We start from the raw sequence: 72,089 nt of genomic DNA, 5'->3' as shown, positions 1-72,089 counted from the left end.
CCTGGATGTATGCAAGCGTCATTGATCTGGTCTTTATTTTAATTGTCTGCTAAAAACAGAGAAAGAAAGGAGGGGGGAAAAGGGAGTGTGAGCAAATGTCTCGCTTCCCTGCAAAAAGAAACTGCTTGTAAATGAGTCCGTTTGTAGGATCGATTGGATTATCATTTCGTTTCCACCTCATATCCACGGTTGAGCACAGCCGCGACCGTAGCGTATTGATCAGACTGAATGTAAGAGGAGGCTGCCAAAGATGAGATCCGATAATGAAGGGCTTATTTGTTTAGTTTAAATTCTTAATCAGTTTTCAGCTGTAGCAGTGTATCAATAGATGAACTGTGAATCAAACTTCTGTCATAAATCACCCTCATATTTAACAACCCATAATAACACGATGTGATGTAGTTTATGTTTGTTTTATTATGTCTTTGAAAATAGCCTTGGACTTAAGGCTAAGAGTTAAATTGATATAGTCCCCAGAAGAACTGATGATAAAAGAGGAAGCTTTTAGCCAAACACGCGAATTCTTCTTCTTCTTCTTCTTCTTCTTCTTCTTCTTATTATTATTATTATCAGTCATCACAGGCTTATGTCTTTATTATTTTGGACAAAAGGCACATTCTAATAACGGGATGTATTGATCCAAGAAAAATGCACTTTACAGCGACTCTGGATCCTGTTTATTCCTTTTTTTTTTTTTTTTTTTTAGCTTTTATCGAGCGATAATGCACAATTATCCGGAATCTTTATAACATCTCAAGCCAACTCACACGCTACCCACTTTTTATTTTCAGGCTCAAAGCGCCTGATAACCACATACTGCTGCAGTCAACTTCAAATTCTAGGCATTCCCTTTCCCGAGCACAAGATATAAAAACATACAGGTAGTATTCCAGTTACAATCGTGCTCTGTTAATTCCCTGCACCTGCAGGCGAGCTTCTAAATCCTGAGCTCCAACTTGAACAGCGCCCTGAGCGAGTCGTGCCATGCCGAGCACAGCCGACTTAAAACTTCTTCCCAGCGAGGCCGACCCGGCGGCAGCCCCATTAGGTTGTAATGCTCTCAAATATAACCCGAGTCCACCGTCTAATAGATCCAGGCAGGCCTGGCGGCGGCTTTCCCCCTTCGGTAATAACGGGCTGTAATGGAGAGACGAGATGTAAAAAAGCGTCCATGTCAGCAGCATATCGGTGGTTAATGATCTATTAAGTGATCCGTGTGCTTATGGACAGCGAAAAAAAAAGTGTTGATGCTTGCTTATTCTCCCCTAATGAGAGTCCCATCCTACGGATTTTAGGAATGAATAACAGAAATAAAATCACCTTTAAAATGTTACATTTAACAGTTGACGCATGGAGGCTGCAGAGGCTGCACAGCTTCCCACAGCTCACATCTCACACCTGCAGCAGGCCCGCTGGTTTCACACAGGAGGCCTGTGGTCTGTCCATAGGAAGATACATGATTCGCCTCACAAATATGGATTTCTATTCTACTTCAGGACCTATCCATGCATGCGCATCTGCGCTCCGGTGGCCAGGCTGCACTGCCAAAACCCGTTGGATCTCAACTCAAACCCGATCTGTATGGAAAGACAGAGTGATTATAAGGAACACATTTTTTCCCCTTTCTTTTAGAATCAGAATCAGCTTCTCTGTTGAACTCTAAGGTAAATATTTGGTTTTATTTGAGTATATTTTTGCTATCTGGCGCGCGTAAACTTTAACGGTTTGCTCGAAAGTTGCTGGAAGTGTTACAGAAAAAAAGGGAGGTAGCCGAGCTGGAAGGCCCGCGACGGGGAGGGTGAGGGATGGAGATGGGGAGACGGTGCTTTCGGAAGTGCTGCTTTGATGCGTTTTGATGCAGGAGGAAGAAAAGAGACACGCAGAGCAGACGTGCAGACCCGGCTCCAGCCTCTGAAACACGCCTTCATTGCGCAGTAACTGATTTAAAATGTTTTCTTTGAGATGTAATATACGCAAATGTAAAACAAACTTAGTAGCTTTTTGTCAATGCAACAATCACCCCGCGATTAATTTAAGTTGTATTTTTGTAGTTTTGCAGAATCAATATCAGAAAAAGAGTCGCTGTGAGTTTGACAAGAATGCATGTTCGTTTTTGTGCAACGAATTAACTGATTCATGATTAATTATCAATATTTTATAGCTGAAACATTTGAAATGCACTTCATCACTAAAAGTGCATAATGTATTTAACAGGCGGAATCGCAGTATAAACAGGTGTTCCCATCATTAACGTGATGGGTTTCGGCGTAAAATAGTAATAACACCAGCAAATCCGTCTCTAAAATTTAAGTTCGATTATACACTCAGTCGTCCTTTTTGCATCAGTAATCTACATCTTCCGTTTACAAGGTGAGAGTTACTCAGGCATTCTTGTTTACTCCAGACTGATCGATTATCTCCGTGAAAACATGTATTATTAAGACGTGTCGTCTATGTAAACAGGCAGAGGCCAGCCTCTGAAGAAGAGTAACATTCCCATCAGGGATAATTGACTGAAGAGACTTTCGGGGAAACGGCAAGAGGTGAGATAAGTGCAAATTCATGCAGTCTCATTAATATGAAAAAGTATCGATTTAACGGTGGACATCAAATGTTGTCTTTAAAAGTCCACCCTGTGTGCCGTCTTCCTCGTGTGTAAGCCCGCGTTTTACGGTCATAATTCTTCGGCAGTATTATCACAACGCTTGCACTCTCGCTATTTGCACGTTAAAAGGGTAGTTGTGTTTGCGAGGGAAATTAAGGTTTATTTCTTGTGACAGGGCGCCTCTGGTGGCGCATTTACTCATTGCTAATAGTTTGACGTGTATCATCAGTGACATGCAGTCTCTTTTTGGCACTAACCCCATGCAGACAGCTCCAACTTCAAAACTGAAGTTATTTGCTTTGCTTTTTTGGATATGGCAGAGCAACAGAGAGGATATAAAAATATGATGGGGAGGCCAAGACATAATTGTAGGCCTTTTCTGAGATTAGATGTCTCTGATTGACATGTAGTAAATATAACAACAAATAAATGTCAGTATGCACTGTACTGGCTTAATCCCAGAAGAAAAAGAACAATAAATCTGCCTTTTGCTGTGGTCATTTCATTAATGTAAATTGCAATGCTATGTACAATAGTTTGGCTTCCTTCCAGTTGGCTTATTGCTGAGGCGTATGCATGATATTGGGTTTTGTCATAAACTGGTGGCTGTGTGACCACAGAATGTAGGCGACACCACAAGAACCAAATATCATAGTGCAGGCAGGACATAATTAAAGACCATATTCTCAGGTCATAACTGCAATTTACATCTGTATTTTCTTAGCCAATAACTGGCTACTGTAATTCTAAAGATACCCGCATGTACTGAAAACATAATTACAGTAATTCTGAGTAAAAAGTTAAATATTTTTCTTAGAATTAATTGATATATGCTTCTAGCTGTACAAGCACCTAGAAGCAGTTTCTTTTTTTTTTTTTTTTTTACTTTTGTGTTGTTCCTGAATGTCAGACTTTAACATGTCAGTGCTGAGGAACATCCACTGGCTTATTTAGCCTTTTCTAATTGTCTGCATATGGAGCTGTCAGAGCTTATCACTGGCTTACATTAAACCTCCACTTCATATATTCTGGAAAATATGCGTCATGTAGCAGAGACTATACACAACACCGGCATGTTATTAAGCTAAGAGTAAAGAGAGAGATTTAATAGCCCTCAAACGTCTCTTTATAATATCTTAGAAGACTTTATCTTCCTGTCAACTGTGTAAAGCATAAATGTTTATGAGCAGACTTAGTTTGTTCTGATTGTCTGCACATGAAAGCTGCACACAGGAGCTAGCAGACCCTCGGTCATATTGTTTTGGCCATGTTTGAGTGTGTGGGCATGATTGATCTGGAGGTGGGTGGGCGCCACACCAGGCAGTTTTAGGGATTAGAGCCGAACTGGCGTTTTTATTTTTCTCAGTGCCACAGACTCCTCCTCTAACCCAACCATTCATCTGTTCTGTTTTTTTTCTCTCTCAACTCCCATCAGGATGTTCTTGCAAGGCACTGTCCCTGTTTGTAATAATGTTCAGACATGTTGTCATCCTCCACGGATCGAAAGACGCTGCTCTTATCAAACATCTATACTTTATACTCCTTCATATACCCTTTTAGTCTTCTTCTCTCCTTCTCTGTCCACCCTCCCTGGCCGGGTGACCTCCTTACCTCCCAGCTCTCTCACCCCTCTCCTCTGGCCCTGGCCCTGGCCCTGCCCACCCTGGGTCATTTATCATGGACCAGAAGGGGAGCCCCCGGGCCTGCAAGCCCCCGTCAGCCCCTGCAATCGCCTCTTTGTGGCTCCCAGCAAACAAGTGTCGGATCAGCAAAAGTCTATTAAAGCCTGGTGGGCCTTTCTCAGCCAATTGGGCTCGGGTCACTGAGCTGCTCTCCTTGCTGCTCCGAGTGCTCTTTGTGTCGCCGCCGTTCGCTGACACAGATCCTCACAAGATTAATGATTTTTAGCAGCCATTTGGGTCTCATTCACAGGGTCCTTCTCTCTTTCTGTCTCTCTTCCACTTTTCCTCTTTTCCCCCACTCGTTCTGCTCTTATTTCTTTTACCTACTTCTTCTACTCTCCTGTATCCCCATCCATATCTGTTCGTCTCCTCCTCCTTTTTACTGCAGTTCCAATCAGCGTTGATCGTTTTTGTCTGTTTAGTTTTCAAGGCCACTATTCATACAGTTGTGTTCACTGCTAATGGAAGTAAAAAATGTATGATATAAATGGCTTTGATTTAGAGATTTTATGCATAAAAATGCGAATTGAAAAAAGCTCCTTATTGTTCTTTGTTTGAGAGTCATGAACTCTTGTCTGATATAGCCCAGGCATGTTAAGAAAACCAGCTCAAGTATCCACATTACAGTCCCGCTAGGTCTCCCCGCAGCATTCCTCAGGAGGCTCAGAGTAATTTGAAATCTTAGAGCCACTTCCACGACTTCCATGTTGCCATGTTCTCAGTGTTGTTTCCAGTAATTACTGCAGGTTAAGTGCACGTCCCGGAGCCCAGTGGAGGCAGCTCTATCCCTCACCTGGGACATGACTCAGCACACTTCAGGTCATCCGGCCATTTCCCTGACCACTGGACCACACCCCACCTACTCTAAACCCGCAGGACAGCCACGTTCGCTTCCATCACGTAATGTAATGGTTGTTTTATTTACTGGCTGAACTGTTTGCAGAAAGACAGCCCACACTAACATGTTTATCTAGTCGGATGCTAAAAAAACATCTATTTCTTTTCTTTATTTTCATATTCAGCAGCTTCTAAATAAGATTATGCTTTATGTAAACTGAAACATTATATGTTTCTCTCCTGGCTAAGATGGGAGATCCAGTCTTAATGCATTCGATTTTAGATAGGAATGATAAAATGTGCATTTTGCCATTCATATCTTACACCTGCCTCTCTGTCAAAATGAGTTCAGGCTTCGGTTGTCTGAATTAAACAAAGCAAACTTCCCCTATGCTGTATGCTTCCTTTGAATCTCAGCAAGAAAAGACTGTCTGGGGAAACAAGAAGAGAGCTGGACTTACATTAAGCTGTACTTCAGAATATATGATTAGGTTAAAAAAAATGACTGTGGCTGTTCTCCATAATCACTTAGAGTGGAGACATGTTAGGAAAGGATCTCTACAGTGACGTCTAACTTTCTTTTTGTGCTGACCAGATATTAAAGGATGATATTTAGGCTCTCAGCACAACACTTTTATTTCTGCATTAAAGTACAATTACATCCATGTTGATAGTTCCTAATCAGCTCAGCTGTTCTTAGGTTCTTATCAGGATGTGTTGGCTCAGCAGTGAAAGAAACAAACTGTGTGTGCATGTAGTGTATATGTAAAAAAATAATATATTCATGCGTTAGCCTAGCGAAGCTGTCAGCGCGGCTGCCGGTGGGTCAGTGTCTGCTTTCACCTAAAACTCTCTCTGTGTGTTTACAGCATGTCTGTTTCAGGACTGAATGGATGAACCCAGCCTGCTGCCATGTCCATCCACCTGCCCCGTTTCCTGTCTGACTAATGTTCTTTTTTGTGTGCGTGCGTGCATGCGTGTGTATGTGTGTTTGTTTTATATGTGCCGTTGTGTGGAAATGGTTATAGATGGGACTACACCATCACACTGGCAGTCTGAATCATTACTCACAGAGATAGGGAGAGACCCAGGGCCGAGGAACCCCTAACATCCTCCACCTTCCTGCACTGACACACACACACACACACTTGCACACATAGACACACTCTGGCTTTCACATATCCCCAGGTTATTCATTTGTACGCAGAGTGCCTGGCATTTCACCATATCCGCCCCCCTCCACCCCTACAAACCCCCTTTATTAAGAGACTGAAGCATTATGTTCCCTTTTGCGGGGGGGTGAGGAATGGTTTTCGTTTGAGCCTTATATTCTCTGCTTGTGCTCTTTGTTCCTTACCTCTTCATTTCTCTTAATCTTTCATTGTCATTGCTTTCTCCCTTTTTCTCTGTCTCATTTTCTCTTTTTCTTTTTAAGGGAAGCTGTCAGCCCCCAGCCCCGATGGCTACTTGTTTTTAGACGACCAAAGGCAAGGATGGAAAAAAAAAGTTGCTGCTAATTTACAGTATGAGTTTTTACCTGCATTTTGAGACTCCAGATGTAAATCAGTAGCAGCAGATACCGGCCTCTAGAGTTGTAAAGGTGCAGAATTCCCACTGATTTTGAGCATTGGGATTCCCTACAAAGCCAGTGAACCTTTACTCTGGTACTTAAGTCTGGCTGTGCTGGTGGAGATTCACTTTAATAGGCATAATTAATAATGAGCACTACGCTGCCACATTAGAATCAGAGGCACAAGCAGGTTGCTACAATGCTAAACTTTACTTTAGAGAACCTCTTATGAAGTCGATGCATTTATTAAGCTAGTTTCTGGCCTAGTTTATTAGGCATATTTATAATAATAATTCTTTTGTATTTATAACTAATCTTCCCAAGATGCATCTTATCTGGTTGCTTATTCTGTCTCTTCCTCAGGTGGAGAAAGATCCCTCACTTTGTTGAATATATGGGAGCAATTACACCCCCATCATGAAGAGACTGTGGACCTATGCTGAATGGTAAAATGGCAATATTGTTAAACAGCCTGATTCAAAGCTCACAGTAAGAATACTGCTGTAAACAACAACAAAAAAACAAAACAAAAGAAAAAAAAAGAAAAAGTGTATCGTGTGTGCTCATACATTTGATATCAGATAAGGTGTGTTTGTGGTTTCCAGTGCCTGAGTAGGTTTGGTGTTTGTAGCATATATGCAAGAGTATGTGTTGTGTGTGTGTGTGTGTGTGTGTAGCAGTAAGTATGCCTGTGTTGGGGGGGGGGTGTATATGTACAGGAAGAGAGCCTGTAAATAAATCTGTTTGGGGATTGTGGGTGTGGGGATGAAATATGGTCCCCGGGATGTGGAGCAATGTGAAAAACTCGGCAACGCCAGGGAATAACAAATCTCCTGATGTCCCCTCACCGCAAAATAAATACACTCCCCTGTACAAGTCATCCATCTGGACTATGAGTCGCAACAAAGACGCCCCCAATACATCGCTAACACACACACACATACACACGCCCACACTTACACCCAACACTCATCCCACACAGCAGCAATGTTTATTTACACATTTATTTATTTGTTTGTTTGTTTTTTTGAATTAAATGGAAACTGCTTGTGGGGAATTGAAAATGTGTTTATTGTTTTTTGTGAATGAAAAGTGTTCCTCCCCTCCCCCTATCTGTAAAGTGCTGTCTTGATCTTAATGGGTGGTTTGGAGGGGTAGTGATGAAGAGTGGGTGTTTGGGGGGGGCTTGCAGGGTTTGTAGATCGAGTGTTTTAACTAATGATCGATCACGAGGGATTCAATAATTAAATTTCAGCCTTGACAATTTAAAAGTCTCCGCACACGAAGTCGACTGAATGAGGAAAGAGGGAAAGATGAAAGATTCCGCCTGCAGCAATGTATCAGAAGGATTCAGCATCTAATACATTACAGGGAGAAAGTATGCGTGTATGTGTGTGTGTTACAGCACAAGGGTGTACTGTTTTTAGCTTATATGCATGATGCATGTGCAGAGGTACTCTGTATTGTCTTTTCCTGACATATAGGCTATACTAAGTACATCCAACTAACCATGTAGGCCCACCAGATTCTTCTTCACTTTCCTTATCTGGCCCTCTTCTGCCAAACACCCCATTACTACGACTGCTGCACAGCTAAAAGCTCGTACGTGGGGCATTGTATATCTGCGTTTGAAAAAAAAAAAAAGCAAATAACCACACAACAACAGCATAAAGGCTCATGTTTGCAATAAAGGGATAAGATGTTTTTGTTGTTTTGTAGAGTACAGTTTTCTTTTTCCAATTAAGGTCTATTCTTTAGGCTTAATTAGGTCATGACGATATGGTGTGTATGCACGTGTGTGTGTGTGTGTGTGTGTGTGTGTGTGTGTGTGTGTGTGTGTGTGTGAGGGTCATTCTGTCCCTCACAGGGATAAATATTAGTCCTTGTTGTTTGCAAATAGGTGATGTATGGTGGCCATATCTCTTGGTGATGAATGTTTTTTAGAAATTTCCTCTCCTTTATCAATTGACTAACAAACCCATGTATCACTGCCACTCTCTCCCACTCCCCATATAAATTAAATAACCAGCTCTCTCTCTCTCTCTCTCTTTCTCTGCCTCTCCCCCTCTCTTCTACTTTTCACGTTTTCTCTCTGTACATCCGTGCTCTCCAGTTCCCCTTTCATTACTCGTTTTAGCTTTATTAGTTTTATTACATTTCGGAAGTTTTACCTTGTTTCGCAAAACACACACCCACACATCAAACCAACAGCAGTTAGAGCTGATGTTGTGTGGTAATAATAATTCAGCTGTTACATACATCTCAATCTCACATTTCCCCGGAATGGGTTAGAAACAGTAAAGGGGCTTTTCACTGACTGCCGGTTTGCCTTCCAGCACATTATTTGACTTACTTATCATCAGGCAGTGCCTTGACATACTTAAGGACAGATCATCATGAAGTGAAAATAGGTTTACTCATTCCTGTTTATCACTGTGATGCTCTCTAAATCTGCTGCCTTCTGTAGGGATGGTGGGTAAAAAAGCTATAGGCTTGAGCTTGCTAGGATCCTTTCTGTCATGGAACGATGACAGGAGGCCGATTATGCCGGAGTGCCATATTGTAAACTACTCATCATTAGCGGGCCCATCCCAGCTAACGACTGCACTGGAGATAAACAGTAGCGACGTGGAGAGCCATCTTAATCGGGAGAGCTGTTTAAAAGTGGGGCTCTGTCATTAAGCACAGCTGTATCACACCAGGATATGGGAAATGCCGAGCTGTAAAGCTGCACGCTGAAGCTGGCTCAGATCCCAGCCCCAAGCTCTGCGGGGGTCCTGTGTTGTTCTGATTGCCCCTTTAAATCTAAAATGATCAAGAATAGAAAGATAAGTGTCTAAAACAACCGGCCAAATGAAATTATTATCCACCATTGACTGGCTCCAGTCAAAGCCTCCCAGGGACACTCAAACTTCAGTCAATAGTGTAGAGGGGTGGGGGTCGGGGGTTGAATTTGTAGTTTATGTGAATCCTACTCCCTCGTCCCTTCTGTCTCCTTTGCTCTGTTTATGCCCCCCCCCCCCCCCCCCCCCCCACCCCTTTTCTCGTCTCACTTTCCAAAATCATCAGTGGCTTCAGAGAGAAAACAAACAGATCTGTAGCCATGAGACTAATACTCCTCTGTAGTGATAAAAAGACAAAATAACAACAACTCTGAGGAGGATCTGCTTGTCTTTCCAGGTCAATAATCTTGCTGTTTAGACAAATGTATGTAGGAAGTAATATCATCATGTTGACAGATTTCAAAACATGTTCAGTGTCATTCTCTTCCCCTAATTCCCAGTGACTGAAGGACACATTTACTGTTTTACATGTTTTAGTTGGAAGAGTTAATAACCACTTGTAGATCTGGATAAGGCCCAAGCTTTTTCCAGCAACGATCGCATTTGCATCATTTACTTCCCTCCTTTCGATCACAAGATTTTGATAACCAGGAATCTACTTACACTAACAGTAAACCTAGCAGAAGCAAACGTCTGATATTTTGGCTGAAATAAATGACTTACAAGCAGTAATGGAAGAGCTCAGCAAAAAAGACTAACAAGTTTATTTAGTTTAAGTATCATTAGATCGTTTTGTTAAAACTAAATATTTTAGGGTTCTCCCAGATTCTGATCTTTTATATACATTTCTTGCATGGCACTCTCATCATATCTCCCAATAACCCACTCTGTTGTCCTGCAGTCGGACAGGCCTGAGTTGTTTGGACAGGCCGTAGCTCTCCCTACAAATGCTTGAACAATTGGAGGTAAATACGTTGGAGACAGCCCATTTGTTTTGGGCCGGCGGTGATGCATGCTTTTGCAGTGAGCAGCACATTTTTACCACGCAGCCCAAAGTAGCTGTGAGTAATGGACTGCTCTGGCCTGTCCACTCATACTGCTATTTTTATTATTGTCTCCCTTATAGTTTTCATTTTTCATATCAGGGTAGAGAGAGAGAAAGAGAGTGAGAGAGAGCGAGCAGCATCATTCCCTTCAAGTATATTCCTTCCCTAAAAGAGGCGGGAAGTGAGGGGCCCACATCCTCCGTTCCACTCACTTCATCATCTCCCGTGAACCGTCCCTTGTTTTTTGTTTTTTTTTTCAGTCAGACTGACAGATTTCGTTGGATGCCAGAAGAGACACATAAGGGATTATCAACAGACAGAACAATAATTCAGGTTGGACAGCTTCATAATAATTTTTCATCGATCCATCACTGTGTTTCTGTGGCATGTTGTCTGGTTCAGCCTCTGGGGATTGTTGGGATCTTGGGATATTCTGAGATCTGTTATGAAAGAAAAAAAACAACAAAGACAAGGTTGGAAAAGCTCAAATGAAACTGCATAAAAATGTGTACTTAATGCAGAATCTGTAACAACGGAGCAGATAAAGCTCGACTCTGTCTTTGAAGATGATTCACTAAGTATCTAAAATTATATGCCGCCGCTGGCTCCGCAGGGAGAAGACTGGTATTTTGCATTGAGGCACTCATATGGGCACCTATAATGGGTGCCTCTTAATTCTACTGACAGCTTTACAGGAGCTGAGTTATGAAGCCACAGCAATGCTGCTCGTTAGGCCCGCACCAGGCTTCACGCTGGGTTACACTAATACACCTCCTCCCCCCTCCCGTGCTCTTTCACCCTACACACACGGGCATAAAAATCAGCCACACATTTACGAAGACTAGCTCATCCTCACACAGACACAGAGAGCTACTGGCCCACACAGTTCCTTTACAGAGCTTTCTAGTGTAATGGGGGTGATTTGTTCAAGTAGTTCAGCTGGTGTTGGCATCAGATTTATTTCCTTGCTTCTACCCTTCATTTTCTGCTCTTGTTCTCCACCTACACTATCTTCTCCTCTTATCCTCTCTCCTATCATGTCCACCAGGCCAACACCCTCTCCCTTGCCTCGCTGCGTCCTGCTGGGTGATCCATCTCTGTCAGCCTGCTAAAATGATAATGCCAATTAAAGCAGAGGAGTAATTGCCCTCCACTGCCTCTCATCCACTGCAGACCCTCAACAGGAGCCCTGGTTCCAAATATGAATGAGACCTCAGGCCCCAAGAGGCCCTTTCTGGGTGAGCATGAGGACAGGTGGAGAAGACTAGAGAAGGAGGAGGAGGTGGGGTGGAGTGAAGAGAAGGGGGGGGGGGTGGGGTGATTTGTAACTTTTAACCTCCACTGATCACCAATGGCCTTGGAAAAGAAAGGGGGTGAGGGGGATATCACGCACACACATAGACAGACACACAAACACACAGGCAATGATGCTGGTAATTGTTGCACATGGATGAGCACACACACACACACACACACTCAAGGTCGCTGTCAAAGGACTTATGGCTCTTGCCTTTGCACACAGACTCTCAGTGTGAGGAGCCAAATAGGAAGTGAAAGGACTATCTGGCAGTGGACTGTAACACCACTGATCAGAGGTGACATAGCTGCACTCTCAGGTCAGCCAGGCAGCCATTATTACCAGCGTCCCTATCACAAATTCAGTGTTTTTGTCTTTCTTTTGATAAGTGCACAGACACACGGTGGGGTTCTCAAAATCTAAACAATGATCTGTGTGACTTTTTGTATCATTTTTTCATTTCTAGAAAAAGAGTGGAGTGAACAAGGTGCCACTGCATGTTTAGTTATGTTTCTGATGTATGTTCACTGTACATTTGTTACTATTCTGTATGTGTTTAATAAGAATTGGGTGTCACGTTGGCCTGAAATAAATGATTATTTTTATTCATGAAAAAAATTATGTTTACTTTCAGTTTAAATATTTCTGTCTCTAAAATGTGAAAATACTGAAAAAAACTTTTTTTTCTTCCCCAGTCTGTCCTTACTTAAGTTAAAAACCTGCGTCAGTGGTTCTTAACTAAAGATTTAATAAAGACATGATAGATTATGAGCCTGTTCTTTAATGTAGTGCCTTCACATTGCTAGTTTTGTCTGACCAGTAATCCAAAAGCTAAATCTTGATGTAGGAGAAGCTGAAATTGAATGATTATGATTTTATAAATGATTATAATATTAGCAGTTTTTTATTGTTTAACTAAAGGATAAACTGATAAGTAGTTTCAGCCGCTTAATGGTGAAGAATAAAAGCCTGTCAGAGGTGATGCCCTATCATCTTGACTTAACAAGTGCAGTTTTAACTTCACCACCAACCAGGCAGCCGTGACAGCCCATGCATCATGGCATACTTATGGCAGGTCCTGTGTTAAGGGAATGTGTTTGAGTATATTATTACTGCTCAGCTCCAGCAGCGTGTGGGTGGAAGGCTGAACGAAGTGCGTAGGTGGCTGTTAACACAAGCGCCGTCACCCATCCCGACTGGGTGGTGACCTGTAGCACAGACCAGAGGAAAAGTGCAACAGCAGGGACCGTGAGGTTAGGCCTGCGGATGAAAATCACACTGTTGATCTTTTTTCTGGTGTCACACCGTTTAAATAAGCGAACACAATCTTATGAACAAATGGCACTGCCAGTGTATTTTTAGCCTTTTAATTTGACCGGTATGTGGCATTTCTCTGTGGCCCATAAACACCTTTTAGACACATGAGAAACACTTGTGTGTTGCATGAACATCAGGAGAGCAGCTGACGAGCTCCACTGCAGAGAGCAAGAGTAATGATCAGCAGAGCCTCAATATGACAATAATCTCCTCTAACTTCATCAACACGATTTGCGCCAGCAGGCCTCCAAATACTTTCAATATGCTCAGTGTTATGATCGTCCTCTCAGCTAAAATCATTGTTACTCTAGCCATAATAAAACATGGAGGCTCGCAGTAATTTTGCAGGCCTACTCTACGCCATACGTCGCAGCGCCTTAGCACCACGATGTGAGCTTGATGCTAACATTGACTTATTACAAGGGAGTGTGCCGCCAAATCCATAATTAGACTCCTTTTGTTGCCCCTGTTGTTGTTGAAAATGTAATTATGAAAGATGAAACACAGCCTTCAATGAGATGGCTGTAAAATAGCATAATTAATATGGGCTTTTGCGAGAACAATCCCCGCTTTACGGGAGCCCCGCGTTGGCCGTGAAATTAATTAAGTGTGCCAGGATTTATGGCCTGTGCTTGGAAATGAAGAGAATTAATTGCAGGCCGAAGATGGATGGTTGCTGGAAAATGATGATGCCCAGGACCATTTGGGGGAGGGGGGTGTCTAACTGCTTTAGAGGGGCACTCTTGGAGGGGAATAGAAGGTTTTGACACAATTATACACCCCCAGACAACAGCTGGACCAGTGCTGGAATGGAGTACTTTTTGGGCCAGCTTGGAATTATGAGAGTTTTTACACCTTCAGCCCACCTGCACCTTTTCCCTGTGCTCCGTGCATGGCCCCCAGGTGGCGTTAGCTTTGGCAAAGTGGATTTTTCTTGGAGAGCAGAGTTCTGTACGTGTTGTTGTTGGCTGTTGCAGATGACTAATGTCTCATTTTCTGCATCCTCCTCTATCTACTCTCCATTCAGACAGAAGAACAATAACCATGTAATTGGACACAATTATGACAATTATAGTATAAACACAATTATTGCTGCAACCAATCCAAAACTAACAGTATGTGACAAGGAGAAAATTATGGAGTATGCACACTGCTGATTTAATAATATATTGACTTATACATCTTTCTTTTTTTTTCTTTCTTTTGCCTTTAAATGACTAGAAAAGAATTTAGTGTGGAGACTCGCTGAGGTTACCGTCCTCACAGTGTGAAATATTTGTAATCTAAATGGAGAATCTAATAGTTAAAAACATTTTGGAATCTTGATATTTGATGTAACCGTTTTAAAAACTTCATTTTGCAATAACGTTTTTGCCCAGTTTTGAAGAGAAATTCATTTTAAAGGGATGTAATAAAAATATACAAGAATAGACAACATACTGAATATCAGCTTTTTAAAAAATGTGCAATATTTCTTCTTTCAGCGTGATCTCGGGTGGTTTGAATGGGCAAGTCTTATAACTGAAACTCCATTCCAGAGCCCAGCTGTTCACCAGTTTACAGACTGTCAACTATGACCTCCTACAGTGTCCTTAGAACCAAAACAAGTCCTAAAACACAACCTCCCAACGCTCCTACTACCTCTCTACTCAATGTTCAGTGTGTGTCTGTTTCTGTGTGTGTTTGTGTGTGTGTGTGTTGTAATAATGGAAGGCTAATTACCCACCTCCCATGTCCCTGGACAGCGCCACAATGTCTGGGTTAGGTCTCTGTGTGGGATGGTTCATGGTGGTAATTAGCTTGATACACACACATACGCTCACAGACAAGATAAATGAAGGCTGGGTGGGTGTCTGTTGTTGGACAGTTGATTGGGCAGGTACGAGGGGAGTGTCTGGGGCCTCTAGAGCATGTCCGCTCTGATAATTATGTGCGTATGTGTGTGTGTATTTGTGTGTCCTCCTCCACTGCGAAGAAGCTCTCAGCCCAAATTGCTGTCTCTTGTCTCATTGTCAGAGTGATTATGAAATATTGTTTAATTTACTGGGTGGTAGAGTCTTTGGTGATTTTGATGAATCGGACCTTTTATTTCTTCATTCCCTTTATTGTCTAGTGGTTAGGTGTTGTGTATTTCCTCGCTCAAGTGTGTTAAATTCACTGTTGGTACCCATGGACCTGCAACATACAATATTGCAACAGACCAGCAGAAGTGTGTGTGTTATGTGTGTGTGTTATGTGTAGAAATACTTGATCCATGGAGCTCAGAGAATAGATGTTGCAAGAGATGCCTTCCTCAAAGGAAATGGTAGTACTGTTATCAGTATACCAGCTGTGTGAATTAGGAGATTTGGAGGAGTTATTTATTGTCATAGTTATGAATATTTAGCCTTAATGAAATGTCATTTAAAAATCCAGAATTCCACCAATTTTGACACAATGAAATTGTTAATAGTTTTGGTGGTTATAAGTTGGCTGTCTTTGTTTATAAAGCTTAGCAAAGAAGTCTGGCTTCTTTGTTAGCCAGAGTAGTTGGTTTTTCTGTTTTTTGGTTGTTCTTCTATTCAGGCTGGACATATTGCTTATGTATGACAAAAGGATAAAACCAAATTGGTTAATCAAGAGAAATATAGCTTAGTGCTTGTAGAACAATATTTAGCAGCATTAGCCTGAAGTAATTATTTTCTGTATGATTTTATCAGTCTCTCTTAACATTTTCCCACATGAAAATGACTTTTGACGAGAGCTCAGGTCCTACCACAGCACTTCAACAGGGTTGAGGTCAGGACTTTGACACTTTGATCATTGTGGTGTTACATAACTCAGTTTCGGCCAATTTGGGTTTTAGCAGCAGTCAAATGTTAGCTTTAACATTTCAGTTCAATTCAGTGTTGTTTATATAGCGCCAGATCACAACAGCAGTTGCCTCAAAGCACTTAACATTGTAAGGTAAAGACCCTACAATAATACAGTATGGTCTCACATTTAACTATATAATACTTTAGTATACAGAAGAGTTCATGACAACTTAATGACTGCAAGGTGCCCAGGTCCTGTGGCTGCAAAGCAAGCTGAAATCATCACCCCTCCAGCGCCATGCTTGACAGTTGGTATGAGATATGAAGAAATTAAGCTTTTTTCTGTCTATCATTCCAAAAAACTCATGCTTGTTCAGTCTTTTTCTAATTGTAATTTTATGAATTTTAACATTTAACATGCTAACTGAGGCCTGTAGAGTCTGAGGATTGTTTTTGCAGTATTTCTGAGAATTGTACTGAACTTGAGGTAAATTTTTCAGTCCACTCCAGATAATGACTGTGTTAACACTGTGCAGCACACTTGCATTGTGTTAATAGTGCAAGTGTGCTGGAGCAGACACACTTGAATCTAATTGCCCGAACTTCTGCTTTTATAAAGGTGCTGACACTTGCTAATGATCAGTTTATCAAGTGCATTTGATTAGCAGCACCTGGCTGCTACTTACCCCTTAATTACTAGAGAAGCAGTAAGATTGTACTTAGTTTTTCATAGGACTGCCTAGAGTCCTTTTTCACATAACTGTATAAACATGATTCATCAGCCTGGAAGTCATTTGAAAATGAATATGTAGTCCAACATATGTCCAACATACTTGTTACTTTGAGCTTACTGGTTTTCATTTGGGTCCAGTTAGTAAGATTGACCTATCATGTTCCTGCAGGCCTGCTATGCATGCTGGTAAATAATTGATGTGGAGTCAAACTGCAAATTTGAAACCATAAGGAGTTATCTGTTTTAATTATTATAATCTGCATATTTTTTAATTAAAAGAAATGAAAAAGAAACCTGAATGTAAACTTTAAGTTAACTCACATTTTATTAAGAATTTTTATTATTTTTTTAGGTTGAATTTCATTATTTTCATTAGTGGGTTTCTTATGTTTCGGTATATCTGTAGTAGCCAGTAAACAGACAGCCTAGACTAGTTTTTAGAAACTGATTTAGAAAGTGAATGTGTGAGACAGAAAGGCAGGTATAGGTTCACTCTAATTGATTATACCGCTATCGACAAGGATCCAGAAAAACAGGCACTCACTTTCCCCTTGATTGAATTAAACACCTTTTATGGGGCAAATCGATGGGATGGAGATGATGGTGGGAGCGGAGAGTGGGCAAAAAGAGGGAGGGGGGGAGCCGAGTGTTATGATATGTGGAGGTGAGATCTGTCTTTACCTTCTCTCTCTGACACACATTCACTTACTTACACACACATGCAGGCTCACTCAGAGCACCCTGCAGACAGGTGAGAGGTCTGATTCCATGTTGTAATTCAAGCAAATCAATTCTTTTAAAGCATTTAGCTATGCCCGGTGATGAAGTATGGCAAGAATAGGCTCACCAAGCAATATATGCCCCAGACCCAAATCAATCATAATTACAGGCTGGGACAGTTCAGTGAATGGGCAGAGGGATGACTGGACCCCACTCCTTCATTCACTCCTTTTATAGTTTGATCAAAGATGAATAGTAAAACGAGGATTGTGTCTCAGATAGCCACAGAAAGTAATACAGTATCTGGATTGTGTCTGTACCGTAGGTACTCAGTTTGGTAATAGGTCTTTTTTTTAATAGCCCACTCTTTGACTGGTTACAGCTTGAAAAGTGCAGATATCGTTAAATCAACCACTCAAGAAAAATGGTTTCTGTAAAAATGTTAATTTTGCCTCTGTCCATATGTTTTCCCGGTCTGTACAAAGGACAGGATCAGCAGCACAGATGATTTAATAGCCACAATGGGCAAGAATACCTGAATAGCACATACCCTTTGCTGATTGAGAATTTTACACAGTATTCGTGTTCGTGTGTGTTCTTCAAGCTAAGGTCCTCTACCAGAGGCCTCGGAGGTTGAGGGTTTTGTGTAGTTCCTAGGACGGACTGCACTCTTCTTGACAGAGACCTTTGATGATATGCCTGGAGTCTGCAGGAGCCACTCTTCCAGTTTGGTGATTACAGCTCCTAATGCTCCCGTTACCACCGGGACCACTTTGGACTTCCACATCTGCTGCAGTTGTTCCTTCAGGCCCTGGAACTTCTCTGGTGTCTCGTGCTCCCCCTTCCTGATGTTGTTGTGTGTTGGGATTGCCACACCAAACACAACTGTGGTCTTCTGCTCCTTGTCAACCACCACTATGTCTGGTTGATTGGCAAGCAGCTGCTTGTCTGTCTGGAGCCCTATTGTTTTAAACCCCACTGGGGGTGTCTACCATCAAAACTTGGTGATTTCTAGTCTATATGTTGCACAGATGATCCTATACACCAGGAGTCCCCAATCCCAGTCCACGAGGGCCGGTGTCCCTGCAGGTTTTAGATCTCACCCTGGGTCAACACACCTGAATCACATGATTAGTTCATTACCAGGCCTCTGGATAACTTCAAGACATGTTGAGAAGGTGATTTATCCATTTAAATCAGCTGTGATGGATCAAGGACACATCTAAAACCTGCAGGGACACCGGCCCTCGTGGACTGGGATTGGGGACCCCTGCTATACACTATCTCAGCTTCTTGACTGTGCCTGTCAGTGTAATCAGTCCCAGCTTGCATCTTACATCCTACTACTGTGTGTTGGGTAGTCTCCGGGGCACCTTTGCACAGTCTTCTTCTTGGGTCCTGTTGACTCCTGCCTTTATGGGGGGAGAAGTCTACCATAGCCAATTTAGTCTACCAAGTTGCAGTGTTAGGTGCTCAGGGTCTGTGAGGAGAGCCTCTGTACTGTCCTTTAAGTTGGCCTCTTCTAGTCAGTGGTAGAATTTCTTCATGTCAGCCTCTTCTTCTAATTGTCGATGGTACATCCCATGCAGGAGCTTTGTTGTATCTGTTGACGCATTGGTTACCACTGTCTGGGGCTTTTCCAATATCCCGTTCTTCCTGTGCCTGTATGGGTTCCTCCCAAAGTTTGGTTAACTGGTCATTTTAATTGTATATGTAAGTGAGAATTATCTGTTTTTCTGTACTAGCTGTGCTGGCAATCTGTGCAGATTCTACCCTGCACTGTAAGAAAAAGTCCTAATATAAAAGTATTTTACTGTGTATTTTACAGTTTTGTTCTGTTCTTCTAGAATATCATTAAATTCACATAAATAGACTGTGATTTCACATTTCAAATGTAAATTAACGTAAAATCACTGTAATGTAATAAAACATAATTTTCTTGTTTTTTAAATGTATCTGTCTGTACATATGCATATTTAGATTGTTAAAATACATTCACAAATGTGTCATGATTTCACAAATATTTGTCCGTTATTTGAAAGATTGAACTGTTAAATTCAAATGTAATGCTATGGAAAAATATATAAAATGATTCTTATAAACTTTTGTAACATCAAATAATTATTACTATTATTGCTGTTTAGGGTGATCGTGGCTCAAGAGTTGACAGTTCGCCCTGTAATCAGAAGGTTGCGGGTTCGAGCCCCGGCTCGGACGCTCTCGGTTGTTGTGTCCTTGGTCAAGACACTTCACCTACCGCCTACTGGTGATGGCCAGAGGGGCCGATGGTGCGATATGGCAGCCTCGCCTCTGTCAGTCTGTCCCAGGGCATGCAATCCATTATTATTTAAACCAACTGTTAACTGCATATTTCTGTACATTTAAGTATTATTATTCATATTGCCACATTCATTGACCTTGTTTATAGGTAATTTCATTGTTTAATCACGTTAAAATGTTCCTAATTTAATGTTTAAAAGCACTTGAAAAAGGCAAAATCCCATGTGAAATCAGGGCAACAAACTGTATTGTCATTACTGAAAATAACCGTATTTTTATGAGAAAGTTATTTTCTGTTATTTGATGGTATTATTTTGGCGCCCCAGCTGCCGTAATATTACTGTTTTTCTAGGATTTTTTTTTTAACAGTGTGTCTCTTGCTCTAAGGCAGCAGGGTTAGCTTTCAACCACACTGTGTGTCTCTGTTAGATAAGTTGTTAAGAAAATCAACAAAGAAATGGAACTTGTAGTCTTTTGCCAAATCCTACATTACATTCAGTTCCTTAACATGGCTTTCATCTAACCTTTTTCCATGCATGCTAGAGTATTTTCTTGTAACACAACAGACTGTAATACATAAAGCTGGACTTACCTTTTAATTTTGATCTATAAACCACTGATGTCAGAAATCATCAAAACCGCACCTCTCCAAACACCAATAACAGCCATGATAACAGATCCAGGCAACGTGACATCATCCCCACAGACTGCTACAATCAATACAAACCATGGGTTGCTCATTTAAAAACTCAGCTGTCTGCTGTTTACTACACACAGAGAGTTCATCCTGTCTATGATGTTCATAAACCTCGCAAGTAAGTCACAGGACATTATGACCTCATGTTGCCACAAGGAGACCTCCCTAGCCAACGCCCATCCTAATCACCACCTCTGCCTGGACTCTGGGTCCACTATGACCAAATTAGTCAACAACAGCACCCTACTACTGACCCCCCACAAACCACCACACTAACTTCGTAGTCCGGCTCAGCCAATCAACAATGCTGTCAAGACAAACCAAACCAATTAAAGTGTCTAATGAGCGTCTTGTATAACACTAACACAGCCATTAAAGAGTGTTTAAAGAGAGCACAGGGGTATCGGGTGGAGGGCTGTGGGTTAGGTGTCATGGCTTATTAGTATTCAACCAACGTTTGGATTCCATTAAGGCGGCGTTCACAAGTGCCTCGGGTGACTCGAAGGATTCAGCGCCAGCGATTTGATGAGTCACACATCCAAGATTTTACAAACAGCTTTCACATCGATGAAAACAATATCCCGCCATAAAGAACACTTCTGATTTCATTTGCAAATAAGGAGATAAGCAAGAACAGAATGAATAAATGAAGTGCACATGAAATGTGTTTGAGAAAACAGTGACTTGACAGTATTACACAAGCACTCAGTTTAATACCCAGCCATAATATTGCTGAGGGAACAGGCCCAAGGCGCTACTCTCTTTTATTAGCCATTCACTGGGATTATGGACACATTGCTTCCATTACCTAAGAGAGAGGAGCAGAAGCCCTGTCCCCCTGGGGATGGCCAAATAACTCTCTTTCTCTCTCTCTCTCTCTCTCTCTCTCTCTCTCTCACACACACACACACACACACACACACACACACACTCACACTAACATTAACATGAACATACACTATGGCTTAAATAGATTTGAGCCGCAGTGTGAAGGCATACTTACAAACACATGTCATCATTAACATAAACACAAGCTCGTAGCCCTTTTAACTGTAACATAATAGAGCCAATACTGCATACAAATAAATAGCAACTAAACAGATCCATATAAAAGTTGATGAAAGACATTAGATCACAAATGTTTGTTTGTTGCTCTCCGTCTCTTTTTGTTAGACTACTTTTCATGTGTGCAGTGAGTTGAAATCTGGGCTTTGTGTAGAAACATTTAAAATGAGTATTATGTCAAATGTGAACGCTAAATCCACACAGACACGTGCAAGGACACACAAGCAGCCTGCAACAAACACATACTGGTTTTGTCAGCAGTGATGCAATGAGGCTGATGGATGGCAGCAGAGAAAGAAACATTTGGCAGATGAATTTGATTTGTCTTAATGCAGCTGAGGTGGATGGACTGTACATCAGCGTGTTACAACTTTAGCTGTGAATGCATGTATCAAAGTAATTCAATTACCATTAGATACAATTCTTTCATTTGCATAGATTAGGCTGTTTTAAGCAACCACTCTGTTTCTGTGTTTTGCCCCTAGAGTGCACGCTCGTCATCTGCACTCTTTCAATCCATCATCCCACCATCTCGCCACACAAGCTCTTTCACTTTACTATGACATCACTCACAAAAAAATGTAATGTGCTCTGATGACAGAGATCCTTGGTGCATGTTATTATTATTTTACATTCAGAGCTGATTATTGTACCTCTGCTGGCCGTTTGCCCTCTTTTTCTAATTTGTATTGATGGCAGTAGTTGAATAACCTTAATAAACAACTGAGCAAAATCACAATAAATAACTACACAAGAAGTCTTTTAGCTAGATATAATCATCCTGAAAGGATGTAATTGGTCTGTGGATCTGACCCTCACTTACATTAAGCAAGAAGCACGCTGACCAGGCTGCTGAACACCCACAAGGCTGATGTATAGAGACAGCCATTTATGTTCACATTCACATGTGAGAATTATTCATCTAACAAACACTATCCATGCCACTCTTAATAAACACAGAGTTTGCAATATTTCCACTTGGAAAAATTTCATGAGTTACATCTAAAACAGAAGTAAGTGGAAAGTTTAAAAAATCTAATATATGTAGGGTTGAGCACTGACACAATGAGATGAGATGACAGGAGGAGTGGGTATGTGTCCCTGTATAGTAAACAAAAATGGTGCCACGTGTCTGTTATGACAAAGGAAGTTGCAGATTGAATGTACTGAATGAGTCAGCGCTTGAAAAATCCTAAAACATTCCCACAAACTGAACGGCAGTATTCCAACATTTGTCATTTAATAGTAGCGACGGGAGCATGAAAACATGAGCAGGGAAAAGTAGTCGTCTGTAGACATCAATTCAGAGAATTAATGTGTTCCAACAAATCTTGTTTTATTTCCACCAGTGCCTCCATTATGTGCTTTTAGTAACTGGGGTTGATGCTTAATGATGGACACAGAGTTAAAGTGCACCTTCAGTGCATCGCTTATTGTGACCTGCTTTCATGTATGCCACCCACATGTACACATCCATGTATGTGCTCACACATTTTAATATTTACTCTCTTAAACACACAAGCACACAGCCAATCCACCCACTCTCCTAAACCCCTATGTGGGCATAAATTTCTCCAGCTGTGACTTAAAAGACAAATAGCCAATAAAAGTGCCAAGAGGTGTTCACACATACGTTTCTGGCACAATCAAATCAATTTCCTCTAAGTAGCTATAAACATGTTCTCTTTTAAAAGGTGAGAGAGGGGTCCTATTATCCCCAGGCCCCCTGGCATGCTCCTCCACCCCAGAGGTCTCTCTATAGGGGTCAGCATCAAGGCCTAATCTGTCTCAGTCCGCTAGACCTATCTTAGCTCCCAGACACAGAAAGATCAGGACCTCAGCCACATCCCAGTCTTCTGATCACAAGAGTACATCCATTAATCAGTGGCAGGCAGTGCAGTGACAAAAGGATTGCTTGGCAGGGGGGTTAAAGTCTTGAGAGTTACCTTGGGCCTGCTTCAGGGCCTAGGCTCTGCTTTGGGCTTGAAGAGGCCTGTATGAAGGACCAGACAAGGGGCTCTGTTGTAGTTAATGTTATTAATCAGCAACTGAAGTTACAGATCTGTGATTTTACTGATGTTTAAATTCTAAAATGTCTAAAATCTGTACTCCCGATATTTTGTCCCCATCCTTCTTGCACCAGTATGTGTCCCATTGTAATGCACTGTTACTGTAGTGGCTTCAAGGGGGGTGCTAAGACTACAATTACCCTGGTTGTCCTCCCTGTGGTGAATGATTGTAATTATAATTGACTAAATCCACTTTTTGCATATAAACCTCATGTTAAACATTCTACCCCCAACTTGCAAACACTCCCCGCCCCCCTCCATCCTCACTGTCGCTAAACCTTGTGCCTCAAGCTTACACTCATGGGAGTTGACACTCTGCTCCTACAAATCCAGTTAATATTCAGTGGCTCATTAAAGATTGATTGTGAGCTGTAAAAGGGAAAATCACACATATAACAGCACAAAATCCTGCCTTTACCTTGTAATTGTGCTTTACAGAGGAGCTTTGGTCGTGCTGCTCCCTTGGTCCTTGTTAGTGAATGCTGGGGATCTATAGACCCGCAAAGTGGAGCCCATAGTCTGGCCCAGGTCGACCCGGATGCACCCAGGAAATAAACGCCAGACCAGGGCAATCAGGCACAAGATTGACCCCCTGAGAGAGTAGTTCATTTCTGCTACTGAAATATTTAAGGGCTGAGCATGCCCGGAGAGACTAAGAGTAGCAAATCTTAGACACAGCTGTGTATATATGCTGGAAGGAGTAATTCCTGTACATCTCAGCCCAGGTGAATTAGCATCTGGTTAAGAAAAAAATTGGGTCTCTGCACATTGTTTTGTGAAATTGCTTTTAAAAAAATCTTTATAGTGCTTTAACCTGTTTTTAAAACTGTATTTTCTCTGATTATCTGTATTTTTATTTTTATTTTATTTTTTACAGTTTTTTAATGTTATAAATTTTGTCCTTCTCATGTTAATTCTGACCTGCTTTCTTCCTCTCACTATTTACCTGCTCCTGTTTCTCAAGCTCTTCCCGCCTGTCTACCTGACCTCTGTGACCTAGCCAGTTTCCCAGGAGTCCCTGGCCTAGGCAACGCTGCAAACACAATTTCCATAATGTCATTTGCAGCATGGATGGAGGAGAGAAAGTCCGGGCTGTCAAAACCACCTCAGCGTTGCAGTGAAGAAAACACAAACCGACATATGACAGATTCTTAGGTTTGTACAAATGGACAGCTCCCCAACTCCCCTCCTTCTCACTTCAAGCCTCTCACTTCTGCTATCCTCCATCCAGCAGCACCTTACACCTTCCTTGCCCCTCATGTTTTTCTTCAAAATGTCTACTCCCCCTCTCACTCAACCACTTTCCAAATGTCATGCCCCTGTCCCTTTGCCTCAGAGTGTCACCGCCTCACTCTCTCTCTGTCAAATGGGCAGAAATGACTGCATTATTAACTATGCATGGAGTGCCAGGTCACATCATCAGAACTAATTTAATCAGGCTGTCACATGACTCACACTATCATGGTCATAATGCACAAATACAGGCTAATCCACTTCTACATTGATATGTCTATGACACTTAAAAATAAGTGACAAAAATGGTAATGTGGAGGCAAACGCCTAAAACAGTAAGTGAGAAGATTATATTCCTGTATTCTGTAGTCACCATTTTCCTTCATGCTTTATACACTTCAACCTTCAACTCCTCCTGTTCATAAAACAAGGGTAGGACCCTTTCAATCATTGGCTCAATCAATGAAGATGATTGGACCAGTGAACAGGAACACATTGGGTTATAACACCTCCAACCTGCTCTGCACCTGATGTGACCCACAGCCACCCAGAGTGCGCTCACATCCCATTTGTCACTGCAATTTTTCCTGGAACAGGGGGACAAGATTGAATGGGCCGCCATGGAAATATGATTTTCAGTACGCATTGTTAACTCGCCAGGGAGAAGCTTTTGCCAAACTCCATCAAAGTGTGCAACTGTGTATTAAATGACTATCAAAAGGCCACCCATCATTTTTCATAGCGTAACCACGGTGTCCGCAGGACTAACCCCTGACTACTGCTATTGATCCACTGTGAAAATGTGTTGACACTGGTTGTGACAGTGCCACAGCCAAGGAGGCAACGCTGTTTTGAATATGAAGTCATGGTTAGTATATCAGAGGGCTGTATGGCGCGTGCAGAGGGCTAGGTTAATATAGCCAATTGCTCTATATACATCAAGACGGGACCCCAGAGCCATGTTTCTTCTTTACTTCCCACACTTTGGCCAAAAGTTTGGTGATCCATATGGAAGCAGGTGGGCGCCAGGCCATGAGTGGGCGAGATGGGGTCCCAGTGGGCGGGGGGTCATGAATCCCAGGCTGACGAAACATCAGAGTCTCCCACAGGAGAGAATGGTGTCTTAATGCAGTCTTCAGTGTGTAGGATGAGAGCTGGTTAAAGTTTAACCAGGCCCATCCTGTTCCCCACAACCCTCCATCAGCCAGAGCCAGCCTTATGGCCTCCACCCCCACTGACCCCCACTCTGCTAGGGACAGAAGTGATGGATCGCCTCTCTCATTGTGCCCTGTGAGGGGACCAAAGCAAAGAGAGAATCCTGGTTAATCTGACCCTCCCAGTCATAGTAGACAACGCAACACATTATGACAACCCCCCGCTCCAAAAAGCAAAAAGAGAACAAATGACATGTATCTGAACTCGCCCGCCTACGTACGAGCCGCAGCACTCTCCTCTCCTCCTTTTTATTTACCCTATTTTCACCCTCAGCCTCCATAAAACCATGACAGGAATGCTTTAGAAGCTGGGCACATTTGGTGAGGGGTATAAAAAGAACAGAGAAAGTTGGGCAGAAAGAGAAAAATGAGAGGTGGAGGGGAAAGACGGCAAGCAGCTGTGTGGAGTGACAGGATGCAGCGCAGATGACTAATGTTGCTGGATGAACTCGTGATATTGATGAGTGATCAGTCATGTCCCGATGCCATCTCTGCCCCAAACCATGTGTTCAGTAGCACAGGGTGTTGTACTGTTGCAGCTGCTTATTCTGTTTTGTTTGCATGAAAGAGATATATCAATTTGATAGCAGGCTTATGTTTTAGATTAAAAAAAAAAACACAAATGTGCTAAAGAGTTTCTCTGAGCTTATTTTTATTATGTAATTTTTGTTTTACAATGACTGCTTTTACAATTTTGTTTTTAATTCTCTAACACCATTTACAAATCAGTAAAGCTTAAAGTGTCAATAGAAGTTTATCTTAAACTATATTTTCTGCAAAAACCTACACATTTACACATAAAAAAGGATCACAACTGCAATAAGTGATCTGAGAAATGCTTATTATGATGACAAAAGAAATAATCGTGCTAATTTGTAATGGTCCTCCCCTTGATTATTACATGTTTTCCTTGGGGAGGACTGGCAATGTTCATTTTAGTGGTTTGTTAAGGGGACAGGATGTCAAACCCTCACAAGCAAAATGTAGTAATGCAAAGGACATGGGTCAAGTTTAGCATTTGGAGGAGAAAAAAATCTTTTCCCTTGTTTGTGACAGTGGGGTCAGTGCTCCTCCCATCTGGGTCTAAACTGGAGACGCTGGGTGTCAGTAGGTGACAGAGAGGGGCACCATACTGCCTGAGTTCGGAGACTTGATTCAGGGAAGGACGTGTGTATGTGTGTGTGTGGGTGGAGGGTTTGACACACACGCACGCTACACCTCTCTCAGCTGATGCTGAGAATATGTTTGTGTGGGACAAGTCCACCAAGACCCATCCATCAACTGGGTCCAAATACGCCCTGCGCCACTGTTGACATGGGGTTAACAACTTGACACTGACAGAGGTGGGTGAGGCCTGTGGCAGAATGGAGGCTGGGACGGAAAGAGAGATGGATTGGCCCGTGATCGACATTCAATTTGAATTATTGCAAATATTCCCATTTAGTGGAAAAATGAGAACATCATTGAGCACGCATGCTGTTGGACAAGTAAGAGCGATTTTCCAGAGTACACAGTTTTGATCAAAAGTGTATCTGTGAGTAGTCAGTGTTCACTGCTGCAGAAGTGAAAACAAGCAGTGACCTTGTCCTTAGTTCAGAATATTGCTTTACGGCTAAATAGACGGGCTTGTCAACTTGACTGCGAGAGATGAGTTATGTTAGAATTGTTCATGAAGACATTAAACTTCCTTCCCCTCAGTAATGAGTGTACATTATTACACATTAAACATGCACTAATGTACAATTGATCAATTCTGTGGTAAGGCAACAACCAGAAAGTGATTAAAAACTTTTAGGGGGCATTGATTGAAAAACTACTTTGTGGGCTATATGGAAAAAAAACACAGGCTGTATATAAAGTTGTAAATCAGTGCTGATGAATGGGTCAGGATGTTCCCCGATGAAAATTTCTGTCCAGCGGGGGCTGAAAATGTAAAGCAAATGTCTTAGTGGCTGTGGCAGGAATGCAGGTGGAAGAAAGCGCAAGGGAAATGTAGCGTAATCTCAGCTTCAGCCACGTTATCGGCTGGGCTTTTTAACACAGGGGCCAATTTAATTGCACTTAAAGCAGAATGGCAGAACATCAATCTTGATGAGTGGATCTGCATCGCCGTTCTCCCAAGCCAATCTATCACTATCTATACCTCTGGGTAGCCTCAGCCCCCCAATACTAACAAACTCATACATACCTGCACACCCTCGCCGTCCCATCTGCACCTTATCGTCACGTTATTTTTTTTAAAATAAACAAACCATACATTTTTATCTCTTTTGCTTGATCATTATTTTTTTAAATCTAGAATCATCTCAATCTTAACATGAGAAAAAGTTTTGGTTATATTTAAAGTATAAGGATGACAAGATTTTGTTGTTTTTCCCATTGTCAGCAAAAAATGTGTTTGTCCATCTTGCCTCTGTGACAATGTGAGTCTCTGGGTCCAGGTAACAGAAACTTTATCATTAAAGCGTGAATGTGAGTTTCCTTGTGGATATCTATGTACCCTCATATTTCTTTTTGTAACTTTGCCAAATGCACCAGTAAAATCCAAGAGCTTGTGAAAAGCACGGATGTTTAATTGTCTTTAAAAGATGGTCACAGACATTTTGTATTCTATTTTCTTTAATTTCCCAAAAAACAATGCATTGTGTATTTTTTGGAAAAAGGAGAAAACGTGTAATTGTTTTGTTGCTGAGTATTTACAGCAGTTGGAGGATGTGTGACGAAATTTGGATGCACAAATAATCTTTTTTCTTAAGATTGTTTTATTGCTAGTTTTTGCATTTTTCATTGGATTTGATCACAATAAGAAACAAACATCACCCCTCATATTATTTAATACACTTCATGCCCCCAGGAAATGCAGCCGGTTTGACGTTAAGCCTTGTAAAGTTGTGGTATCACACAAAAACCGGCTTAAAAATCAACTGACTATAGAACTTTTCATGAAGTCAGTGTCTGTTTAGTCACCATCAGTGGTGTCCACTGCGATGAATCATTCTTCTAACTGACCAATGTGAATTAAAAGCCAGCACAGTTAATGCTGAAGTAAATGTAGGGGAAATACACACAAGCATTAGGGCTTAAGGCAGTGATGTTGTGGTTACAGAATGGTAACTACCTCCTGTGAGGTAAGCGTCTCGAACTCCTAGTGGCTATTGAACACTTAAATACAGAGGGTACTGGATTCATCAAGGCCATAAAGCATAAAGAGTACCTATCTAGCATTGAAAGCCATGGACAGAGCCTATAGAGGAGTAATGATCCCTTAATGCGGTGGCTATCTCAACCACTCGCACTCTTTCTGTCCACCCCCTCCTCCCACTCCCAACTGCTACATTAGCAGGGATAATAAATGAGACTCCAGCATCACAAGCATAAACTTTTTATGACCCACCTAACCAGCCTTATCAAATGTGGATGTGATTACTCCACCAGGTGACAGATGGAGAGATGGATGGACAGCATGCGAAGGGAGGGAAATGCAGATGATTTTCTGATGGAAATAAATAATTATTTAATACTATGTTCACAAAGGAGTGATGAGTGTGGAAAAGCGGGAAGAGGAAGTGTGAAAATAAAGGATGAGGAATAAAAAATGAGAGTAGAATGAGGAAGGTGAGGAGTGGGAGGATGGGAGTGTCTAAAGCGCTGCTCTTGGTAGCCGCTCTGAATGGGCTGGTAAGATGGAGTGGACAGGCTGTATAGGCCTGGTGAAAGGCACCTTTCTCCTCTACATGATAACTTTGATCCCTCCTGTTTCCGCACACCAGTCAGCAATATTGTTAAGCAGCAGTTGGTTAATACTTTAACTGAGTCGTGGTATTGAGACGAGTGGTGTAGGCACCCCTCACCCCCGACCACCGCAGGGCCATTAGCATATACTACTCTAACAGTAGTATTCGTTAATTTCGACATATTCCCATTTCTGTTTACTGTAAACCAATTAATTGATCAAAAACAACAAAACTTCAATTACAACTCTAATCAGATACAAAGCATTAAAAAAATACTCAAATATAAGGCTCATGCATGCATGTGTATAAAAATTTGACGGCATTCTCTAGATGTTATGAAATGAGCTGAAAAGTAGAAATTGAAATTACTTAATCACATGCATTATTTTACAATATCATGAGGAAACTGGGACGGAACACCAAATGAAAAAAATCATCAATTAATTACTCAGTATAGTACTGAATATTTCTGTGCATAAGCATAATGTTGCTGTGGTTTCTGCCTCCCGTTGTAGGGGAGGGATGTCAAACTCATTTTACATCACTGGCCACATACAGCCGTCTTTGTGCGGGCCAGGCTGGTGAAACTGACCTTTCAGTAAAGAAATGTAACTAGACTTTTAATCCCTGTGATGCTTTAATATAAGAAAAATAAATAGTATGTCTAAGTTTTTTTCAACATGACAAAGAAACACTCTTGTAGTAAATCAGTCAGTACAAATCTTTAGGCTTAAATTGCAAGAAATATGTAAAATTGGCAGCTTATTGCCCAGACTGTCCTGTAATTATAACACAGAAAGTTTCTGTGACAGAAAATGCTTTAAAAAACAAAACAAAACTGTGGACCCATTGTAAAAAAACATTTTAACACAGTGAAAAACAGGAACTTTTCTGTCATTTAATTGTGTATATTAGTTAATTACTTTGTAGTTGTATGAATGGCTATGAGGGGAGTTTTTAATCAGGATCAAAAGCTGTAAAACGTATGAAAATACAGCAAAAAATGTAAAAATAAAAAAATGCCATATTCCAAAGCTGTCCAGTGGGCTTGATTTAAATCTTTTTCGGGTCAGTTCTGGTCCCCAGACCTTATGTTTGTCAGCCCTGTTGTAGAGCAACTTTTCCATTAAGTTTATTTTTTATTATGTTAAATAATAAAACACTGTATGTAAGAGATTTAAGAGAAGTGATTTCCAAAAATCATTTTAGTTTTTAATACAGTCTAATGCTAATTGATCTAATACAGAGTATATATATGTATATATAAAATGCAATAGAGAATAAAGGGGAAAAGTTCCATAATTGTTTTTCACCAATTATTTCAACTTTCTGCTGAGCAGCAGCACTCTTCTTGAAGTCACTGAACATTTTTCCCATGTTAACTGTGTGACTGATAGCACGGATACAAGCTAAACACGTGTGACGTGTAGTTTTTGTTCTGCCTCATTAATGAACGGCCCGAGTATGAAGACATCAGATTAAAGGTAATTAAAATGACAAAAACACACTATCATTCCTAATACAGCTGTAATGAGGGCCTAAGTGTAGCTGAGTGCCAGCTCCCTCCACCTCTTTCTCTTCCCCGTTCCTCCCACCGTTCATCCCTCTCTCCAGCTCAGCTGTGGCTGCAGAATCATTAACCTGGCTCTCTGAGAAGGATGTGCTGACAGAACACTCTGCTATTGTGTTTCCTGTCATCTTCAGGAAATCAGGTCTTCCCCCTGCTGTCGAGGTAAAGGACCGCTGGGTGATGAGCGACGGTCCCTCTCTTCGTTCTTCTTTTTATTCTCTTCTCTGTTTCTATGTTTATCTCACTTTGTTAAGCGCTCTTTATGTTCGTCCTCATAAAATGCTTACACACACACAAAAAAAGTATTTTAATAAAATAACATCCCGACTCCCAAGTTTAGCAGAGAAACTCACTCCCATTTAAAGGCCTGAAATAATGAACAGATTTTACCTTTCAGCTATAAACACTGGCCAAAGTTCCTCTAGTTTTAAACGTGGTTTCATTTGTGTCATCTCAAATAACCAACACTAGTCCCTTAAACCAAACACCAAGATAAAATATACTGCATACATGAAACATAACCAGAACGACTAAAAAGTGCAGTGTGCGTGTGCATTTGTGTGTCTGATTGCATGTCCTGATCTAAGTGATGGAGTGGATATACTCTGTCATGAGCAGCACAGACTTGACGCTTCCTTTACATGGCAGCTGCAAGGCACCAGTGATGTATCAGAGTCAGCAGAAGCATTGATCAGAACCGGGTTAATCATTGCTCCGGGAACCCAGAAGAGATAGAGGCTGCCTGGGGAGAAGTAAGGAGGGCGAGTGGGCGGCTGCTCCACAGGAGGCCTGCAGCTCTACAGTAAAGGAATGCAGGGAAGAAACACATACACGTGTGTTTATCTCTCTTTTCAACTATCAGCTGGTCATATTAATAAACAGCTAGTTGTGTATGCATGCATTTCGTTGTGTGTGAATGTGCATAGGGGTGAGGGCACCAGCAATGTAATGTGGGTGCTTGAGAAGCCGTTTCTGTGCTGTGTCTAGTCAGCACTACCCATTCACTCCGGTGAGCTAGAGAGTTAATAATTCAAAAGAAAGCAGGAAAAAGAGGTGATAGGCCTGAGTGACAACACGAAGAGTGAGAGACACAGAGAGAAGTAAGAGTGGAAAGAGTGACCACAGAAGGAAGGAAGAACTGAGCGGAAGGACAGAAGTAAAATATGTCATGCTTTGGAGAAAGCATGACATGGCATGAAGTTGTCCCAACATCCAAACTGCACAGATCATTTTACTGGCAGAGACCTTCCCTCCATTTAACTTCCACCTCTTCTGCTCTGGCCATTCTTTTCTCCTCTTACTGCCCGTCCCTCTGAGTTTTCACTGTGACCTGCCGTCATCACTATCACTGGTGCCAACATCAAAGTTCAGGATGCTCTCTTCAAGAAAGCACACGAGGATATGAAGGAAACAAACATGACCCTCGAAACTACGACTGGCACAGACACCACAAGCCTGCGTGTGTAGATATATATATGTACACATACACTCACACATACACACAGATGCTTGAAGGAATGTCAGCAATGCCAGTAGGAAGGATGAGGGGCAATGGGAATACAAAGAGGTTCATCTCCTCAGAGGGGAAGAAAAACAGGGCAATAAAACCGTCATGTCAAGCCAAGAATCTGCTGATGGCACACATACATATACACAAGTTCAGAGAGACAAAAGAGAATCTGTCAAGCAGATAAAGCCATCACTTCTCCTTTTCATTCCTTGTTTTGTCCAGAGGCGTCCCCCTTTCACCTCTTCTCTGCCCCGCCAACACTTGTCAGGCAAGAGAGTCATTAATGTTTAGCTGGGCAGTGATGACAGCACTGACAGCACTCATCTGTCTAAGAAGACAAGATGAGAGACAGGGACAGCCCATCAAAGCTTGCCACTTAGAGAAGTGAGAGGGGGGAAATGAGGCAAAAACGGGAAAAAGTGTGGCTGGACCAACAGGAAAGGGACCCATCTTTTTATGCAAAGTTAAAGGTTACGTCACCAAGGTGGGCTATGAAATAATGCCATTGTCATCTCTATCCTCCCCTCCCTTTTCATCTTTCTATCAATCCACCTACACAGTCCCCTTCTCCCCACCCCTCTGGTCCCCTTCATGTGCTTGTCAGCAGTTTGATTCACTACCTGCAGGTTAGTTACTCATTGAGCCGAGGAGGTACCGGAGCCGATGGAGGTATATGGACGACAGTTTGTTGGGCAGCGACTGGTGGTCGGGGGCTGCGGTTTGAGTGACAGATCTGCCTGGATCGTCCATTCCCTCCTGTAAAGACTCAGAATACAAAGCACAGGAAGTGTAGGGAGGCAAATAGCTTTGAATATGAATGGTACAAAACAGACATGGTTAATAATTGGGAAGTGTTGGACTATTAATCCAAGGAAATGCTGTGCTGCTGTTTCTAGCCTTCACTTTTGAAGATACAGTTAAAATAGGAAATGTGAAAATCTTTCCCTGGTAGTTGCATTTTTCTTTTTACAGTTATCGACTATTCACTAGTTGTTCTTTATAATTTAAATAATTGATCATATTTTTTGTGCAAACATAAGCACTTATGAATATTTGGAAATGCTTATAAGTATTTCTTTTTTGTTTTGTTTATGTGTGACCATTTATGAGTGTGATGCTATAAATCAGTGTTTCCCTCCATCTTTGCCTAATATGCCACAAGTTTAGTGAGAAGGTGCTTTGACTGCCATGACAAGTTAAGTGGAGGGAGTGGGACCATTGTCTTTCAAATCAGCTGTCAGTGTGTTTATGCTGTCAGCAGTTTGACTCAGTACCTGCCTGGTTAATCATCGAGCTACTCGCTGAGCTGCGAGCTGCAGGAGGTGTGTGGAACACCGTCACGGACCCCCATCATCGCCACAACAGGACAACATCTGATTGACAGATTAGCAAGCACTGGCGCTTTTATAAAGAAAGAAGGGGGGTGGGGGTGGAAAGAAGTGAGTGGAACTGAAAGAGGCTTGAAGAGGAAGTGTGAGGTCGAGGAGGTGTGTGCTTGTGTAGGTAGGTAGGATGGAGGACTGGAGGTTACCAGGTCTCCCCAGTATGTAGGCATGTGATGAGGCATTATAAAGATACAAAATGTGCTGTATGAAATTAATGATGTAAAAGAAAATGGAAGAGAACTGAGAAATCCTAATTGAATTGAGAGGATTTACTGGACTGTACAGATGTGTCTCTTTTTGTATCAGTGACAGTTAGATGGACAGATTAAAATATCAGATTTAAAACAAAAAACAACAACAACAAAAAAAACACCCAATCAAAAGAATCAAAGTTATGTTTCTGTGGGTTTTCATAACCATAGAGCTAAAAAACAATGTCTTAATATCATGCAGTTTTCCCACGGGTCATTCTGGACCATGGAAGAAGAAGTGGGCAGACACTTTAATAACAAGCATTGCTTTGAAAGTGAAATTGCCTCCCCTATTGGACATTAATGCTGCTACAACTAACATTCGTCCCCCTCACACACTCCCCCAATCCTGATAAGGTTATCCCCACTGTAGTCCTCTCCCCCCTCCTCTGATTCCCTCTTGCATGCCCGCTGAGGTTTGATTTCAAATGGAAAAATTAATGGGAGAATAATAGCCTTGGGCCTCACTCTCTTCCACACATCTTAGTTGGTCTAAAATGGTAAAGTGAGGGGGGGTAAGATTTAGATCAGATCGCCTCACTTGGCCTGATACTCCACTGTGACATCAATGCACACATGCGCACATACACACCAGGGATTTCGCCCACCCTGCCGCTTTTTTTTTTTTTTTTTTTTTTTTTAAAAACACCTTAGAGGACTTAACTTTCAAATATTAGTACAGCGGCTGTGTGAATTTCAAATAAATAAATAAATGAGGAAGCAATGATTAGCAATTCTCCTGATAGTTATATCAACATGCTTCATATTCATTTTCACTTCCAGGAGAATATTTCTGCAGAAACAGTGATTTTTCAGAACTTTCCAAGCTTTTACAGGGTCTCCCAAAACTAATGTAAGGGCTTTTTTTCACGATGCTTTTGCAGCCACATTTAGGGAAGGACATACAGTAGCTTCAGAAAAAATTACAAAACTTTTGCTTGGATAAACAAAATACATGCAAAAACTGTTCTTTCCTTGTGGTATATTGAATTACATTTCCCATAAAAGAAAAATGAAGTACACAGCAGTCTTTAAGAGACAATAATAAAGATAAACTATGTTGTTCTTACAATTCTAAGTACCTCTGTCATAACACTGGCAAAAGTCAGGCTTTACAGGGCGCAAAAATAGAACATGCGCACAGACAAGATATGCAAGTTTCACTTAAGCTGATACAGGGCCAAGTTGGTTGCAGGCGTTATTAAATCAAAGTTAAGACTCGATGCTCTTAGGCTAGCAAGACAAGAAGTGTGTGTGCGTCTGGTTGGGGTAGGGGGTCGGTTGTTAAGAGTTTAAAAGCGGAAGATGAGTTGGTGTAGAACCAGTATTGATGTCGGGGAAGCCCACTGGCACTTTCTGTTCAAACATTTGAGAGGACCGACCTGCCGAGCTGCAGCACCCGGGTGGCAGGATTCCCGCTCTTCCTGTTTCTCCTGACTTTGAGGAATATTTCGGTGAACAAACTCCCAGTGCTCTCCTCACATGCCCCGCACCTCATCATAGATACCTGCCTCAGCAAAACTGAGAAGGAAACAGACCAAGACAGAACTTTCCAGGCATTTCAGGAGTTCCTGTCTGTTGTCACCCAGAAATGCATTACATGTAATGTTAGAAAACTATTTTTTAAAGGTGACAGCTACATATGTAGTCACTCTTTATGCTATATCTTCCACCAAAAGAACAAGGTGATGAACCTTACCTACCACTTCTTTTTCTCTGAACAAAACTTTTTGGGCAAAACACACAGTTTTAGGGTTTTGAAAAAACCCTAAAACTGGATGAAACCCATCGTTCTGAGTCTGTGAAAACATTAAATTGTGCTAAAAAGCAAGCAGATGAAGTCTTGCTTCACCCCTTTTTCTACAGATGGGTTTCACGATGAAGTGAAAGTCTGAAAAGAGTGCAATTTCACTGATGTCACAAAATTGCTGGCTGAATTTGCTGTGTTCAAGTGTCACTGGTGTGGGGAAAACAATTTAGACAGCTACCAGGCATGAACAATACGGACTTCATACAAGTTCAGGAGAGATTTTTTTAATCAGTGTTCAGGTGAAAGAGAAGGTTTACAATACAGTGAATGAAAACAAAAGACAGCAAAGAGATGTCTCGGGTATAGTGATGGTACGACACACATAAAACGAGCCACCGTCCCCACGCCTCTCACAGTTTGCCTTTGGGCACATGTAGCATTAATTGCTGCCTCTACAGAGCCTGCAGACTGTACGCACCATCCACTGCTCGCATCAAAGAAACCACACACTGAACTTTATGAAATTTTTATTCAATGTGTTCACTTCTCTTCCCTTTTTCCCCTCTCTTTCTTCCTATTCCCCACCTTGGCCCCCCTCTCCCTTTTAAGCTGCGCCACCAAACAGACAAGAAAGACTTCTCCCTGCCATGTTTTTCAGCTCGACTTCCTTCCTGCCCAGAAGCACTCGAGTATCTCGTTAGTTCTCTCACAGCTAACATCACTCCTCTATCTGCCAGGAGCAAAAACCTGATTGGGGGAAACGTAACGAGAAGAAAGGATAAGAACGGGGGGGGGGGTGACATCAAGAAGTTTGGTGGGTGAGATTCTCTGTAGAGCTAGGTGTAAAGCCGTAATATCATTTAGCTACAGTAATTACAGATGAAAGAAACAAAAAAAGGGAGGAGAGATGAGAGGGTTTTCTCTCTCCGAGGACAATGTACACTGAAGAGCCCCGAGTTTCATCATGAAGTTACACATACATGTAAAACCACGCTGCGAGATCTTTGTCGTTATAACACGACCCTGGCTTGACTTCAAATGTACAAACAAAGGTTTGCAGAAAGCTTGCCTTCCTTCATCCAGTTTGTTTCCCCTCCACTAATACATAGCTTTTGCTCATAGCCAGATTATGACAACTGGGCACGTCCGGTTTTCGCAGCGCTGTGAACAGCGCTTTCTGTTTAAATCCTCTCGCTCACACACAAACACAAACACACAGTGGTCATCCATCAGCACCGAGTGTTGTTTCTTCCCCCGCATGTCTCATACACACAGGTATAAATCACTGCACCTGATTTCTGGGGCCAGGGTTTAAATAATTAAAGAGCTTTAATTTATCAGGATTTAGCACCTGCTGACAGTAGGGCTGACAGAAGAGAATGAGAGATATATTGAGAAAGAAAAAAAAAAAAAAAAGAAAGGAGGTCATTAAACATTAGAAAAAACATATACAAAATTATTACACATTGCACAAGACAAAAAGAAAGAAAATATCTAGTTCTAAGTGGAACCAAAGACTAGGTGAGAAGGCATTGAGGTTCTGCTCTAGAGCTACTTAATCTGCTGTGTTAAGATTTTTGTTATTTACCTGTTGGCAGAAGACAAACGAGCCTGTTCTACTGTTCTATGTGGGTAATCTTAGAACTAACTTGAAAGAATCATTAATGTAAAAATAACACAATTGCAAAGAAAGACACCCCCCCCCCCCCCCCCCAAAAAAAAAATACTCCCCCAAAAACATCCAGTAAAAAGAAGATCAAGCAAAGCTGTACTGATTTTTTTTGTTTGTTTTCCTGACTGCACATGCCGTCTTTTTGGAAGCATACATATAAATGATCATGGAGCTTTATGTTTCAAAGCTGCTGAAGTAAAGGAGAAAGTGATAGCCACAAGAAACTGGAGTGTTTTTAGTAAAGACCATGTAAGACACTGGGCATGAGAAACACACATCAATAAGTTACATTTAAAGTCTTTTGTTATGTCACTTCATCAACTGCACAAACTGAAATTGTGGTTATTTTGTTTTAACAATGACAAATAACCCCACCAAAAACCTAAATATTCAAATACCAGTGATTTTTTGTATTAAAACAAAACCAAAAAGTGGAGAACAAAGCACTGGGTAAAGCACACTTATAGAATGAAATCTGTCTTCAATTATGTCCTGCAAGAACCAGCTGTTGTCATGTTGTCACAGAAATGTAGAACTCTACTGCCCTCTTGTGGTTTAGACACATGCAAATAAACTCTCACATGAAAGTGACCAAATGAACCCAAACACACTGATTTTTTTTTTTTTTTTTTTTTTTTTTTTTTAAAATACTTGCATCTGTAGATTCACTGAATGAACTACTGTGTTAGCCCTATGAGTTCTGGAAGTTTGAAAACAAGATCTACCAGCAGGCACAAAGACATAAGGGAGAAACATCACAAAAAAGCAAAAATGCCATCTCTGGCTGTGTTTGACCCTCATTGTTTATTCTTACCAGTAGATCTGTCAAAACAGAATGAACACACCCAGCCACACTCTAATACACAAACACACGCGCTTCAATCAAAAACAGCACTGAAAAGACAGAGTTTTTTTCCCCCCCATCTGCTGAAAAAATGGTGGTCAAAAAAATAAAAAGAAAAAAAGAAAAAGAAAAAAAAGAAAGAAATAAAAGTCCCTTTACCCTTTTTAACCTTTTGCATAAACATGCGAGTAGAATTAGTATAATATATTTTTTTGTTACTTGAAGACTTCACGGAGTGAAGTTTGTTGTCTGCTGGCAATAGGTAGCCACCTAGTGGTTAGACCCTCTCATAACATCAAGTATTGACAATGCAGAATTTTTAAATCACGTTTGGATGTTTTGTTGCTAGATGACACTTTGTCATTGATAAACAAACAGCTTAAACATAGTTTAGCAGATACCTAACAAACTATCCAGTCTACAGACTCAGCTGGGAGGAGGGGAAGATAAGTGATTATCACACCAGAAACACAGTATTACTCCTAAATCAAACAGTACAATATGTTTGTTTATTTTTTTAACCATATTGCGTGATTTATTTTCAGAATAATAAACCTATATATATTCATAGTTACGATACCAGTTCCCTATGAAAAATAATTACCCATAAGTCAGTACCACCATCCCCATTCTAGATGAATGATGACACTGTGTGTTTTTGTCTTTTCAAGACCATCATCCCTTCATTTCACTGGATTCCCTCCACCGGTGGATTGTTTTCACACTTCAGTGGTCCATAAGGGAGCGCTGTAAAGCCTCCTGAATCATTGTGTGCTCATCTGTGGAATAATCCTGGGAGGTCATAAGCATGAGAAGGGGAAGAAAAAAAAAGTCACTTATATTCTAATTAACATAAAAAAACCCAACAACAAATAAACAGAGAGTGCTTTAACTTACAACAAATGTATCATAGGAGAAAGTGTGTCTGATCTTCAGGTGCTGGAAAAAGTCAGCACTCCTGTAGTTAGGATCCCCCCAAGGCATCGAGGCACAGATGGGGCACACCTAAAGAAAACATGAAGGTAATAAAACGATCTTTGAAACACATTATTAACCCAGCTGAAGCCAGTAAGTGTGTGGAAACTCAGTATGACTCAGAATTATGACAGAATAGGTTGTTGTTGTTTTTTTTACCACTTGGCGTGCATCTCGAGCATGTTGGGTTGTGCAATGTTCAACCAGGCCGTCCTGGTCGAGGTTCTGGCAGTTGCAGTAGGGGCAGGTGAAGGTGTAGCGATTTGGCACTGAACTGTGGCAATGAAACAGAAATAATAAAATGTCACAAGGTTTGGTTCTCAACTACATGAATATTACACTTGAAATGTAACAGGCATCAGCTTATGAAGAAATAAGTGGACATTTACCACAGTTAGTGGCCAATCTTTATCTATTGTCACATCAACTTTGCACCAGCTGAAAGAGCTTGAGAAAGACTTAAAAGTGACAGTTATTCTTTTTTCTTTTTAATAATAGGAATCTGTTTCCTGGCACAAAGGTCTGGAGGGTTAAATAACAAAATAAATAAATACTGGGATCGGTTTCTTACTTTAAACAGTGTTGGCCCAACATGCCACAATGTGTGGATTCTTTGTTTTAAAGGCTGCTGTTTGGGTGGGAAAAAAAAAACCCAGAGGCTACTTCCTGATTAGTCATAATAACCTCATTACAAGCGACGGCTTCTCAAACCATCTTCTCGGAACTTTCTCCAGGAAGCACAGCTGTCATAAATACTTAACATCCATATATGATAAAAACCAGATCCACTTCATACAACTTGACAAAAACAGTGTTTTATGTTGTTTTCTAAAGATGAATGTTGTACTGTTTTCTATACACTCTGGAAAACTTATGATCGGAAATTACGACAGGTAAAATGCAGAATGCTTAGCATATGCTTGATCATACTTTTAATACTATTTTTTTCTTGCAATCAAGATTGTGTTGAATTTGAAATCCTGTTTGTGCTAAAACTTCTATTTACTTTTTTTTTTTTTTACTTTAAGTGCAAAATGTATACACTACATATAGTAAAACCGCAAAAAGAGAGCGTTTCATTTTTGACTGACATGTTAGGCATGCCAGTGAAACGAGGCAGTAATGGAGCCACAACTTTGGAGTCTTATCAAACAACAATGTACTGCCAAGAGTTTATAATACTATAAACATAGGGAATTTTATATCACGAGAAGATATTATTCCATCATTTGTCACAATGAACAGGTCAACTGTTTAAATTTGGCACTTAAGTTACAGTGAAATCTACCATAAATCTATCATTGCATATATTTGATTGGGCCAACAGAACTCTATTTCCTATGTACAGTACTTTCTGCTGTGTCAATGAAGCCCTGTCACTGAAACTACTGACAGGGCTGCACTCATTTCCTTTTTCACTTTGGATTGGTGTTGGTCCAAAGGTGACCTTTAATTTATACAACCCAACAAGCAGCAGTAATTGCACGCAAAGTCTGACTCTAAAGTGTAAACCATTTTGCTTTATTATGTAGGGAATAGCAAATAATTGTTCTGCTTCTTTCCCCACCTGACGATGGCAGGCTGACTCTGGGCAGTTGTCCTGACTCCCTCCTCAATGTACTCCTGGTATTTTGAACAGGCAGCTGTGTGGCTTCTCATCTTAGAAAGCCCAACCTAATTGGGGGAGGAGTGACACATATCAGTAACTCCCAGTATATGACCATCATCATAAAATTGTTGCTATTATCTAAATATAAAGACAGAAATTTAGACACAGCAAAACATTAAGATTATGCATGTGCAGTTATTGGATCTTCACCCTCTGTGATTGCTTCATAAATGGGAGTCAGTTCAGTGATATTTTAGCTTTTGGTCTGTAGTGAAACTTACCTGTGTGCCACAACCCTTACAGGCTGCCACAGATGATTGAATGAGTGCCTCGAGTTGAGCAGCTTTAGTCCAGTGGCCCGGAGCACCTCGACATACAGCACAAACAGGCTTCTGTGGACGCAGACATTCCTGCAAACAACTGTGGCAAAACCTGTCAAGAGATGGGTGAAAGAATGTGATTACTGCACAAGAGAAATCAACTAAATTGTCAGTTTTAACTTGAGCTCTGGTTACCTGAGGCTTTTAAAAATATATAAAAAAACAAAACAAAAACATGCAACAACTCTGTTTGCATTAACGCACGGCCTGCCATGAGAAAAAAAAAACAAATACTGTCACTAAAACAAACCTTTATTATGCTAGTGACTGGACCTTCCTGTAACTCATATGGAAAGTCCCCCACCTCGAGAATAGCCAGGGACTTGTAGTTCTTTAAAGTGGTTTCAAGAGTTAGAGCAATACACATCCAAACTACAACTCCCAAGTGAGGCCTCCTTTTTGATGTAAACAAAACTGAAACTGATTTAGCAAGCTGGAACTGTTTTTGTCACATATTCGAGAGAGAGAAACAGAAAAAACGGGGTCGTAGCACGAGAAGACACTCGCGAGGCCGATATTTTGCAACTCTGGTGCGGCGACACATTTAAAGTGAAGCCCTTTCCTCCATTGTTTTTGCCTCTTTTCACTGCATCGTTGGTGGCAGACGCGGGTTAGGGGGAGGGCGATCGAAAATAAACGGCAAAAATACTCACGTATGTCCACACTGTGTTGTCACGGGACTGTCGAATATTTCGAGGCAAACTGGACAGACGAATTCGGACACGTCGTTGCTCCCGTCCGAGGCGTTCTTCTTGTGAGGTGCAGCGCTAAAGCCTCCGAGCATCGCCATTTCTTTTCTTCACTGAGTCGGTTCCACCACCAGCACCAACCGTCCCCGTGACGACGTCATCGGGTTCTTGTTCTTTTTTAAGCGCGAGGGGGCGGGGTCACCGGCGAAAGTAAACATCGTAACACATAATTGTACGACATACTTACTAAATCTGTGACACCCCCCCCTCCCACTAGATTTTGAAACCCCCCAGAGACATTCAAAATATTACAATATATAGTTATACAAATAAATCAAAATTATTCAGGCACTAATACAACGAAAAAGCAGGAAATCCACACCACTAAATGCATACCTTCGGCAAATCATTATGAACCCGGGAAATCTGTCTCTGTGCCCACGCGAGCCTATATTTTTTATTTCCCCCCCCCAAGCAAAACAAAAACAAAAATGAATGAAGACTGTGGATGATGTAGTTGGGGGTCTGTATCCCGTCTTCCCTAGCACGTGGGCTCCTGATGCTGATGAACTGTCAGGATTGAGCGCATGCGTGTTGTTATACTGGGAATTTCCAACAGCTGAGGAGGCGTAGCTAGCCATGACTAGCACTTGTTAAAGGTAAGATTTGCGAATGGTGGTATTTCTGTTTGAAAAAACGTCTTGATCTCCTAGTGGGAGCGCATTAACGTTTGGTCCCAAAAGAACATCACCTTAAAAACTCGCTGTGTCTTGATCTTTTATTTTAAACTGGCGAATAATGTCTGTGTAGCGATGGAACGCCCTGCTAGCCAAAAGCAATTGTTAGCTAACCAGCTACGCTGAAATGGGCGTTCACTGTTTAGCTTATATTCAGTAGGGGGGCCATAGCAGTGGCAGCATCGGGTTTGAGAGTCATGAAGAATTAATGTATACGTTCTAGGAGTATTACTTTATATTGCCATTGGTCACGGTGGAATAAATTTGTTGTAGTAGATACGCAGTTGTAAAGCATGCGTCTGGCTAAGGCTCATTGGTTGCTAGCTCGTTGAGCGGATGTTCGCAGAGATTTTCAGGTAACAGGTATAGCCAGCCAGCCAGCCTGCAAAAATCTGAGAGCGAAATGTTTGCTCTCCTGTTGTTCAAGCCTCGTACTATTTTCACGATGTGTTTGTTTATGAGTTTTGAGTTGAAGCTAAGCTAAGGCTAGGGTTAGCGCGACTCTGGTTTACACGCATGTAGTACCAATAGCTGAAACGTTCACTGGCGCAAACGTGTGAGAGGGATGTATACATCAGTAATGAGTTCCTCTCTTGCTTATTTAAGCTATAATTCCACTGGCCTTTTTCTTGGTTATGTACATTGTAAAACAAACAAATAAATAAATTTTAAAAAAGCCCTTTCACTATGTGACAGACAAAAAACCCACCCAAACGAATTCATCTTCACATTTCTACAGAGATGGTCCTGGATTAGTGTATCTTCCCTCTTATCTGAACCTCTAGATAATTCAAAACATGCTTAACCACAGTTAAACTGCATTTTCATTTGGCTAGAACTGAAAATGATATTTTTATCTTAACAGCTATTGCTTGTGTCATTTCAGCTTGGACATGGCTGATAACAACCCCAAGATCATGAATCTGTCGTCTTGATGAGTGACCTTGAACTCTACCAATGCTGAAACCAAGCAATGGAATAGATGCAAGTCTGTGTGCCAAGGAAAACCTCCCCCCTGACGTTATCTTGCATGACAGAGGCCTGTTTTTCTGGAAACAAGTCAGGCTTTGAGCCAAAACCAGAGATGCTCATACCAAGGCATCCTTATGGGCTACAGCCTTGCTACACCAACTGAAAGCACTAGAAAACTGCACCTCTTGCTTAGAGGATGTGCTACTGAGTGGATGCAAAGACTGACTCCTCTGCCATCTCTCCACAACATTAACAATTAGTGTATACGGTTTAAAAAATGGTAACCAAAAATGGTGTCTGAATGTGGCATTTTGTGGTTGGGCATGCTAAAAGGTGTGAGGCTCTCTCCAAAAAGTATAACAGCTGACTAATAGTCTGCTGCTAATAATGGATGCCAAGTTAAAAGAGGACCTGTTCCGGAGGTATGTGACAGCACTGGAGAAGCGCCTGGAGGAAGGAGGGGATAACAGGGGGACTGGAAGTACGCAAGAAGGGGAAAGAAGCAGACACAAGGACAGTGAGGCTTTACTTTCCACAGCCACAGCTCTGCTAGGAGCCTATCAGCCAGATCCGGCACAGCGATTTCGCATGGTGCGTTTCTATGAGGTAGTAGAGAACTCCCTCCGCTCTCAGAGAGGAGTTAACCTGAAGGGCCTGGAGAGAGCCTTCCATACCCTGGAAACCATCTGCACCAACCTCCTGCTCTTCCCTTGGAAGAAGGAATTCAGATGTATAAAGGTGACTTTATTTTATTGATGGGATATTTAATATACTTTGCTTAGATTAGTTTACTCTAATAGCCAAAATTTCACTATTAATACATTTGTTATAACAGAATGAATCATTATTGTCCAGTCTTGAGCTTTGAGATACTGAGCTTTGGCAATTGATCAGGGCAGTGTGTGTGTACACTGAAATACTTTTGTGAATTTGCATATCTTTCAGACTGTCTTTTGCAGGCAATATATATGAATATCTTTCCTGACCTTTAGTGTGGAAGCAAGACTTTTACGTTTGTGTACACATTCTCAGGCTTTATGCAGATATCAGATATCTGCATAATCTTAAGAGATTTGTGTTGTTGTACCTTAATTACTTGTTGTCTAATCTTAACATCATAAAGTGTGTATACAAACAAAAGTTTGATCCCACCAGCTTATCTGAAAGTACATGAGTGGTTCTCCCCTGTCTCATAAACTGCTTGACATGTTTTTTAGTAAATTAATATCTAAAAGTAAGAAAATTTTTCTGAAACTGTTAAAATTTGTATAGATTTGTAATTTTAGTGAACACACATGCAAAGAGGACCTGTTATTATGATTGCTTCTGCTCAGTTCTGCTCGGTGAATAAGTGACAAATTAAAAGGAAAGCTGTAACTCTTGACCCCTCTGTTTTGCTTTGGGAATTTATGTTGCTGGCATTCTTTTGCTCTACTTGTCTTCTTAGAGGGAAAGCACTGCAAATCAATACGAAGTTGTTTGGTGTGAAACATTTCTAACCTAATAGGAGAGGGAAATGTCCTTGCACACAGAGCCGAAACCGTTATGAATTATCTTATGGCGTTCACCCTCACAAGATATCAAGTTAACTGATTGTCTATGGGAAATTTCTGTGCATGTTAGACAGCCTTCTGCCACCCAAAACGGAAAAAAATAGTTGTGTCCCCACTTCTGGTGGTTTTCTAAAGCACTTTATTTGTTTTTCCCTTGAATCTATCAGCCAATTTTATCTAGAACTATATCTAAAATAAGTATTTGATATTAGAGAGGTGGCCATTTCAGCTTTACATTGAGGTTGTTGTAGTTTGTGCTAATCATCTGTTTTGTCATAGAAAGATGTGCATTTCTATATGTTTTTGTCTTTATTTTTGGCTTCATGTCAGCCTGTTTTAAACAACTGACACTTATGCTGATTCTCATTTCTCTCTTTAAGACCTTCACTGGCCCATATGTGTACCATCTGCAGTCTGCCATTTCTGATGCTGAACTCCGAACTTTAATGCGCACCATTGGCTACACCTGTGACCATGATTCGCAGTTCCATTTGCAGGAGCATCCAGGAGGTGCAAATCATCTGCGGCAGTTGGCATTTGAACTCTTCCTGGCCCAGGCAGAGTGTCGTCTTCTGGGAGAGGTAGTGGCTCTGGCCCGTGGTTCAGCGTCAGAACTGGAGGCCCTGGAGCTCCGCAGAGGTTGCAGAGATGATGCAGCTGGCTGTGCTGAAGCGCTCCGCAGACGTGACAGCCTTGGGGCAGATATGGCTCGGCTGTCCGTGCGGCCATTGGATATTGAAAAGCCTCATGCCCACCACCTTAGGCGAGGTAGCCGACCATCTAAGTCTGTGGATGTTACAGATGGGGCTGGTCACTGGCATGCAGCGGTTAGCAAGCCTGTCTTGAAGGCTTCATTGAGTCTGAGGAAGGAGCCTCTATTTGTGGATGCAGAGGAGGATATGAAGGATGAGATCATCAGGCCCAGCACCTCAATATCTCTTTCCTCTGTGGCTGTTCCACCTTCCTATAGCCCTGTTGCAGATTTCTTCCCAATTCAGTCACCTCCCCCAGCGGATCCCTACACATCCTACCATCCATCCTCTTTAGATGAGATTGACTTGTACACAGAGAGGGGTGGGGCTGGCACAGGAGGAAGGCAGACCCCGTCTCGACCTCTATCCAGAGAGCCTCGAGATGGAAGGGATGGGTGGCTGCACAAAGGTCATGGTAGTGTGAAGTGCCAGGGTTGCGGGCTGGGCTGCACCACAATGGCCTCCTGCCAGAGGTGTGACATGATCCTCTGTTCTGCCTGTCATGATGTGGACCCCTCCCCTTGCTGTGGCCTCCAGGACTACCATCCAAAATCTCCACGACCCCTTGATGGATACATTCCTGTCAAGGAAAAGCTCTCTGTCTACTCTAATACTCATACTCACTCCCATCTCCATCCACACCCCCTCACACTGACCCACTCACATTCTCATCCCCACCCTCACCCTCAGATGGTGGAGAAGCCCCTCATGTCCACTAAGCTGTTTCCCAGCAAGTCTGTTGCCTTGACAACACCAAAGGGAGGCAGCAGTGAGCGAATAAGCATGGGGGGATCGCGATGCGGGTTTTGCAACAAGCCAGGTGCATCACACACCTGTGTGAACTGTTCGAAAGTGTCATGTGACTCGTGCATGGGCTTGTATGCAAAAGATATGTGCACGCGAAAGAATCCTCAGCACAACTTTGTGCCCAACCATCAGCTCAACTTCAAAACTGGCACCATATCTCACCTGGTGTACCGATGAATCAGGCAGCCAGAATATTTTTTTCCCTTCCACTCCCCTCCTTTAACCTGCAACATAGTCTTGCACGATTGCTTTAGCTTTCTTTCCATTTAAATCATTCATGTTCTTCATCTCAGTCCAGTGCTTTATTTATTTTTTTGGTCTTAGTTTTTTTTTTTCCTAACCCTCTTTTAAACTTTGTACATTTTATCTTACTGTTGTAGGGCCATTGGATGCACATGCCACAGAGAGCCATATCGTCTGCCCATCTCTCTGCCTTGTACAAGTTCAGGCCTTTTATCTATTTCTTCTTCCTTTTACCTTGCTACCTGCTCTTGAGTAGTCATGTGATGTTGTAGCGCTTCCCAAATCCCTCAAATCTTGTCCTCATCAAAAAGGGAAACTGGAGAAAGTTTAATTCCTTCTCATTTTGAATGAATTCCGTCCAAATGAACATAATCTACTTTGCCTAATTTCTCAGCTAAAAAATCTTCTAATATATATAAATATATATATAAATATACAGTATATATATATATGTGTGTGTGTGTGTGTGTGTGTGACTGAATGAGTGAACGTGTATGCGTGAGTGAGTGTAAAAAAGACCTCTGAGCTTGCATTGTGATAAAGGGGTCTTTTTAACTTGAAAAAAATATAGGAAAAAAGAGAAAACATACACTGGAAGTCAATAAGTCAATAGTATATATTTTTAATCTCTATTCTCTAGAACAACGTGAGACTGTTAAATGGGCATGAGGCCTGGCATTAGGAATTTTGGGGTATAAACTTATATATGTGGGTATGGGGTGGGGGATATCTCAAGGGGACACACTGAGACAATGGTCGAATGCCATAGATTCTATTTAAAAGATTATGCCTTGTAAATTAATCCTCAATTGTTTCTGGTTGTAGGACTGGGGTTAAATGCTGCTGTTGACTTGAGACATTGAAGACAAGCGGCGTTGATTTCTTTCTGGTAGTTGTGTCAGTTCCAAGCCCCCACTCCTTTTCATTACACTTCTCAAGCCTTCATGGATCATGATGTTGTAGTGCCCCTGCACTAGATCAGTGGTTCCCTGTTAGTCTTGGGTGGGACCACAGGAAGTCTCACACTGGGCCAGAAATCTAGGGATTATGGTTCAATTGAACAGTTTGTCAGACTATTGATAGGATAGGTTTTAGGCAGTATGAAAGTACATACTCTAACATGGTTTCTGTCTACCTCAAATGGCTTCAGCTTATACACCCAGTATGACATTGTGGTTTTAAACTAGCCCTAAGATCTAAAGATTGTTTGTTTATTGCATCTTTCATTTCTAATTTATGTTTAAGCAAACTAGAAAGCATCACCCTTTTACAATCAGCTGAGCCTGTCAAGTGGTAGAGGCCAGCAAAGACATCAAAAATGTTACACATGCAAACTTTAATGCGGTTCAGTATTTTGACAAGTACATAGCAGTTAAACACTTATTTGCAGTTTTGCTGATGAACTATTTACCACATTGCTTTTTGCACTATATTTCACAGAGCTTTCTGCACAGCACAGTGACTGCAGGCTGGAGTTTTTGATTTATTTCTTGCTAGTTAGTTTTGACAGCACATTTTTAAACACTAAATCTGCATCTGTTTGATGTATGGGGGCAGAATGGGAGGTAGTTATGCTAATAAACTAAAGTAATGAATTAAACTGCATATTTTAAGGGGTAGATATACTCTGCTTACATTTGAAACTGAGGACCATACATTTAGTGTTTACCTTTAGTAATTAGACTTTCATTTTCATTGTAATCTCAATTGTAATATTTTATATCGCAGTTGATCGTCACCAAGGGCTAATTTTAAATCACATTGCATTAAACAAAAAAGTCTGAGTCTGGGTTATTTTGACAGACTGCTTAGGCTGTTGTAGCCTTTATGTTCTGTCAGGAGTAACCTCTAAATGCCTTAAACTCATTCAGCTGTCTTATCCTAGTGTATTTAAGCTCTTGATGTTGTTGTTCTCACCCTGTTTTGTCTTTAACCAGCCTGTAGGTTTAAAATTAACATGTGGTTAACAGGCTAGAAAATGAAGTTCACTTCTCTGATGGTGAAGTGAAGAATTCAGAGTGAATTAAAATTACACCTAAGAGTATGGAGTATGTGTTGAATACAGAACATACCTACCATGTATATTAACATAAATATGCAGCAATGAACACATTGTACATCTGTAAACATTGTAGATGTTTTGCTTGGAAACAGGTTTGGTATATATTTTGTTTGCGTAGAGATATTACCTTAACACATTGGTTTCAGAAAGTGACATCTGATTTCATTCTTTTCATTCCTTCCCTTCAAAACTGAAAATTGTCTTTTGTGTCTTTATCATATTAAAGAAGGGATCTTTTGATACCAATTAGATGTAGTTTTAGCGGTTCTTTGAAAGATGTTCTTTTGCTAATTTGGGTATCAAAAATAGAAGTCTTGAGTGCCCTTATGGGAGGTGTGCAATTTTTCTGTTTCCATCAAAGAAGACTTTCTAGATATTTATCATAGCTATATTTCAGTTATTCAATTCAAATCATACCAGCAACAAAGACAACTTTCAGATGTATTGAGCCATGTTGAGTGATCATATTGCCAAATGAAGAACAAATATCTTACCGGAGGAGAAAACAAAATTATGTGGCTTGCCTGGATGTACAGTTAATGTAACATAAATCTGTGATTTTGCTAAAGTTTAGCTTCGTGTCTGTAGATGTTGGCCTTTTTAAGAAGCCTAGAGAGAAACCCCCCCCCATCAACATAGATACCTACTCACACACCATCGGATGTGTCACTTGAAACAGTGGACTGATAACTTGTGTAGGTCACTACAAAGGGCTAAACAGTCTGCAGGGCTGCTGCTAAGTTTGTGGGCACTGTTTTAACGTTTTAATGAGAAACTGACAGATCAATATCTAATGAGGGGCTTACATTCATCAGTTGTTATGAATTACTGATGTTGGGAAAACAAATGTCATGGAACACTGAGCCATTTTAACATGATTGGTTTATCCCACACTTGAAACACTCAAGTCATTGTGGAAGTGAATGCTCCCCTTTACCTCTGTGTGGTTATCTTACTGATATTAGCAGTCTTGGTGTAGTTAGGCAGCCTCTACCCATTTCCCTAACCTTCCTCTTGGCATGCTCTGTACAAGGCCCATACCCATACCCACACCCCACCCCACCTACCTTGGCACTGAGGATCATCGCACAATGTATTTGAAGGGGTATGGACCTTGTGATCAATGTGTGGGCTTACATGGGGTGGAAAGGGAAAATAGCCAAAAATTGTTAATTGGTGAATATATAAAGAGAAATGAAATGAAGCAAAACGTAAATGAGATTTTATAAATTAATTTAAAGAATAAAGTTCTGAAAAACAAAGTTTCCTATCTTGAATTTTTTTATTACTCTTTGTTTGTTTTTGGTTGATTGACATTGAGTTTGTACTGTCAAATCTGTACACATAATTCATTGTTTTTGAACTACTGTAAGCACTTTTGACAATCTGAATTTGCAACTATTGGATTTGCTAAATTGTCATTTTGTTCAGTGTAATGTTAAGAAAAAGGCCAGAGTTTAGGACTCAACATCTCAGCCTTTTTAATCTGACGTGTCGGTACTGGTGAAAAAGAGGTAATTACGGCTCTTTTTCACTCGTACCTACTCGACTTGACTCAACTTTGGTCGCTCTCATGGCTCATTGAGTGACACCACTTTCCAGATAATTGGTGGCATGCAGTCTGTTGAGATCAAATTTTTGGATTAACTCTGATCAGCCGAGTTGGTAATGAAGAAGTACAAGGTACTACCACACAATGGAAAACCATAAAAACCTAGCCAAGCCAACTGGGTGCAAGTGGAAAAGGCCTATAGCTGTCGATGTAGGTAAGAGCCCTTTAAAGTAAGATCCATATCAGACCCTTGTGCTGCCCTTTTTTTTAAATCAGTTTTTATCCATAGGTTTACAGGTTTGATGTTCCTAGTCTTTCCCTTCAACTTGTAAAGGAAAGCCTTAGTCATAATCATCTATTGTTGTTGTTTTATGTTGTTGTGCAGTCCTTTTATGTGATTGTAAATTTCGTTCTTCTTCTCCTTCTTTTCTTGCAGCCAGACTCAGATTCTGTTGGCTGGTCCAAATGATTAATCTTCTGTGCTGAATCAGGCTTTTAGGGCCAATTATGTCTCCCCCTAATACTGAAGGAAGACCCTACTTAAGGTCCATGGAAGTTTGAAGTTTTTCCTCAGATAACTCCATTGACCTCTCCCCTGATTGCCCATGGGCCCACCACACAAACATGTTGTTTCTTAATAGGCTAGTTATACCTGATGATTATTTGAGTGGTTTCACTCTTACCAGGAAACAAATACAAAAGCAAAACCCACAAACTCAAAACTTTTTTTCCTTTGAATTCTCACAGGCCTCCAATTAGTAACTATGTTTTATTGTCTTAAGGCTTAGTGCACTTAGGTTTTTATAATTTATATCAAGTACATAGAGTTTACAAGAAAACAGATAAAAATAAAACTGTCCTCTGTCCTCCACTAGATGGCATTGTATTACTATATTATGACTGCGTGCTGTTTGCATTGTCTGTGAATTTTGCGGGTTCTCCCACAGTACATGTAGGAGACATATATACAAGATTCTTTATTGATTCTAAATTGGCTGTTAGACTGTGAGTGTGAATGGTTGTCTGTCACTCTGTGTTAGCCCTGTAAGGGAATGGTGACTTATCCAAGGTATGCCACGCATCTCGCTCAACATCAGCTGACACAGTTTCCAGTGCCTCAGTGACCCTGAATTGGATGAGCAGTGAAGAAAATGGATGGGTGGACGAATGATGCAAGTATAACAATTAGTAAAGTCAATATTCCTTAAACGTAGTTGCACAAACACTTCTGCACAAACAGAACCCTTCATTATTTATACTAAATTAAGCATCATTACTAGTAATATATTTCACACATTATTTTACAAACTAACTGGCTGTTTTAAATGGGACCCTTGCCAAGTTTTCTGCCACATGGTCGGCTAATAAGCTCTCCTCATGACTCAGTGATATCACAGTTAAAGCAGCTGATATTCACATTTACAAATGCTAAATTAAAGTAAAATAAAAACCTCAATAAACAACACTTTCTGTCTGTCATTTTTTTAAATAAATTTTCTTTGATGAAATTCATAAAGCAGCTTGTTACTGTGATCATATAACATTTTATTATAGCTCTGCTAAAAGTATCAGAGGAAGGTAACAGTTACAATTATGTAGTTACTTGTAATACAAATATTCTTCTTTTATCTGCACAGTGGACAGATAGAAACACTGTCTGCTGTCATCTTTGTGTTCACACTTAAGACTAGAAGAAAGATCCTGAGTGTGTCCTCATTAGGATTAGAATTAATGTTGTGTGTGGGACTGTAGCCCAATATTCATAATGTTAAATAGTAATTAGGACTATGCATCTATAGTTAAGTGACAAAGTAATAAAAAAATAAAAAGCAGTGCATTCTTTTTTTAAAGTAATGAATAATATGTAATACATTGTTTTTCTTTACTTGCTCTTTTTAAATATGTACTCCTGGTAATACATTTTCTGCCATAAAGTATCTTGCACATTTAATAAACTTAACCTCACTTCCTAGGCTTTAGATAGTAAAGTAAATTTAGATCGCAAGCAAAAGACTTTACAAGATCCATTGCTTGATTACAAGTACACCTCCGACAGAAAAGGGAATATCAGAAGCTAGGAGCATGTCTAAGGAGCTTGGAAAGAAAAGCGTCTGGACTTCTTAAAGTTTAAGAACTTTAAGAAGTCCAGACGCTTTTCTTTCCAAGCTCCTTAGACTACGATGACCTGGATGACTGAGAACCTTCACAGACAAGCTAGGAGCATGAAACCCAAGGGTAGGTTTACTGTGCTTTGAAATGACACATATTGCAGTGAATAGACCAGTGCTAGGTGATTTGTGAGGTTTGGGTGGCTCACACCTTGTAAGCATTTCTGAATTAAGGAGCGAGGACATAGAGTGCATTAAAACAAGTGTGGGTGCAGTGGTTTTTGCTTCATTAAAAGCCAGTGACTTTGTAAATGGAGCCAACACTTAGTCATCACAGAAGTCTGTGTACTCTTAAAAAAATCTTAAAAGCATATTCTAGCATTTTCAGGTGTAATTGTCATGAAATGCTTGTGAAAACCTGAGGGGAGCACAGAGAATAAAAGAAATTCTTCACTTTATCTAAGAACAGGTTTTCTGAATTAAACTTATTTTCCCAGTGTAAGGTTGACAAAGGACACCAAGCATGTTTTGAAATTAGGTATATACAAAACCTCTAAGCAAAAAATTATTTTCTAAAGCAATGTCCTCTGAAGTATTTAGAGAATATTTAAGAAGAATGACGGGGGGGAATTTCACAAAGTATATGACCTTGGATCAAGCGCAGGCCTCAGTGCTGGCAAAGCCTTTGGTAGAAATGGCCCACCTGCAATCGTGTGAACTACAGGATGTCCCATTTTATGTTATTTTTTTTTAAAGAAATATATGATTGTCCTTTTAAAAAAGATAAACATTAGGACTGTTGTAGGACTCCGGGCTTCTTTTGTTATTTCCCTTTACAGTGTTACACCATTACTGTATTTTTTTTATCATTATTATTATTAATTATTATTACTGCCTCATTTCAGTCACAGTGAATGTGATGGCTTCACTATTTTGTTATTTAAATTATACACGTTGTAAAAAGGTGTCAGTCAAAAGTGAGGAGATTTCTTTTTTAAACAAGTCCCTTTATAAATAAATCTGTGTTAACAGTTATTATAGAAATCCAAATTACTTGTTGAGATGTAAGCAAAAACCATCAGTTTTCCTTTTGTCCCCACTCTCCTTTTCCATCTCTGAAGTCTGAAATTTTTAATGCTTTTCTTATCGCATCATACCTCCATATCCTATATACCATCAGACAGCTATTGGGCGGTTGTCATTGTCAGCCTCACAAAGGTTGTAGCATGTCACCTTTTATACAATGCAGAATCAATTTCCCCACACAGCTACCCTGTGGTGATGTGATCAATGGTAGTAATTTGTTTAGAGAGCGACAGCAACAGCATGAATGCACCATTTCACTGTAAACAACTTTTACACTTTCATATCCAATAGTGTGATGTGTGAAGGAGAAAGATGAGATTGCTTTCTGCTTTTCTCATGAAACTGAAGGAGAAGCTTAAAAAAATAAAAACTTTATTAGGTACAGCTTACTAGTACAATGACCCTCTTTGGCTTTCAGAACTGCCAGTCTTTTAGGGTATGTCTCTACCAGCTTTGCACATCTAGAGACTGAAATTCTTGCCCATTCTTCTTTGCAAAAGAGCTCCAGCTCAGTCAGATTAGATGGACAGCGTTTGTGAACAGCAGTTTTCAGATCTTGCCACAGATTCTGGATTGGATTTAGATCTGGACTTTGACTGGGCCATTCTAACACATGGATATGTTTTGTTTTAAACCATTCCATTGTTGCCCTGGCTTTATGTTTAGGGTCGTTGTCCTGCTGGAAGGTGAACCTTTGCAAATCTTTTGCAGACTCCAAGAGGTTTTCTTCCAAGATTGCCCTGTATTTGGCTCCATCCATCTTCCCATCAACTCTGACCAGCTACCCTGTCCCTGCTGAAGAGAAGCACCCCCAGAGCATGATGCTGCCACCACCATATTTGACAGTGGGGATGGTGTGTTCAGAGTGATGTGCAGTGTTAGTTTTCCGCCACACATAGCGTTTTGCATTTTGGCCAAAAAGTTCCATTTTGGTCTCATCTGACCAGAGCACCTTCTTCCACATGTTTGCTGTGTCCCCCATATGGCTTGTGGCAAACTGCAAATGGGACTTCTTATGGTTTTCTGTTAACAATGGCTTTCTTCTTGCCACTCTTCCATAAAGGCCAACTTTGTGCAGTGCACGACTAACAGTTGTCCTATGGACAAATTCCCCCACCTGAGCTGTAGATCGCTGCAGCTCGTCCAGAGTCACCATGGGCCTCTTGGCTGCATTTCTGATCAGCGCTCTCCTTGTTCGGCCTGTGAGTTTAGGTGGACGGCCTTGTCTTGGTAGGTTTACAGTTGTGCCACACTCCTTCCATTTCTGAATGATCGCTTGAACAGTGCTCCGTGGGATGTTCAAGGCTTGGGAAATCTTTTTGTAGCCTAAGCCTGCTTTAAATTTCTCAATAACTTTATCCCTGACCTGTCTGGTGTGTTCTTTGGACTTCATGGTGTTGTTGCTCCCAATATTCTCTTAGACAACCTCTGAGGCCGTCACAGAGCAGCTGTATTTGTACTGACATTAGATTACACACAGGTGCACTCTATTTAGTCATTAGCACTCATCAGGCAATGTCTATGGGCAACTGACTGCACTCAGACCAAAGGGGGCTGAATAATTACGCACACCCCACTTTTCAGTTATTTATTTGTAAAAAATGTTTGGAATCATGTATGATTTTCGTTCCACTTCTCACGTGTACACCACTTTGTATTGGTCTTTCACGTGGAATTCCAATAAAATTGATTCATGTTTGTCGCTGTAATGTGACAAAATGTGGAAAAGTTCAAGGGGGCCGAATACTTTTGCAAGCCACTGTACATCCATAATGTGAATCAGCTGTTTGACTTCATCCCAAAGGTGCTCTACTAGATTGAGATCTAATGATTATGCTGAAGAATTTAATGTTGGTGATGTTGCATGTTATTGTGCTGAAAGCAGCCATCAGACAGTGAGTACACTGTGGTCATAAAGGCATGGGCATCATCAGCAACAACACTCACGTAGCCTGTGGGGTTTAAATGATGCTTGAGTAGCATCAAAAATACGTTTCACACTCTTACACCACTACCATCACTCTGAACAGCTGATACCAGACAGGATGGATCTATGCTTTTATGTTGTTAACACCAAATTCTGACTCCATCACCTGAACGTCATGGTAGAAATCCAAACTCCTTAGACCAGGCACGTTTTTCCATTCTCCCTCTCCAAATTTTGTGAGGCTGTGTAAACTGTAGCATCAGTTTTCTTTCTTGTCTGACTCGAGTTACACCTGGTGTGGTCTTCTGCCCATCTGGTTTAGCGTTTGACTTTTCCATTCAGAGATGCTCTTTTGTATATTTTGGTTATAATGAGTGGCTGTTTGAGTTACTGTTATCAGCTTGAAACAGTCTAGCCATTCTCATCTGACCTTTGGTATCGACAACAGAATGCTTCAGTGAACGCTCACTCACTCTGACCATTCTCTGTAAACCCTACAGACTGATGTGTGTGAAAGTCCCGTTAGAACACCAATTTCTGAATTACTCAGACTATCGGTGCACATTTAAAATCACTTAAATCACCTTTTTTTCACCATTTTGATTCTCAGTTTGAACATCAGTAACCCATCTTCACCATGTCAACCTGTCTAAATTGACTTAGATGCCAATATGTGATTAGATTTTTACATTAACAAGCAGTTACGACTGCTATGGTTTGTTTTTAATTCTTCTTGATCTGAGCTCAGCATTTGGCACAGCTGATCATTCTGTTCCAGAGTACATACCTCTGTTAAGGTAGCACATCAGTTTGTGACCCATCGGGAACTGGTGGTAATTTTTAAAAAGTTTTTTCCAATATTAATTTACTTATTGACTTTTCTGACAGGAAGTGCTGGATGACCTGCAAATTATCTGAAAAACATCTACAAATATTGTAATAATAAATTAAGATTTCTAGCAGTTGGCTAGCTCAGAAAACACACAGTCATATCTCCACTGTTCTGACTGTTTAGATAGATTTAGAAATTATATAAGATGTTTAGGACTTTTTGGCTCAACACAAGTTATCAAGTTATGCGGCACTAATGAGACAGAGCATAGTCTCAGATCTCCTGCTTTTGTATTTCTGGCTTAACTGTTTTGGATTTCCCTGATTCTGGATCTGAGGTTTGCATAACCTTGTTTAAATTGCTTTTTAAAATGCATCTTTTAAAAAAGAAAAAGCATGCATATTTATCAGTGTTTTATTTCTGTCTTGTCTGATTTATTATTATGTTTAATAATATTTTAATCTCATATTATTGTTATATATGATACGTTTTTATTTGATTGGATTTTAATTAAATAATGTGATTAAACTGTGGTTAAACAATACATAATTCTTTGTAACTTTATTTTGAAAGGTGGTGAATAATTGTGCTTAATTGTAATTATTATTTGCATTGTTGCGGGAATGGGATGTGGAAGCAAATTAAATTTAAATTGAAACTGCAGTAATTATGACCATCACCAAGCACAATCTTGTATGGCATTTGGACACGTCTGATTAATGACTACTACGAAAGTATTGTGGTTTACACATTTGCCTAATAAGCAAAAGCTCTCTGGTTTGATCCCGTGAGGAGACACAAATCTTTTGGGGTTTTGTGTCAGGAAGGACGTTCGGCATAAAAATTCTGCCAAATCAAACACATGGAGCTACCCGCTGTGGCGACACTTTGTGAATAAGGGAGAATCTAAAAGTAGCTTCTTTAAGTAAAACTGATTCACAGTTAGATGGATAATGATGTCAAGCAAGTTCTTTTGTGTGTGTGTGTGCTGCAGCCTGGAAATACTTCCAGCTGTTTGAGCTACTCAATAAATCATAAAGAAATCTGCGGGACATCACTTTCTGATTTGTTGAGAAGACACAATCTTTGTCCATTGTAATTATATGTGGCAGCCCTGTATTTGTCTTCAGCAATTAACAGCTTTTTTAAAAAGACCTTAAAAAATATGGCCCAACAGACCAGCTGTTTTACTATTTACTTCTGCAGTAGCTGTACTGACTAGAAAGTAGCTTACAAAGTGTCATGCTGCTAACATGATTGGAGAGTGATTTGTGCATTTGTATGTCACTTTACTCCTCACCCCTTATTCCACATAATTACTAGTCTTCTGCTTTGTGCTTGCACAGCTTTTATTTTAATATCTGTAACTTGTAGCTTTAGGAGTCAGTTTGATCATTCAACACTTACCAAAGATGAAGGAAAAGAAGAGTTTTGTCCTGCTCAGAACACTTTTGCATCATAACTAAATGAGCACAAGCCATACAAATAGGATTGGCTTGCTCTTGCAAATTACCAGAACAGTCAAAAAGTAGTTCTGAAGTCCACTGTTAATGCTTTTTTATTTTTTTATTTCATGCTTCTGCACAAACGACAAGCTTCAGAGTGCAGTGTCTGATGTCTACACTAACACTTTTTCTGTCAGCATAACTTGTGATTTTGTTTTCATAAGCACCTACCTGAGATGATGTACAGCAGAGGTGGATTCAGATTTGACAGAAGGATTGTAATAAATGTTTTATTTTATTTCTTTTTGTTTTTCAGTTATTGTGTATTGCAGTTTTTGTATCTATAATGTACTGTATATCTATGAAATTGAATACTACAAAATCATGTTTGTGTATTTCTATTGTGTATTTGTGTGGATTGAAAAGTCCAACTAGAGACAAGGGCTAGATGTTGGCAATAGCTTTGCACTTTCTCATGCGCTGTATTTAAACTATATGTTAAACTGCATCAATCCTATTGCATAAGATTTAATAATAAAAACTATCTCTGAGATGTTTTCCTCTCACCACTTCAGTGAGCTGTTTCGACACACTCAGACAGTAAATCATGATAGACAACTGCTGCTTTGAAGGTCTAGGTCAGTATTCAACTGATTTTAAGTTGACAGTGCAGTACATGGAGAAATGTAATGGGCAGTGCAACAAGTTAATACGTAAAATTTCAGAAGCAAACACAAACAAACAAAGACAGAGTTAGTAGCAGTTTGGGAGTAGCACTTTCTGTAATTATACATAATTATACATAAGACAGAGTTAGTAGCAGTTTGGGAGTAGCACTTTCTGTAATTATACATAAATTTAAAAAACAAGTAAATAAATAAATAAATAAAAATGTTATCCAGAACAAATCCAGTGTATTCATACATGTAGTTTCATAGTTTGAAGGGAAAACTGACAGATCTTGTGACAGATCTGACAGATCCAATCTAAGAAATGTAATATCAGTGGTTTAAGACATCAGTATACAGATCATGCTCGAACATGTACCTACTGGCCAAGGGTTTAAGTAAGAAAACAAACAAGGAAAAACAGTCTTAGTGAAGACTCTCAGCAACTGTGAAAGTTGGCAGGGCGAAAGAAAATCCATTTTTAAATCTTTGGATGCATTTGCAAGTATTACCTCTGCTTTGTGTAGGCTAAACTACAACGTGCTCTTTCGTGAACCTTGGAAGAATTTTTTTTATCAGACTTATTACTGCATAATCGTTTGGCTCCTGAGAAAGCATCGACAAGAACTGACATTTTCTTAAACATACTTTTGAAAAGTTGAACAAAGTTCTGAGTTCAACTTTTACACACAAAAAAATTAAAAGACTTTTAGTACGGATAAATCACACTGATATTTCTACTGTCTCTTTTTTGTCTCTTCATCTGTAACTTGAAATCAAACGTGGACTGTGTGTCAAATATGTGTTCCCTGCATAATGTAAAAGAGACTGGAATCAGAACATCATATTTTTGAAATCTTCACTTAATAGCATTTCACAGGTAATAAATGTAATCACTATTAAGCATGTTTTGTGTTAGAAACACATTATATGTTCACTGATTGAGGTTCCAAACTACTGTTTCAGATATTATTACAGAATGTAATTAATGAGCATGGACACCTTGTGCCCACTCTTTTTAGTTTTTCCCATGTGTACTATTTTCCTCTTTGTCCAGTGTACTTGCACCTTGGTTTCAAATAGCAGAAAAGTTGGACTGGTTTTAAAAATTTTGCATTTCTCAATCTGGTCCTGGTTCAACATACTCCCCCTTCTTTGCTTCTTATATTGACTCTTACTGGGGATTTATGCCTCAGCAGGAAATCTACATCTATAGCTATGTCATTATAACAAACCCCTTTCAAACCCTACAAAGTAGCTTATGGTGAAACATGACATGCATCTCCCTAGAAATACATGTGGGGTTACACTACACTTTGGTGCAAAGCATTTGTGATTGACCTCTTCTTTGCATTTCCAGCTTTTCGCCACAGTTTGGTAATTAATCAGTGAGAGAATACCAGTCACTAACAATCAATATAAGAGTCAATATAGGAGAAAAACAATAAATATAAGAAAAAAATAATAATAGCATAAAAGTCAGAAAACTCCTGGAGACAGAATGCTGAAACTATTTCTCAGAACAGAAATAAGAGAATGTATAAAAAGAAATGGAAAGATTTTTGAGACGAATTTGTTTACCCCTATAAAATATTTGTTTGTGATGGTGCATTATGTATTAATAACATTGTGGTCCTGCCAAAGTGTTTTATATGCGGTGCATGCCTTTGTTGTGATAAATTCAAAAACTGCAGTGATGAATTAGATTAGGTTCATTTTTTAGGTTAAAACGCATAGCAGGAACTGACGATACTGAACAAAGTAGTTGTGGACAGTATCAACCCAACATGCAGTTACATTTCTAGAGAGGTGTATAGTAGGTTAGACTGTAAGTTACAGCATAGGGTATGAGATAGGTTTGTGGTTACAATTTCCCTATGAAGTATAAATCCCCAGTAAGTGTCAAACTTGTCACTCCCCATTTACAGAAGCATGCACAGACCCAGAAAGCAAGTGTTAACAAAGAAAGGTGATAACCCCTGTTATCATACTCTATCTTGGATTGCTTATATGGGATTTTGTTGAGCAAACTAACATGAAGAAAGCTTTCCTATGTTTACCTTGCTTTGTACTAGATCCCTAAAGGTAAATCAAAACAGTCAGAGAAAAACAGACCATTTCTCACTAAAGGTGAGAAAAATATGGGAAAAGGAAGTGTCATGATCCTGGGTCTTTCGACCCAGCGTTTTGTGTTTTTTATTATTGTGATGTATTTTGGTTCTGGTTTTCTATTTCTATTTCTTTGGTTTTGGTTCTGTTCTTCCTCAGTTTAGTGTTTAGTCATTTCTGCCTGTGTATTCCTGTGTCAAGTCCGTGTTTCTTAGTCTGTGTCTTTGCATGTGTGAGTTCCTGTTTTATTTTGTAGGTCTGTGTCTCCCGTCAGTGTTTCTAGTTTCCCCTCCCCTTGTCTCGTTATGTCCAATTACTCCCAGCCGTGCCTCCCTCCTGTTTCCCATTCCCTGATTGCCCTGTGTGTATTTAAACCCTGTGTTTTCTCGTGTGTGTTGCTGGTTTGTCTGCGTATCACCATCCGTCATCCTTTCTTCTCTTCCTGCATCGCCGTTTCCAGGTTTGTTGTTGTGTAGTTTTCCCAGTTTAGGTTTTCTCAGTTCTGTTTTCGCCACCCTCGCCTTTTTGTATGTTCACCCTCCATTAATAAAGCTCCCTCACTTCAGTAATGTCTGCATCCCGGGTTCTTTAATAATTTTCACATGGCTTGCACCGCAATCCGTGACAGGAAGTCAAACAAACTGGCGCCCATGAGGGTCAAGATCTTTCTGTTAGCCAATCAGTGCTGAAGGGATTCAATACAGTGTCTGGCTTGGCTGATTGCTGAATAATAAATCATGTTTTATAGTTAAACATAAAATGTATATAGCTGAAAAGATGAAAATAAAAATAAATACAAGACAATATCTCTGCATTACATTTGCGTTCTTGGAATTTCCCCTCATTTTCACTTAACTTTATTTGTTTAATTGTTAAAGAGGTTCTTTTTTTATGCATCAGTGATTCACAGATCAGCATTAAGTGGATAAATAAACAAACAAACAAAAAAAACCCCCATCCCTCTCAAAATAATCAGGTACAAGAACTGGATGAAAATGGGTGAAAAGCAGCCAGTTTCCCAAAAGTCTAGGAAGCCTGTAGAAGTTGCTCAATATGACCAAAAAACTATTACAAAATCTGTCTCCTTGGAACCAATATATTAAAAAACAAGGGGTGTATTAAGACTTTTGCACAATGCCTTATATAAAAATGTGCAATTTGTTATGTAATGTGCATTAAATAAGCAGCAAAGGAGCATTATGTATGTATGGACACAACAGAGTGAAAGTCCCTGAAGTGTGTGTGTGTGTGTGTGTGCACGCGCACAGTGGCTTTACATCTGTTGTTGAGTATAAGTTTAGACCATATAAGAGAGAACAAGAGAGACGGCTTGATTTTGCATTTCTTGATGAGTAAGAAACCCCTGACACTTTCTGAAAAAAATGAAGAGATGAGACATAATAAGATGGATGCAACAACCTAACAGAGAGCAAATAGAATTTGAAGAATTTGCTGGAGAGTGAGAGAACTGAGAGGCAGGGAACAAGAAGGAGATGCAGATCAATAGAAGCAGTCAGAAAAAGAGCTAAAACGCCTGAGTGATGTGTGGAAATGGAGTCAATGAAGGACAGATGTGCTGACAGAGAGTGAGACGAGGAGTGACAGCGGAAGAAGCCAAGACGGGAAGATAGGGAGAGTGAGTGAGAGATTGAGGGTAGGCAGGAATAAAAGGGTTGGATGAGAAGAAGGGTGGAAGAGAGACAGACCTCATGGCTACAAGTCAGACTTGTAGCTGAATCACCGAACATGAAAACAGAAAAACTATTTCCTAGATTCCTCCAAATCATCATCAGACCTATTCTCCTGTTGTACCACATACAATAATACTGCGAGACACCTAACACTTCATAAAAGTAAGAACAGTAACATTTTAGAAATAAAGATAAAATATGAGGAACAAAAAGGAAAGCTGAGAACTTAAACCTCAATAAACCTCAATAATCTTTTATATTTCTTTGGCAAATGTTGATGCTTGCAAATCTGAAGTATGTAAATATTGCAAATATTATACTGTGGCTTTTACAGTCACCAGACAGAAAACATTTAATAGACTTTCTTAGACAGTAGCCTTCACACTTTCCATGTTTTCTTGCTAGATAAGTAACCTTGTAAACCTAGATACACCTAGATACCTTGATAGAATTCATCCCTCGGCTACAGATTACCATTGGTGCTTTTAATTTTGGTAAGTGCTTCTTTTATTACAGAAAAAAAAAAAATCTATTTCCTTATTAAACACCCTTTGGTAGAAAACACCTTCAGCCTTGTTCTGCATTTTACAAGCTGTTTTATGTACGAATTTTTAAAGCACTGACCACTGACAAAATTCACACAATTTCATTCAATGTATTTTATTACTTTAGAAATACGGGGGGGGCATCAATAAATCAGCAACAGCTGTTCAAGTTTTGGCACAGGCAATAAAGGCAAACCTGGCTGCAAGGACACAGTAAAATATCTGTCCTGATCAATAAATAATCCATCATTATTACTATACTATTGATTATACTGTTATTGCTCTATAGGTGGCCCAAATAAAGTATGACATTTATCTAGAAAAAACCCATTTCAGTTAACTTACCAAGCAGCTGCATGATCAGCAACACAAGGAGGGGCCCATACAATCTTATTTAACTCATATGGCAATGTTCTTTAGTAGTTTAATTTACTTTAGTGCCAGGTGTTCTTGTGTTGTTCTGGTCTTCGTAATATTGTGGAATAGAAACTGTGTGTGACTGGGTAAAACAGATTTCATTCATTACAGTTGCAGCTGATGCCTTGTGACTTCTAGCTAGTAGGTGGAACAGACCCTAAAGTCCTTAGTGGAAACTTTAAGAGACTCAATTTAGTAAGTACTATACCTCTCCTCCAGTACTGACATACTTACATTATTGTGTCCAGGCAATGGGCATCAATAAAGTCAGAAATAGCATGAAAGGAGGAGCTATGGTGTAGAATGCATGCCGCCTAAAGCTTCTCATTTGTGTCCTCTAAGTGACATTTATATTGGAGGATATCAGCAAAGCTATCACCTAATGATAGCTTAGCTGAAATCAGCTGACATGTTGGAGCTTGGCTTTGTTGTCTGCCTGAATGAACAACATGATGACCATGTGGAGTTGTCTGGTAAACAAATAAAAGTCAGGTTATGCATAATTTATGATACTGCAATTGTAGAATAAAATAAAATAAAATAGAATAGCCCTTTATTGTCATTGTGCATGTACAAATTGTGGGCGCTCCACACCAACTGTGCCAGAATAAAATATAAATAGTAGACAGCAGGAAAAAATAGCAAAAGGGAGAAATGTGTACAATCAAGAGGGATATATACAAAAATAAGAGAAATGCACACATTGGAGAACAAAATAGTTGCAAAGTGCTCGGAGGCAGTGGAAAGAAAAGACTTGGTCTGAATTGGATTCATGTATGAATGGCCAGAGTGATGAAGGTAACAGACCATGGCTCAGATTAGTGAGGTGGGTGGGCAGGGGTGGGGTGTCAGGGGATGGTGTTTGTTGACAGTCTGACTGGCCCTGGGGAAAAAGCTGTTTGTGAGTCTATTGGTGTGGGACCTGATTGACCTGAGGCAAGGATCAGAGGGCAGCAGGTTAAACAGGTGGTGGGTGGAGTACAAGGGCTCACCTGTGATGGCCCTGGTTTTCCAGACACAGGAGGATCTGGCGATGGTCTCCAGGGGTGGCAGAAGGCAGTGAATGATTTTTTTGGGCGGTGTCAATTTCCTTCTGCACAGCCTTCCTGTTCTCAGTGTTGTGTCATCTTGTGTATGTACTTCTCTACAGTTTTCAACCACTGCTCCTGTGCAGCCCTGTCAAATCCCAACTGCATGTTACTGGAATAGAGAAGAAATACCAAAGAAAAAATTCAGATAAAAATGCAGTGTGAAAAGAACAGACAGTGGCTTCAGTTCACACTTTTCACTGTTTTAAACACTGTTTCACTCTTGACTTTACTCAGCACATACAAAAATGCTCTAAAACATGATTAAATTTGGCTGTTTTGACTGAATGCAGAGTTTTTTTGGGTTAGCACTTTGGCCAAAAATATAAGATCCTAAGATCCTAATATGACAAAAACACACTGGATAGATTAATCAAATAAACCAAGAAAACAGGTGTTCAGTGTACTGTGTTAATGTTAGAATAATTAAGACATCAGCATGCAACCGCTGTAATGATGCATGAGATTATTTAATCATTTTGCATTAAAATTCATAAAATTATTAACTGTGTCTGTTATCTCAGATAGTGATTCCAGTAAATTGCCTCCTGTGTGAGAGGTTTCTCTCATCCATGCCCTTTATTCTCCTTCACATTATTCATGTCTTCTGTTGGGGTCATGTTTGCCTGAGCAAACGCGAAGAAAGATATGTTCAGTAAAAAGCAAATCAAGATAAGCTGTAGCTTGATGAGTGAGTAGAGAGATTAGGACCACAACTGCTCCACTAAGAAGTTAATTGTATAGCAGCCTGTAGTGGAAAGTAAATCCATATATGGGAGATAAGTTATATTCTGTTTGACAGCTGGAAGCCTTATCACTGCACTGTTGCGTAATTAAGAGGGGATCATTTCTAAAGATCCCTATGAAGGCAGTCAGAAGGGACACAGTGTGTTATGGAAAAATCTTCACTCTATTTATATCATGAGCAACTCTGTCTTTGCATCAGGCCACTTTACCAAACTTATATTTGAGAGAAGAGCTTGCACATCACCAGGTTACTGGACATACTGGACATTTTAAGCTCATAGATTTTAATTTTTCCAAATGAAAAGCTGCACACAAGTCATAGTTAATGTCTTCATCAAAGCATTTTTTTGTATCTTTGATATTTTATCAGAAACCAGATATTTTCTAATGGGGCTCTTAATCTTTTGTGCAGATTCAAGCAGAATATATTTATGATGTTTTTATTTTTTTTCTGCAAGTGCAAGAAATTAGAAATAACTAAATACATAATCATGCTTTTGATTCTAGAATCAAGGACAAACTCCTCTGACTAAAAACCTCAAGTGACATATAATGTCAGATTTTACAAATGCCAAAAGTTTGCACATTTTTTTCCTTGTCTTTTTCCTCCCCTTTGGACAGTGTGTACATTCCCTTCGGATTTGCAGTAGTAAATCTGAGAGGTTACTTTGGGACACCACATAAACTAGGGGTTGCAATCACTGCACATTCTTCAGGGAGCTACTGCACACCAACTTATGACCTGCAAACACTCAAATTATGCATGCACAACTAAGCTTGTTGACAGTTTGTGTTAAGGCCTCGTTTTTGAAAAACACAGTGAAAATCAAAGTTCGACACCAGTAAAATTAGATGGCATTCTTGGTTTCAGTTTCTGGTGAAAATAGGCAGCACTGATACTGCTCTTTTATTCAGAACGCTTTACAGTTTGTCACACCAAAACCACTCACAGCAAACCACCATACAAGGGACTGTCATATTTATCAGAAGACTGGGGTTCTGCATTTTGTTCAGGGGCATTTTGACATGTGGACCGGAGGGGCTGCCCTCAGTTTTGGAAAAAGTGCTGCAATGCTCTGTCATCCAAAAACCAAACAGAATTATATTCAACTGTTCAAATACAGCTCAGCAAGTACAGGTCTGAAACATGGATGTGCACAAGGGCAGCATAAATAAATATTTTACTCTGTGTTCCATATGTTAAAAATGTGATTTCCCAAATATGATCAAAACAGGATGTGACTCATAACACGCGGGGTGAAAGTATGTCATTTAGAAATTCACTTGTAGTGTTATGAGTCATTACGGGGGTTGTGAATACGGGGTGAAATTAAATGGGGAGCAAAAGAGAGGGACAGAAACAGAGACATATGGTGCTGTCACAGTAACAGACGGGGTGTAGACATGCGGTAAGTTGCGGATGTGAACAAAGATGCAGGGTCAGCAATGGTTTCATACACACATACAAAAACCACATCTCTTCATCTTGCAAAGCTTCTGTATTTAAAAAGCATAACAATGCTCCCATTGACTGACAATAAGGACTGCTAAAAAGATTATTCAGCTTACTTTCATTATGCAGATTTACTAAAATACAAACAAACAGAGTGAATTATTGGGGTTTGGTTCTCTAACTCACTGACTCCATGGCATTATTAGCATTATTCTTCCTGTTTGCATTCCCAAAGCTTCCAAATTATGGAAATAGTAGTTCCAAAAATCACAGCATGATGATCCACCAACCATAAGTAATGCAAATAACAACAGGACTGGCAAGTCCCTTCATATTGTAATTTTTGTAATTGCTCTCCATTATTATTTTTTCATATATTACTGTAACTGTAGCACTCTTATATATTAATTTCTAAAGTACAGCTGCTCTGCAAGGTTTCAGAGATTGATGGGGAGTGTGTTTGTGTGTGTGCCTGAGCGCGTGTGGTGGTGGTGGGTTGGGAGGCTGGTCTAGACTTTCCAGAGCATACGTGACCCAAACTGACGCAAAAGCAGCCTTATGATCTGTCAGATCAGATGATGCATGAGCCTGGTTCATGTAAAATGACTGAGGCTGAAAACAGGGCAGTGATGGGAGAGATGAAAGGAGAGGCATTTACCCATTTTAAGGTCTCTGTGGAACAGTTTGAACAGTGTGTCCTAACTATACCAAGCATGCAAGAATTTCCATTCAAAATGGTCTTCTCTGTAACTAATAAGCTGTTGAATAATGGAACCCTTCTCACTTCAGAATTTGTTGCTCCAGTTAACATAAATCCATTGAGCTGTATAATACATGTAGCATTATATCAAAAATATGATACCATTCCAGTATATAGGATTAATGTTTATGTGAGGTTCGTCACTTGGATGAGTGACGAACCGCTACGACCAGATGAACAGAATCAACCTTTTGGGATTTACTTTCCTGGATGATTGAGCATACATCAATATATCTGATATGATCTGCAATGTGTGGAGGTATTATTAGATGCTTATTAGATATTATTACATTAAAGTAATATTAATTTAGTTGTTGTCTCCATAGCCCTGCTGTTATATGCAGTAAAGGAAAATAAACATAGAATTGGCTGATACTGCCAAAGGATGCCTGCTATGCAAGAGAGAGCCACTGTAAAATCACAGCAGGAGGCATCACAACCCTCCCAGGGACATCAGGCAATTCCACTTCAGGCGTAGCAGGACCAGCAGCTGCCAGACATGTATGTCATTTTATAATAAATTTGTTATCCATCTCCAACATTTGTTTGGCTGTGTGAAGGAAGTTACCAGAAGGCAGAATGCCTTGTATCAGTTACAGAGAGATTATAATAGAGTGGCAGAAATTCCCCTGAGACTCTCCCATGTGAGCACCTCCATCCCAGACTGAATGGGAATGTTACGCTCCAGCAAACTCCACAGTAGTGTGTCCAATACCATTGCCATCCTGTGGCTATAGAGCACTGGATATTCACTCACCTGGAAAGAAATAAAATTTTACTTTTTTTTTTCTGGCTGTCTTCAAGCCCAGATGGCATTCTGGCTCCTACAAAGAACTATTCAAAAATTAAATGCTGTGTTCTAGAAATGCTGCCATGAGTTTCTCGAAGACTCCTCCAATGGTAAACCCTTTGGTGTGAAGACAGACACCAACTTCATGGCAATCGTGGTATATATGAGCCGTCAGCCATGTCTCGCGTAAAGCTAAAACAAAGTTCTCGTGTGAAAATATTACATCTACCAGAAAAAACAGAAAAAAGCTGTACTTCATCTGCAGAAAGCTTTTGCAATGTGTGGCATACCATAGGGATACACTCACTGTGCAAAAACTATGAAAGACCTTCAGAAAACCTCGAGAACAATTGTTTACTTGAAAAACTTACAAGAATGCCCTAATAATTCTTGGAAGAAAAGTATGAAGAAATTAGTGATAGCTTAAGATTTTTTCACAATACAAGGCAAGGTTGTGCCAAAAAAGAATACTCTTTTTTTCATTGTTTTAGTATGCACACCATCTCTTCAGAAAGTATTCATGGTACTTATTCATTTTTCAAGTTGTACCTTGACATAGAGATAATGGCTTATGTTCACAGAAACTGTTTTTCAGTGAAAAAAGTGCATTTTTGTACCAGATATAAGAGGTACTTGGCTTCTGTGCCAAGTGCCTTTGATGGGCTTGAAATCATCAGACTTCATCAGACATCAACCGGAGACCATTTAAAAAATTCTTCCTTAAGGACAGAACAAGATCACAGTTTTAGTGACACAGCGATAAAGTGCATCAGATATCAGATCTTGTGCTCCAAATAACAGCAGATGTTTTTCATGCTAGTCAAAGAATCCTTTCTTATCCTGAATCAAATGCTGCATGCCTAAAATTAACAATTACCATGCCACTTACTTTTTTTTTTAGATTCTACAAGGAGATACTAGTGACAATAAAAAACACAGTAGTAATTAGTAATTAGTTACTTCTGACTGATATCTTAAGCATCCAAATTTAACATGATACATTATATTAATAAAAACATAATTAAGGTGAAGTAACATTTGTAGTAAATCAGTTTTATGTCAGTGGAATATAAATGTTGTTTATAGGAGGTGGCGTAGAAAGGCAGATGGGTTTCATTTGAAATAGAAGCTATGATCAAGACAATCTTCTTGTCATATAATGCTGAATTGTACACTTAAGTCATGTGTGCAAATGCAAGCTAATTAGACTGGATGTTAGGTGAAACTGGAATGGCAGATGTGCTTTATGAGGCATGTCTGCCTACAGTAAGGACATTAAAACATTTAATTTAAATCATAAAATGTTCTAGAGCCTGCTCAAATAACACAGCTGACAAAGTAGCTGTATTAAATCCTTTCTAGGCAAGTGGGACTTCAGCAGCTCATTATCTGAATCAAGCACTGTGGTGGCTCAGAGATTCTGACTCCTGGTGAGGCGTTTCTGTGGGACTCTGCATGCAGGGCTGCACAAGAACTAGAGTTGGCCCCAGGGCATCTCCTAAGATTTCATAATGATGTAAACATTTCACACAAGTTGTAAGCATTTTTAAAAACATGATGAATGCTGTTCATCATGTTTTCTATCACGTCTAAGTAGTCAAAGAACAAAGGATTTTTAACAGTCCAGAGTGTAATTATTTTCTGAAGAGCTGTGAATGTCCTCCACGTGTCTGTGTGTGTTATCTCCAGGTATTTTCTCCTACAGTCCAAAGACATGTGGTTAGTCGGGTAAACTGGTGAGTCTAAACTGGCTGTAGGTGTGAATGTGAGCGTTATTGTTGTCTGGCTCTCTGTGTTAGTACCGTGACAGACCAAGTGACCTGGGATATGCTCCAGCCCCACTATGAGCTTAAATTGGTTGAATGGATGTATGGAAGGTGTATCTGGTGTTGTTTGTCTCTTTAACCTCCTAGGACCTGGCGTCCACATATGTGGACATCACATTTTGGGTTATTTAGACTAAAATACTCAATTTTGCTCTACATGGGCCTGATATCCACTTACGAGGACATTATACTGCTACTGTTCTATCAACATTTTGAACGAATATCCTCATATGTGGCTCTCATTTTTCTTAGAAACAAAAATAAGGTTAAAAATCTGGTAATTCTGTGTTTTTACATTCATCGGGCCCCAATCAGCCCAAATATCAAAGAGAAATTAAAAATGCATGCCGTGGAACCTTAGGACGTTCTTGGTTAACGTCCTAAGGCGTTAACCAAGAGGTTCCACGGGTGGCTGTAGCTCAGGTGGCAGAGCAGGTCAGCCACTAATCAGAAGGTCGGTGGTTCGATCCCAGGCTGACTCCAAATATCCTTGGGCAAGATACTAACCCCATGTTTGCCTACTGGTGGTGGTCAGAGGGCCCGGTGGCGCCAGTGTCCGGCAGCCTCGCCTTTGTCAGTGTGCCCCAGGGCAGCTGTGGCTACAATGTAGCTTGCCATCACCAGTGTGTGAATGTATGGGTGAATGACTGAATGTAGTGTAAAGCGCTTTGGGGTCCTTAGGGACTAAGTAAAGCGCTATACAAATGCAGGCCATTTAAAAAAACCCATATAAACAATAAAAATGTATAAACAATAAAAATATATAATAAAAAAACCCAAAACAAACATGTTCTCTGACTGTGGTGAATATTGTTATTGTTTCTACTGGTCTTTACTTCCTCCATTAACAGGATGTAGCAAATGCTAACACATTCTTGAGGGAATCTAAAAAAGCATTAAACACACACACACACACGCACTCACGCATGCACGCACGCAAACACACACAAAGAGAGAGAGAGAAAATCACTATATCCAAAGTAGACAAGATACTAGGTAATACTAAAATATCCCACAAGGACACATACATTTACAAAGCTTTCTCTATGCACACATCCTCTTCTGTCACACTAATCCTCTGCATTTCCTCGTTCACTACATCCATGATTCTTCTCTGTGGTCTTCCTCTTTTCCTCCTGCCTGGCAGCTCTATGTTAAACATCCTTTCTCCAGTATATCTACTATCCCTCATGTTGTACAAGTTTAGATGGTCTGACTTGCATCACCTGATTCATGTTAATGTACATGAACAGGGTTATACATTTGGAGGCTAAAGACTTCAGAGGTTGATGTGTCATAAATTATTTTGTGAAATAACCATAGTCCCCACACGCAGCTGATTTACATTTCGTTTAGATCTGTGTTTAAGTTAAAATTCAGGGACCGACACTTTTTTCTCAAAGCTTTGGTTCTCGGTTGCCATGGTGATGAGTGCCCTGTGGAGAGTCTGAAGAAAAAGTACATGCTGCAGGGATGAAACGTACTTCCTCTTGAAGTACATTTGTTGTTTGCTAACTGTATCCACCACAGTGGGTTTTTACACAGTCAAGATGTGATTGAAGTGCAGACTTTCAGCTCTATTTCAAACAGTTTAACAAAAGTATTTT

General features: G+C 40.3%; 2 protein-coding genes across 2 annotated transcripts; one reads left to right on the top strand and one right to left on the bottom strand.

Annotated features, from left to right (window-relative positions):
- Nucleotides 1–38,418: 38,418 nt before the first annotated feature.
- rnf114 (ring finger protein 114) lies at nucleotides 38,419–42,496 on the bottom strand. The gene is made up of 6 exons (XM_063463226.1): nucleotides 42,277–42,496; nucleotides 41,525–41,675; nucleotides 41,202–41,308; nucleotides 39,794–39,908; nucleotides 39,557–39,664; nucleotides 38,419–39,451 (listed from the first exon to the last, which is right to left on the bottom strand). Exons 1-6 carry the CDS (start codon nucleotides 42,411–42,413, stop codon nucleotides 39,386–39,388), a joined length of 684 nt encoding a protein of 227 aa, XP_063319296.1. The 5' UTR covers nucleotides 42,414–42,496; the 3' UTR covers nucleotides 38,419–39,385.
- A 400-nt stretch (nucleotides 42,497–42,896) lies between these two features.
- Nucleotides 42,897–50,694, top strand: spata2 (spermatogenesis associated 2). Its single transcript, XM_063463225.1, has 3 exons — nucleotides 42,897–42,971; nucleotides 43,936–44,759; nucleotides 45,955–50,694. The coding sequence occupies exons 2-3, from the start codon at nucleotides 44,409–44,411 to the stop codon at nucleotides 47,308–47,310; spliced, it is 1,707 nt and encodes a 568-aa protein (XP_063319295.1). The 5' UTR covers nucleotides 42,897–42,971; nucleotides 43,936–44,408; the 3' UTR covers nucleotides 47,311–50,694.
- Nucleotides 50,695–72,089: the final 21,395 nt, after the last annotated feature.

This window comes from Pelmatolapia mariae, linkage group LG20 (assembly GCF_036321145.2).
Source record: "Pelmatolapia mariae isolate MD_Pm_ZW linkage group LG20, Pm_UMD_F_2, whole genome shotgun sequence".
Taxonomy (NCBI): domain Eukaryota; kingdom Metazoa; phylum Chordata; class Actinopteri; order Cichliformes; family Cichlidae; genus Pelmatolapia; species Pelmatolapia mariae.
The sequence above is the reverse complement of the archived record's forward strand: the minus strand, read 5'-3'. Positions and strand labels throughout refer to the sequence as shown.

Coding starts and splice junctions, on each gene's coding strand:
- rnf114 (XM_063463226.1), bottom strand. CDS start 42,413: ATGGCGATGCTCGGAGGCTTTAGCGCTGCACCTCACAAGAAGAACGCC. Junction 41,676..42,276: donor ACAACACAGTGTGGACATAC/GTGAGTATTTTT, acceptor ATCTCTTGACAG/GTTTTGCCACAGTTGTTTGC. Junction 41,309..41,524: donor GTAAGGGTTGTGGCACACAG/GTAAGTTTCACT, acceptor TCCCCCAATTAG/GTTGGGCTTTCTAAGATGAG.
- spata2 (XM_063463225.1), top strand. CDS start 44,409: ATGGATGCCAAGTTAAAAGAGGACCTGTTCCGGAGGTATGTGACAGCA. Junction 44,760..45,954: donor AGGAATTCAGATGTATAAAG/GTGACTTTATTT, acceptor TCTCTCTTTAAG/ACCTTCACTGGCCCATATGT.